Source organism: Schistocerca americana, chromosome 5, assembly GCF_021461395.2.
Source record: "Schistocerca americana isolate TAMUIC-IGC-003095 chromosome 5, iqSchAmer2.1, whole genome shotgun sequence".
NCBI lineage: Eukaryota > Metazoa > Arthropoda > Insecta > Orthoptera > Acrididae > Schistocerca > Schistocerca americana.
In genome coordinates this window covers 333767688-333839776 of record NC_060123.1, presented here as the reverse complement: position 1 = coordinate 333839776, position 72089 = coordinate 333767688, and the positions used below count along the sequence as shown (strand labels likewise).

Here is a 72089-nt window from a genome sequence, read left to right as displayed (position 1 = left end):
TTCTACCAGAAAGCATAACCCTATCACCGACACGTGTGTGTACCTGTAGACTCAAACCCTCTTTTTATGCTTTGTGACGATCCTCTTTTTAATAGCACGGTCCTTACGCGAAATGTTTGCTGTGGGCTGTAGATTCCCTCTGATGTCAGCTTGAGATGTCATTTCTCAATAGTGTTCCTCGAAAAAGGACATCGTGTTCCCATTTGACCTACGTGGTGAGTAGGCGAATAAACAAAAATTACTCGCCATGAAAAGTGAGTCTCATGATTAATTTAATTTCGAAATAACGAGAACATTCCGTTGTGATAGGTAGTTTTCGCATCAAAAGAGTCGAAGTTCTTTTTTCTAATTTTAGGCAGTGCAGGTACATCTCTGCCGAGCATTTGTGATCGGTGGCAGTACACTTCGCTGGACGTCGCAAAATAATGAGATGCAAGTACAGTTGAACGTAAGAAACTCTACTGATTTTGCTCATAAAACTAAATTAAACTGGACTTGGTCCATTTTCATAGAAATAGAACTTTTATTACTGTCTCAACTGTTTCGTTAACAGTTGTTTTATTATAGGAGTAGAGTTGATGTTAAATAATTGAGCACAGAACGGTGGGTGAGTTCTCTACGATACTGTGGCTTTCATCCGGTCCCAGCTGGAGCATTCTACGTGACGTTAAACAAAAGTGTTTTCCATCTCTGAATGAGAGGTGGCTAGCCTGTGACAGCAGCACCTCCAAGACATTACGGACGGCTGCGCCACTATACTTTAGACGACTAAGATGCATTTGGGAAAAGTCGCCCTTTTATCTCCTAGTTAACTATACCTGCTTTTCTGTTGGCAAAACGCGATCGTATCGATGCGGGCGGCCGCCAGCACGGGCCACGAGGCTTTTGGCTGAGTATCTCCATCCCATGCAGTCTTTTAGGACGACGATTTCCCCCAGTACATGTGATGCTTTATGACCGATTCGGTACGAGTGCTGGCTTTTTTCGCAACAACTTCGAAGTGTAATTATAGCTGTGAAGCATTTTTCCCACCAGCTGTGATAGTGTGTATTGGCTTCATTTAGCTGGGCTGTAGGGTGATTTTTAGTAGGCGTGTGTAGAAAACCCTGCTGTCAAACAGAAATGGATGTTATACTTTTGCAGGTAATATATTTTTCTTTTTATATACTCCTCTCTGTTCAATACCAGCATATAGTCAATCGAACGTATTTCCCACAAAAAGAATGAAGATTGCACCTAACATCCCATCCTTTTCCTCCCCCAACCTGCAGGTGAGCTTCTGTAAAGGTTGGAAGGAAGGAGGCGAGGTACTGGCAGAAGTAAAGCTGTGAGGACGGCTCGTGAGTCGCGCTTGGGTAGCTCAGTTGGTAGAGCACTTGCCCGCGAAAGGCAAAGGTCCCGAGTTCGAGTCTCGGTCCGGCACACAGTTTTAATCTCCCAGGAAGTTTCAATTAGGATGGATATTTGTGTCAGTTTCCCGAGCAAAATAAATAAAGTGCACTAGTCTAACCTTCCTCTCCCGCATCTGGATAGTTTCCATGTGTTAGGGAGGTGCACTTAGGCTTTCCATCCAGTAGAATCAGGGTTCGAGTCGCTGATCATTTGCGTTTTTTACGTGTACTGAATTATTTTCGGGTGTCTGTATACTGGATTATTTGAGTAATTTACTTGATGTATGCGTCTCTGTACATCAGTATGTTGAACTATTTACAGGTAGTTTCCAGGTTTGTAAACTGTATATTGTGATGCCAAGCACGTCAGGGTGATTGTTTTGTATCAGTGTAATAAATAAACTAGGTGAAATGCGTGCCTAAATAAATTGTTCAAAAAATAAATAAAGTACACTCCTTCCTCTCTCTAACAGCCCAGAACAGACTGATTCCTTTTCCGACCAATTTTCCCCCTCCAGACCGCCAGCAGGGCGAGTGTTTTGTATCAGTGTAATAATTAAACTTGGTGAAATGTGTGCCTAAATAAATTGTCCAAAAACTAAATAAAGTAACCCCTTTCTTTCTGCAGCAGCCCAGAACACACTGACTCCTTTTCCCACCAGTTTTCCCGTCCAGACCACTGGGAAGACAAGGAGGTTGGGGCAGAAATGCAGCTGAGAAGAACACTTGACGTCTTCATGATGATGTACTCCTAGGGAGTGAACTGCCTGATCATGTGACCTACTGCGGCGTCCTCTAATGGTGAACTCACGAACTAGGTCAGTTCTTGGTCTGGAGGATTGGAAGCAGTTGTCTCTTGTGTGGTGGAGGCTTATATGTAGGTTTTCGGAATGCCAGACAATTCCAACAGAGACAGATGTTTCCATGCATTGTGTAATGCATCTTAATGCAAAGTATTAATTTACAGCACCATATACTTCCTCTTCATATGTTAAGGTTTAATGCTCGCTTCCATTCTTCATACAGTGAGCAGTGGATGCATTCCTAGGCTGAATGAATGCATGTAATACAGCTATTAAACTCCCCCTGTCTGGCACCAACATCTCGCTATTTGAACACAAACATCTGAACAAGCACTGATATTAGAGCCTCTTGTGCCGGTAACACTACACTAAGCCACTAATTCTCTAAGCAGATAATAAATTTAAACAAATTTCAGCAAATTTCAACATATTTAAACAAATTTAAAAAATCTAAGCAAATATAAACAAATTATGTTAGAACTGAATGACATCATGAGCAGCCTCAGGAATTTCTCAGGTGTCAAGTATGAAAGGGATGCTGCCGCTTCATTCTTGCAGGACCCGAATGGATACCTGTGTGTCGCTCGGCAGCTGACGGCCGTGTCGTCACTTTGCAGGAGCCGCTGGTGCACCTGGACTCCTGGGGATGTGTGGAAAGTAGGCGTCGTCGGCGCGGGTGTCAAGTGGTGGGATGTGCTTTTATTAGCGATCTTTTGTTTAAACTATAATCCATCAATTTGACTGACCAAATAGGATGCTGGGAATTAAAAAAACTACCCCATATATGTGAAGTATATCGATTATATAATTTGCATAAATTTTTTATATCATGGTGGGTTTAAGGATACAGTAGTTAAGTGGAGGGTGTGCATGAGTGGGTGACTGGAGCAGAACAGCACGTTAAGTGCTGAACAATAGGTTAATTTGCATAATTTTTATGTAAAACGTAGTACAATAGTTTAACGGGGTGGTTCACAAAGAAGAATGCGCCAGAAATGGCGTTCAAAAGTATGTGAAATTCGAAAAGTGTACCAGAAAATGGTGATGTAATTAATCACTTAATTTGGTATCAAATGAGGTAGAAAAGTTTAAAGAAATGTGGTGACATGGAAACCCACTTAACAGAACAATGGTTCAAATGGCTCTAAGCACTATGGGACTTAGCATCTGAGGTCATCAGTCCCTAGACTAAGAACTACTTGTAGCGGTTAATAAAAAAATAACTGGAGAAGAGAGACCGTGAAAAAGGGAAAGAATGAAATGCAGATCGGACTTCGTTATTCGGAAAAGCTATTGTTGGGGTGGTCCTTGTGGCGTTTTTGAGCAAAAGTTAAACCAATTTCCACTACAAAACTTACTGAAAAGAAACAGAGAATAACAGAATGTAACTGACAGGGGGAAGTGGCGTATATGAGAGATCATCCTTTACCAGGTTCACTTATCTTCTTTCGGGCGGCGTCCAGGTCTTCAAAAATCTCCTTCATTTCTGCGTGAAAAATCTGCTCCGAAATCTTGCAATAGTCCATGAATCACTAATTTATACCAATTAAAATCATCTTGATACTGTATGCAATTTAATTTACTTTGCTACTTCCATCCTCCGAATTTCTTAACAACTTCCACAATGTCTACACATTACAATCAGATCAAGATTAGCCATTAAGTTTTTACGTCAGCATCAGATCACGTCTGCCTTAAGATTCGGCTATCAAGAGACAAACAAAAAACGGATAGAAAACAAAAAAAGAGTTACCATTTTAGCATTTTCTCTGCCGTCGAGCGCTCATACCGCTGCGACGGGATATTTTTTATCTGAGGGAACGAGTGTAGCGCGGCGAAATCCAAAGTCCCGCTACATCGCCCCCTCGACTGTCACGCTAAAACATTTAGCGTGGCAAGCTAGCAAACAATAGAATAGATATACCTAAATGTCTATTATACATATTTTCCCAGGAAACGCCACGTGCATACTTAGAGGATTATCTTTGTCAATACTTGGTTTCTAAATCTATATACTACATACACTTGTTACAGTTTTGATCCTTTTTAGACAATTAATCTATATATGTTTACATAGAGTGTGTTTGAGCAAGCTGCTCACCAGCGCAGTTAATGTTGTGCGCTTCCAGCAATCGTTGGCTTCCAGCGTTGGTTTCCCAATGCATCTCTGGCAGCACGTAGTCTTTGCGCATGCGCAATAGCATCACTGAATTTCGCGTGCGGCAGTTTCAAAATCGCTGTGTTATGACAATCTTGCACAGTATTCACTTTCACATAGTGTTCATTACAAGTTGTTATTCCAGCATAAATGGCGTGTTAAGTTCGGAGACACCATAAGATTGAGCGTGTGCGTGATCTGAAGCAACGTCCATGTCTTCTGTTACGACACAACACTCCAGGTCCTTATGCGGTTTCATGGCTATTGTTCCCGGGGCATATATGGTCGATGTAGTTTTTAGCCTCCACATCGCCTACGACAGGTGCTGAGTTTATTGTCTCCAAAGCATCTGAAGGCCGGCCAGGAACAACGGCGTCGATGTTCGCAAAGGTAGGTGTTTCACCACATTGTTTACACTTGCCAACAAACGCTCATTTGCAGTGTGGAAATCCTCATTATCGTCGAAGTAAATTGCAGTTTATATCAATTTACAGTTATTTGGTTTATGCACCATAAGTTTCACAAACAACACAAAATTCGTCGTTTATAACGTTCACTGTTTAACACAGTTTGCAACATTTTTTTGCCACATTTACATTTTACAAAGTTCACCTTGTCCAAGCATGTTTACATCGTTAATTCTGAAAGCTTACATTTCGTGGTCACATTTCAAAATATGTTGACAATATGCAAAGTTTTTATACATATACAAATACATATAAATTTACAAGAATATGCATGTGAAATATTTACACAAAAAAAAATTATACTAAGTCCCATTGGCTTTCTTTTATTGGGGTATTAATTTTTTTTATTATTCAGGTTTGGGCGTGCCAAGGGATATCAGACTTAATACTTAAAGCACGGGCTTTCCTTCATTTATTATTTCTTTCTTTCTTTTGATTCCATATCTTGGCTAGTGGTTGACCAGGCTTGTAATGTCATCAATATTCAGTTTTCTTCATGTCTTTTTATTCATACCTGAAAGTTTACTGTCACACAATATATTCTTACATTCCATAAACAAACAATACCCAGCTGCAGTAGGTGGTAGGATAATGGAGAAAGAAAGAAAGATGGACTGTAAGAAACTATTCACTACCTAAAAACTGCCAAATCCTACTGCTAATACATAAAAAGAGTACACAATACGTTATAATGTTTGCATCACCTTCAAGGGGTGTGTGAAAGGGGGTGCTTACAATTTACCAAATCATGGGTAAATGTAAGTGTCCTTACGTCAAGTCTGTGTAGGGTAACATCATGACAGAGTCTCTGTTTGTGTTGCGATTGTTCATATGACTCAGTGAATTATACCTTAACAAATCCTTGCATGAGTGAATCGCATATCTGCTCAGTACTTCCTCAATATCTCCACTTCTTGTGGATATCATCTATACAAATGGAAAATCTATCTCAGAGATTGTCTCTCTCATAATGTGTATTATATGATAACATATCAAATTTCCTCTCAAGAGTTCAACCATGAACTTTCTTCTACTTTAGTGAAGGTTAAACATCATGTATGTGGTATATATATATCATTTCTATCTATAAATCATAAATAAAGAACATATTATTTTAATTGACAGTAAAATGTCTCTTTCTCACTGTCCGTTGCTCGACGTTGGCTGCACGGATGGTCACTGCTCCTTTGCACTTACCTTGCATAGCCTGAAAAGTCAAATGTCTTCAACGTAGATGTAATTTTGTCATCTGTTCGCTTAAGTGGAGGTGTTGTACGAGTCGCAAAACGGCCTTAATAACTCTCCTATCTTTTGCTTCCTCAGGGTTTTCTGTAATGTGTAAGTATAATAAAGGCTAACATGGCACTAAATTTCACTTTCGTAAAAAAAATTTTTATACAAATGCATTCATATGAGGGCTGTGTAAAAATTATATTTCAACTTAAGTTCCTTAAAATATCATTCTCCTGTCTGAACACGAACTATAAATGTTTTCTTCCACACAATGGCTTAACAAAACTTAACGAAAGATTACTAAGTTACACTTCTGAAATAAATTAAAGCTAATGTGTTTCCAAGTTACATTCTTATTACACTTCTTTCAACAGCTGTAATCACCATTATGTTCACTCTGCTTTTCTTGCATTCATTCATTTTCAAGGGCACTGTAAATAGATTCACATTTAACGTCTTGTACTCACGTGTTCTAACTCATCACGAATGTTTTCTTTCAAACTGAAATTCTTGTATAATCTTAAAGATGTAGACTGTTTACTCACTTCTCTATGTAGCACAATATTACCAAAACATTCTCACTCATTCCTTACTCACATATTCATCATAATATATATATCCTTATACATTAAACATATTCCTGATCAAACATTAATATATCACATACGTGGGGCCATTTGGCACTTCCATTCTCATAAAACTCCAATAACATTTTCCCCAAATAATCTGTCTCCATCAACTACTTCACAGTAACTTACCTTCTTATATTAATCTAAATATTAACTCATTCATACTGATCATTCATTCTTACGTCCTCATTCATTCTGCTACATACCTATGTCATTACTGATCTCAATAGCTATTATTTCCTCTCATTATAGTGCCTTGAAATAACTAACTAGTTGTTGATTCGCCTTATAATTTACAATTAACCAATGTAACCTGCGTAGACCTCATTCCTATTTGAATATCTTTTCTCATTCAGTAAGTGTACTCACCTGGGTTTACATTTTCTTCATAATTATGTGTACAAGTGTAACTGCAGTATATAATTTCCATAAATTAACGTTTATGTTCTTAGGCTGTATAACTTAATGTTCGTGTATTCAATACAAATATTTATGATCTCGTTTTCACAGCAACTTGCTCATGTTCAACTTAGTTATCGTTATATTATGTTGTTTTAGTGCACAAAGGGTTTCAAATGTCTGTTAGGATGCAGCCCCCTTGGCTTGTGAGATAACGGGTATTCTAGGGAGTAACAACCTGGGTGAGGTATGCATGCTATTCTGAAAGGACCTGAATATAATAGCTGCCATTTTCTGTTCAGTTATTTTAACTTTGTAGATTTGGGATGAACAAGGTCATCAACCTGATAGGTTTGTGTATTTGTAACATGTTTGTCATACTTCTCTTTCCTGATTTTAGCTTTATTGCACAACGTAGTGTATGCCTGTCTTACTTTCTCTTCCAAAGGTGTGTGTGTTGTGGGTGCGGTTAGCTTTGGAATGGGCATAGCCCACTTGTTCTGTTCAGGTTTGTTTAATAATAATTCCTGTGCTGGGTATCCTGTTGAGGCATGAGGTAAATTGTTTACTATCTGCTCAAAGGGTGCTAAAAATTCGATCCACTTTGTGTGTTTGCGAGGTGAATGTATTCTCATGAATTGACCAAACTCTCTAAAAATCCTTTCTACGGGGTTCCCTTCCAGGTGAAATGCTGATGTAAGAATATGTTTGATGTTATGTGTGGCAACAAAAGACTTCCATTTTCTTCCCGTAAAATAAGGTGCGTTATCCGTGATAATGCTGTGGGGTTTGCCAAACCTTGTAAAGTAACTGTTAGTCAAACGTCTAGTAATAGCAGATGCGTTGACAGTTCGGATAGCAAACAATTTTAAGTATTTTGAGAAGACATCAAATGCAGCAACGATGTATTTCACACCTCCACGAGCTCTGGGATAAGGTCCGGGGACATCCAACGATACTATCTCCAAAGGTCGGGTTGGTACAATAGGATGTAATTCATTCAAAGATGATCGGTTGGAAAATTTTGCTTATTGGCAGATGATACATTTACCAACAATTTGCAACACTCTCCGACGCAGATTGGGAGAATAACAGTACTGTACTATTTTATCAGTGCATTTGGTGACTCCGTAGTGTCCCCAAGTTTTGTGTGTGAACAGAATAAAATCGTCAACATGCGCGTCAGGTAGCAGACACACCACTGGTCTGGGGTACGCCTATGAAAAAGTACAATTTTGTGTATTGTGTAATATTTTTGTAAATGTGAAGAAGGATCTGTACGTAATTTCTTTTTGATATTTGACCACCTGGGGTCGCTGTCCTGAAGTGAAGCAAAGTTCTTGCACATATTGCGGTAGTATGTGGCGTATGTACCATCACATATAAGTAAGATGTTAAAGTCTGATGTTTGATCGGAAAGTTCCGAAAAATCCTGTATGCCTTGGGGGAAACGGGACAGGGCATCGGCTACTACGTTTGATTTACCTTTAATGTAAATAATTTCGAAGCTGTATTCTTGCAGTGAAAGGCACCACCGGGTGAGCCTTGAATGAAGCAATTTGCATGATAGCAAGAAAGAAAGGGCTTGGTGGTCTGTGTATATGCGAGTATGTTTACCCCAAAGAAAGTATCGAAACTTACGGAATGCTCAAATAATGGCAAGAGCCTATCGTTCCGTCACCGAGTACGACCTCTCGCACTCAGTGAGCGTGCGGCTCGCAGAACTTATCGGTTTGATGACAGATTGTCTTGATTCGGATTGAATTTGAAATAGAAAAGCTCCAAGGCCGTATGATGACGAATCCGTGGCTAGGCAAAAATCTGACGTCATGTCAGGGTGGCAGAGGCGGGGTGCGTTCGCCAATGCATCTTTAATAGCCTCAAAATCAGCTTGGCAAAACTCTGTCCATCTCCAAATTGCGTTCCTTTTCAGTAGAGTTAGCAGGTGAGAGCTGTTCAGAAGCTGTTTTGAAACAAACTTCCGAAAGAAAGAAGATAAACCTAAGAATGCTTTCAACTGTTTGCGGTTTGGTGGAGGAGGGAAATTACGAATAGCATCAATCTTCTTAGAATCGGGACGAATACCTTCCGGCGAGACAATATGGCCTAAAAACTTGATTTCACGCCTTCCTACTTTGGACTTCGAAAGATTTACTGTGACTCCAGCTTGTGAAAATTTAAATAATATTTGCTGTAACAGATCAAAATGTTCCTCCCACGTATTTGTTGCCACGACAATGTCATCGACGTACGCCGTGACGCGTGACAACAAACACGGGCCGAGAACGGCGTCAAGCGCCTCGATGAACACGCCCGCGCTTACGCGCAAACCAAAAGGCAACACACAAAACTGATAACTGCGTCCTTCACAAAGGAAAGCAGTGTATTTACGACTGTCATTGGGAAGGGACACCTGCCAGTACGATGAGCGGAGGTCAATATTAGTTAGGTATTGTACATTATAAAATTTTAGCAACTGTTCGTCCAAGTTGACGGGTCTTGTGTTAACAGGTATAATAAATTTGTTGATTTCACGTGCGTCTAGCACCAATCTGACCTTTCCATCTTGCTTGCCTACCGCCAGGATAGGACTGCAATAAGGGGAATGTGATTTTTCTATAACACCCCAGGTCAACATACGCTCGATTTCACGTAAAACTGCAGGTTTCTTCGCCCATGGAATATTATAATGTGTCCTACAATAAGTCTTATGTGGCCTAACATCCATTTTGTAGCTATAACTACTGATTACACCAGGCCTCTCACTGAAAACTTGTGCATAATCACATAATAATTTGTACAGTTCTTCTTGCTGTTGTTTCGTTAAATAGTCAGATTCGACACATTTCTGATACAATAAATCCTGCTCAGTCTCCTGATAGTCTGAATCTTCAGGTGTTAAATTACATGCACTAACTATGGTAGGATATACCAATTGAAATTGACTTACTTCGTAATGTTTTTGTCGTGGTTCAATCGTCTTGTTAAGTTCAACATTAATTAGTTGTTCTCCTACGGATAATTGACATATGCCATTACTTAAATCTATGATTGCTTTGTGTTCATTCAAAAAATCCATCCCTAGGATGCAGTGTACGATAAGCTTGTCTACAATCAGAAAATTGCACTTGAACTGTGTATTGGAAAATGTGAAGTTAACAAGGGCTTGCATGCGTATGTTCTTAGATTTAGTACCTGTGGCACTAACCACGTGGCAATTCTGTACAGGTAATGTAGGTATGTTTATAATTTGTTTCAATTCATTATAGAATGCGGTTGACATCACACTTGCAGCAGCACCAGTATCGAATAAAATTTGTACATCATAATCGTTAAACTTAACCCATGCCGTAGCCTGTATGAATTCTTTAACACAACTGTCTGATTTAATGTTTATCTCGTCGGTTAATTCCTGTTCTGCTGTCATTTTGTCATCGTACCTGAGGAAACAAATCGTCTCAGCCGTTGCGCTCTTACAACACCTCACGACCGAAGCACGAGCGCTTAGCTCGGTCGTCGACTGTTTTCCGTCGTCTGCTGCGTTTGGCCGGGTTCATTGACCAGCTCCACTACGTTTACATTCCGGCCGGTTGGCGCCCACGCGTCAGCTGATGGCGCGTCGCAATTGTTATTGCTACTTCGTGGCGGGGAGTGCATAACTGTACTGGGGAACGGCGGCGGATTCCGTGGAGGGCTATGATTTGTCATGCATGAATGTTGTGTGTTCCACATATTCGGTCGGTGATTGTTGGGATTGTTATTGTTTTGATGGTAATTATGTCTGTTATATGGCATGTTCCTGTTAAAAGTAGCCCGGGTTGTACTGGTTATTCTCACGTCTCCCATTGTGGTTGTTGTTGTACTGTCTGTGATTTTCATTTTGCATGTAGTTACCATTTTGATATGGGTGATAATTATTGTTGTTATTATTATTCCACGAATTTCTGCGTGTGTTCCTACCGTCATACACATTTCCATTTGAGTATGTTTCGCGCGCAGGCATCGTATTGTGTCGCGGCGCGGACGGATGGTTCCACCAACCACCGTCACTACGATTCCTTTGGGGTGGGTACTGATTTTGTTTACTAATATGCGTAAAATTTGAATGGCGTGAATCGCCTCTGTAAACTACGTCCATTTGATCTAAGAAGTTTAAGAAAGTCTTAACGTCATTCTCCGGTACCCCTATTAATCCGTCTCGGTATGGAAAGGGTAAGTGGCTCTTTAAAGTGTCAATTATAGCTGGCAAGTCGGCTGGTTTGGGCCAGTACAGTGTCTTGTCTAGGTACCTCTCAAAGTATTGTCTTAATGTCTCTTTTTTAGGGTCATAGGTCTCGGGGTTGCACACTTCTCTCCGTAGACTCTGTTGCTAATTCTCGGGCCAGAATTCGTCCAAGAAGGCTTGTTCGAACTGTTCAAACGTAAGGCACCGCCGTTTCATAGCGGCACCCCACTTAGCTGCTCGTCCTCTCATGAGATTGGTGACGTATCTGATTTTATCGACTTCTGACCAACTACGTGGAAAAACACCGTCAAATGATCTAATAAACACAATAGGGTGGACTTTGTGCTTGTCCTTACTGGAAAATGTCTGGAAATACCCATGTCTTACAAACGTGTCATCGGCCATGCCGGTTGGCATAACTGTATTGATGTGATTTAGGTCACTTACTACTCTAGGTGTGGTACCGTAATATTGCTCGTTTGGTGGAAAAGAAAGCGGAACATTGTAATTTTGATTTGAAATAGGTGATTCCACAATAGGTGTTCTGTCTGTGTCATTAGCCATGGTTTTAGCTGTTTTGTCGTTCCCTGACGATGCAATTGCACCAGTCGCCAAACACGGCACAACATTGTCTCGTAATTTTGTCACTTCGTCTTCTATGTTTTTTGTCTCGTCTTTAACATGTGTCTTTGTTTTTGAAAGTATGTCTTCTGTAATTGTTTCAAGTTTTTTGTCCAGATAGTCGTCACACAATTTACATTCGTGTACAATTCTTTCGGCCATGTTGGTATCGTTGTTTAGTGACGCGAGGTCCGCTCGGTCTTCTAATTTTTCTATCTTTTCTTTGAGGTGGGTTTGTTCAAGAACTACAATTGTGAGCTGTTGGGTAATATTTCCCACTTCTTCAGTCAGCTTTTCTTGGGTGGAGCTAGCTGAAGTGTGGGCCTGAGCTAACTCTTCCACACGAATGTTCACTTCCTGCTGCACATTAACTATTTGAGTTAACTGAATCTCACATCGGGTGATATTGTTTTTTGTTTCATGTGTGAATGTAACCAAAGTTTCTTCCTGTTTAGTGACTCGGTCGGACAATGTCTCAAATCGCTGGCTGAGCTGTAGAGTGGTGTCATTTAACTGTCATCTGTTTTGTCATTCGTTCAAAATTTTCGGTCATAGTATGGTTTAATATGTCAAATTTTTCGTCGCTTTTATCTAGCCCTTGTTTAAAGTCCTGACCAAGTGCGTCCAGTTTTGCGTCAATTTACTGACTAACGTCTCGTTTCATGTCTGCAAATAACTCGAATAGTCGGTCCAGTTTGTCAGTCTCCTGTGTCCGATTTGTGCCACGTTGCTAAATTTGTCTCATATTCGGTTCTGACATTGATGTTACCAATGGCGCTGACGGTCTAGTCTTGCGTCCATTCTACATTTCGTCATTTAAAGTCGCCATCTGTGTATTATCACAAATGTTGCGAGTTTGAGGCAAAATCATTGCATTCATCTGTGAACTGGTCCATGGAGGGAAACGCAGACTTTCTTGTTGGTTGCACGATGAATCTAGTTCACTTAACTCATCTGCCGAAACTATCTCTACCTTACCGCGTTCCATTGTAATAGGATGTATAATCGTAAGTCAAAAAGGGAATAATATAAGTCTGATTAATAAAGATTTGACTCAAATTTAGGTTGAAATATTTCCTCGTCAATGTAAATGATTGCTATATTGCAAACAATGGTTGAGAAAGATGCAGCAGGGCGGACAAAATTTTTCGTAACAAATGACTGTTTGGCGGTCAAATTCACGATGTTCATATGCAGCTACAACAATACTACAATTACCACAAACTACAATAGAGATAGATAATTTTGGAAAAATCTAGAAGAAAACTACAGGATGTGTGAAAAGGGAAAAATGGATTCTGCAGTTGGCTATTGAGTGCTTGAATGAAACATAATTGTGTGACTCACCATTAAATTTTCTGTCCTGCAGAGGCTGGTCAAACACTTCTGCGTAAATCGTATTCGTCAAAATATGGATTTTCTTAATACATCTCCATCGGATAATCACCAAAAGGTCTCAAAATAACAGTTTTGCATCAATATATGCCATGAAAAGAAAACAGGTTGAATTAGTTACAAGAATTCTTTACAATATTGTTGTATAATCATTTGCTTAGGTACAATAAAGTTGGTGTTTTAGTTACCCTTTAAACTTCAGGATTTTTGGTTATTCTCTGTTGGGAAAAAATACAAATTAAAGTTTCAGATTTGCTCAAAAACGACACATCCGAAAATTGCGTCCTGTCGCGGGAGCCAGTTGTAGTGGTTAATAAAAAAATAAATGGAGAAGAGAGACCGTGAAAAAGGGAAAGAATGAAATGCAGATCGGACTTCGTTATTCGGAAAAGCTATTGTTGGGGTGGTCCTTGTGGCGTTTTTGAGCAAAAGTTAAACCAATTTCAAACTACAAAACTTACTGAAAAGAAACAGAGAATAACAGAATGTAACTGACAGGGGGAAGTGGCGTAGATGAGAGATCATCCTTTACCAGGTTCACTTATCTTCTTTCGGGCGGCGTCCAGGTCTTCAAAAATCTCCTTCATTTCTGCGTGAAAAATCTACTCCGAAATCTTGCAATAGTCCAGGAATCACTAATTTATACCAATTAAAATCATCTTGATACTGTATGCAATTTAATTTATTTTGCTACTTCCATCCTCCGAATTTCTTAACAACTTCCACAATGTCTACACATTACAATCAGATCAAGATTAGCCATTAAGTTTTTACATCAGCATCAGATCACGTCTGCCTTAAGCTTCGGCTATCAAGCGACAAATAAAAACGGATAGAAACCAAAAAAAGAGTTACCATTTTAGTATTTTCTCTGCAGTCGAGCGCTCATACCGCTGCGACGGGATATTTTTTATCTGAGGGAACGAGTGTAGTGTGGCGAAATTCAAAGTCCCGCTACATACTTAAACCTGTCTAACCTAAGGACATAACACACATTCACGCCAGAGGCAGGATTCGAACCTGCGACCATAGCAGCACCGCGGCTCTGGACTGAAGTACCTAGAACCGCTCGGCCACAACATAACAATACCCACCACAAACTGAATTTTGTATAAATAGACAATATACCCTTGAATGTCCTGTTTACGAGATCCCTCCTCTCCACCAAAGACCACCAGTTTCCATATACACTACCTTGAATCCCCTAAATTGTCGAAATAAACAAAATTCTATTCATTGTCTAAATTGTTTAAACAATATTCCGTACACAGCAATCGATTTCCCTCCAAATGACCAATCAAATGAGTCTTTTTCCCTCCAATTTCTGGGAGGGAACATGGGATGTGAGGGGGGTTTACCAGAGAGGGACAGGTTAATTAATTGATCAGTTTAATTAAGTAGTCAATCAATTTGATAATAGCGATGGGGGCTATTCCAGTAACTCAGAAATGAAAGTGTACCTGTAGCAGTGAGGGGGAGGGATGGGTTGGAGTTTCCCTGATGAGGGAGGGTAGTGGGAGGGAGTTGGGGGAACAATAGGTTAAGTGCCTCTCAATCAAAAGGAAGGATACTTCTAGCAGAACAATAGGTTAAGTACCTGTCAATCACAGGGGAACAACAGGTTTACCCCTGACTGCATCCCTGCCCCTGATGTAGGCAACCCACACTAACAAAATGCGATGGTGTCCCCCTTGTCCCCCTACTGACAGAGAGTGGAGTGCGGTGGAGGAGGCTGGTTGGCGCTAATGATGCAACATTAGCAGAGCAAGAAAGTACTACACTGAAGCCAGCCGAAGTGGCTGAGTGGTTCTACGCGCTACAGTCTGGAACCGCGCCACCGCTACGGTCGCAGGTTCGAATCCTGCTCCGGGCATGGATGTGTGTGATGTCCTTAGGTTAGTTAGGTTTCAGTACTTCTAAATTCTAGGGGACTGATGACCTCAGAAGTTAAGTCCCATAGTGCTCAGAGACATTTGAACCAATACACTGAAGTTTACAGCAGTGTGTTATTTCCGTGTCTGCACCCAGGTCAGAAGAAAAGGAGCTCGTGGCATAGGGACAAGATGACGCTGTCTCAGTAATCTGCGGTGGACGTCGCCCGGCGGCATCCGGTCCGCGTAAGCACGGTGCACGGTGGGCGGCAGGCCTTGGTGGCGGCCGGCGTATTCCGTGCAGCAGGCATTGGCTGCCCAGGATAGTGACTGCGTATTACTAGAGGATTCTTGTAGACATCGAAGGTGTGTGCTCAGACAATCTCTCAGCATTTCTGTGCGGGTGGAGGTGAACGGCATGGTCTCCACCAAGGAGGGCCGGTGGTGTCGATTGCTTACAGATACCAGCTGGGGACAAGATAGGTTCTCCTCAGTGGTTGCAAGGTCGGCAGCTCGCAGGGACCGAGTAAAGCAGACCAGACAGGTAGCGGTCTTGAAGGCAGAAGTCATCTTGGCGAATGGTAACAGTGTATCACAGGCTAGGTCATATAGCAGGTGAACTGCAACTTAAAATATCGAGCCTGTAAGCCAGAGTATTTATTACTGCTTAGATGAGGCAATGTTTTACCTGGCTGTTCGTGACCGAACGTGGCCTACTTTTCCGGGTTCATCAACAGCCTTCCCTACGCACCCCTCAATTGCACAAGAATGGCTTTCAGGGCTTCAGCTTGTTGTCTTTCCACCATAACAGCAGGTTGATAGCTGTGCTTGTGAAACTTTTACTCTGTCTTGCAAAATTAAGCTATGCTGTTAAATGATGTGACGTGTTCTCCTCACTGAGGTAATGTTGCTGAGTTGATCCCGGCCTCTCGCTATCTCTATGTGAAGTAATATCTTCCAGGTTTGTTCTGCTTTCCACAATGTCGGCATTCTGCTTGTTTGTCGCTTTGATTACGACAAGTGGTATTGGCCTGGCTTGCCGAGGCTTGATGCTGGCTGAATAGGACATTGAGAGTATTTTATATTTGCCCGTAATAAAGTTCTGCAGTGCAAATGTATAATGGAAATTATAATTAATTATGGTGTAAAGATGTGGCCACTTACAAATGAAAGAAGGGAGAAGATCGATACAGTGGAATTAGATAATATGAGAATATGCCGGCAGGTCACCTGTGAAGATAAGAGCAAAGCATAAAAAATACGGGAAAAATGAAAGAGACACAGTCAATAACGAGCAGACTGGATGTAAGTCATTTTGAAAGAATAACCACTTACAGGTGATCCAAGAAGATGTTAATGAAGGCCCTGAGAAGAAATAAAACGGGACTGCCGCCTTCGTCAAGAGAATTATGTTTTGATCGTGCAGTGGATGAGATTAACAGATTTCGATTGAAGTAATAGAGACTATCGGAAGAAGAAAACGACTAATCACTGGTGGGAAATATCAAAGATTAAGAAGAATGTAAATCTCAGTCAATCCATTCTTTACTAACTTAAGACAATCGGCGTGAGAAATGGTGTAGTGACTGAGGACATCGGACACTCATTCATGAGGGAAGAGGTTCAAATCTTTGTAAAGGTTTCCTTCTACATGCTTCACAAATGTGAGGTTGTCTGACATCTTTAATGACCTCTTCCTCAACGGGACGTTGCACCTTAATCGACAGGTACTCCAAAATGATATTAGTTTCGAGACTATTTTATGATAGTATTCTCAATAAAATCTTCAAAATACAACAAAATTTAAAACCTGGAGGCCATTCTATAGCTTTTGATAGTAATACATTTTACAGGAAAATCGATTGTTAGAAATATGATATGAGTACGCCGTGCAAGCAAACATATGCAATGTAAAAATATTTGCCCCTATGGCGATGCGCACCGCACTTGAGTAGAGATCTGATATGCCATTTTTTAGCTTTAAGTTCTAAAACGATTGAAATAAAAGCAGAACGAAATTTCGATACTTTCATTTCTAACAGTCTCTGAATAGGCTGTTAGAGTAAGAAGTTAGGCAAGCTCAAGTGGGCGACACTCGAGGACCCGCCTATAGTTCTCTCCTCGTGCCTTTATATAACCTTCGGTCCCTTAAGAAAGACCTTGAAAGGTCGACGATTCCTGTCGGACGAGGAGGTGCTGCAGCCAGTTGCGGACTTCTTCACGCAGCAGGACACGGAGTGTTACCAAACGGGTATATTCAGCCTGGTGCGTCGGTGTGAGGATTGCCTCAGTGTTCAGGGCCATGTTGCCTGAGTGGCATACCTATTCTGGACCCTACGGCCATCGAACGGAAACTTCTTTATCGCCTCTTATATTCTGATTTTCAATCATACGACGAAAAAGGGATATGCACTATCGACGGGTAACAAGGCTATCGAAAAATTCAATAAAATTAAACGGTCGATATACAGAGAGCACTGCGGGATTTTGCCTGTCCGTGCTTTAGCCAAGACCAACTACTGTACGTTGTTAGCCTTACTTGAGTTCAGTTTTTTTTTTAATCAATTCAGCTTTATCGCCTCTTATATTCTGATTTTCAATCATACGACGAAAAAGTAAGTAAAATGTAAGTTCTACCGTTTATTTTTTTGTGCTGTCTGCTGTTCTGTTACTTTTTACTTATGGATACGCTTTGTAACAAGAAAGAAGAAAATACGATTTTGATTCGTACACTAGCATTATGACAGGTTAAAATATGTATGCACTACTGTAATAGCATAATCAGCTATCTGTAGCAGATTAATGTTAACAATGGAGTCGCTTTTTGGAGAATGGTAGTACTTAAGAGTTGAAATATTTCGGTATTTCATAAGGCAGCGGAGCGGTGAACATCATCGCAAATAACATTAAACTAAAATCAGTCCATAAAAATATCGACAATAGGGCGATGGTTGCATTTCTTTAAAAATTTGCTCAAAATTCTGTCATTATGAGCCCAAATCTCCTCATCCAAGCCGTGCTCAGTTACGAAAACCGTTTCCGACACGAAACGATGGGAAGGGGTTTGAGGAGAGAGGAGGGATATGTGATGACAACACACTGTATAGTTCGTTTGTTTCTAAAAGATTTTTTTGGGCGGGCTGCATGAATTTCTCCGGTCTGACTGCAGCCTGCGTCCCCCTTCTCTTTCATCCAGTATCTGTTTAAGCTCTTGTAATACTATAGTAACTGAAACCATGAATTCCCTGCACAATTAACTCTTAAAATGCAAGCATACATGCACTATTTTGTGACAGAAGAAGCGCAATCAAAGGAAAAACATGCAATATAAATTGCACCTTTTGTTGTGATGCATTTTATTTTCTTTGAAAACAATGTACAACAACCAGTTTTTCACATTCTACCAACGTTTCGCACTTTGAGGTGCTGAGCTAGCAATCCCTGGATTCGGAGGCGAGGTGGTTCGAATCCATCCGCCGGCAACTGCGAATACGGTTTTTTGCGGATTCCCATTTTCAGTTCAGGTAAAAGCCGGGATTGGTCCCTTACTAGAGGCCACAGCCAATTCCTTCCGAAATTCTTTCCTATAACATCCCAATTCCCTTAAATAAGAAGAGCTGCGTTCGAAGGCAAGCCGAACATCTATCTCTTCGGAGATTCCTGATACTAAAAGGTACATTTACATTCGAAGGCGGCTAGCGATCGTCATTTTGTATTATGTTTCTGTGCATAAAGATGGCTAACTTGTGGAACGGCGCTATACCATGTTTTCATGTTTTATTACAAGAAAGATGTTCCATTGTAAAATGCCTTATTCGTAATATCCTTGGAGCAATGTATCCAGAAGTTAAATTTCTATTTGTATATAAACGTCATATAAGCTAAAACGTATGTTGTACGTCATAAAGGTTATACTACCATATAAACACTGATAAATGCAAACTATTTTATGAGGTCGTACACATTAGAAGTCGAGTTGAAATTAATGTGTGAATCAATGTTAAGATCCCAAAACTGTAGGTCTTAGTATTACTGTATTCTGTTTTGCTTTATAGATAAATTTGTTTGCTAAATTGACTGTTGACATTGTAAATTAAAAAAAAGTTCTTCATCACTTAAAGAAATTTAAGAATTTTAATGAAATTAAAGATACAAAAATAAAATTTGGGACTGAATTGAGGAACTAGGAATGCTTTGATATCCTGAAGAAATTCTGAGTTGGTTTCAGATAAGCCTTAAATTTAACTATAAAGCTGTGCGAGAAGATAGCTGTTACTAAAAAGATGTGAACCCCTTTAACTTTAAAAGTTATTCAACCTAGTATTAAGAATCTTCTGCTCTTCCATATTGAACCACATTTTAGAAGCTGTGTTTTGTTACCAATGAGGCAGTACAATACATTCGAATTTTAATTCGTTTGGCAAAAGAGAGAATTTATCGTATTGTCAAATAAATAAATATTTTATTTTATTTTATCCATATTTTTCAGTGTTTCTTCCGTGACTGTATTACTTTCGTAACATAAAGAACAACACAACTTCATTCACAATCGTGATTTTATTTCAGTGCACAATGCATTTCGAGCCCTCGGAACCGTCTTGATGTACTTTAATCGTCTATATAAATTTTTTTTGTTTCTGATATTTAGATTAATTATGGTCCTGGTGAGATAACAACTATATATTACAAAGTGGCACACTGGTAAAAAATTACTAACCGTTTTCAGCAGTGGAAACATGTTTGTGAAGCACGGTATGAGTAAAGACGTTTGTGTGAATTTATTCAGTAACGTTTATTCGTGTATATATGCACATTAATATGTTTACTCATACTACGCTTCAGAACGATGTATTCAATCTGAGTCACATACTGTGCTTCAAAACAATATATCCATTATTGCAAACAGCAAGTTGTCTTTCGATCTGTCTTATTTTTGTAAACTTATATTCACAACTTGCCTCTTTATGACATACCATTATAATCTTATCAGGACCAGAATTAACCTAGATCTGACACAAGAAAAAAATGATGTAGACTGTTAAAGCGCCTGAAGAACAGTACGATGGACTTGAACTGCGTCGTACACTGAAATAAAATCACGATTGTGAATGAAGACGGTGTTCTTTATTTTACGAAAGTAATATGTAAGTGTGCATTTGGGTATATGATATTCTTTTCTTAAGAGGAGCTTTTCGTGTTTAATTTTATAGACCAAATACTACTTGTGTGAAGATTTCTCAAAACCGAATTGTGTAAATAAAATTAATAAATAAACAAATTTGTTTTGAGAATAGAACAAAAACATGAGCCTTTTTAAGGTCGTCTTCAACAAAATCCGACCCTTACTTTGAGAAAAACCTGGCTACATTTTAGGTGCCATGTGCCTAGGTAAGTAAAAAGCTTATTTTAGCTTCTAGAACAAATTACGCCTAGGAATACCTTTGCTGTAGCGTGAGGGACTGAAATTCCTGCGAGGAAGACCCGTACGACTTTGATGTACGATATTGAAAGTTACCGTCATCGATACAAAATGGTCGCAATTATTCTTAGTGCTTCGGATAAGAAAAATATAATTTAATGATTGTCTAAGAAGGTAACTGAGACAGTGCTTGAGAAAACAATTTCCTCTCTTACATTTCATATTCTTTCCTTTAGTTTCTAAACTGAGTGACTACCTGATAACTCATTTGTACCGAGGTATAGGTACAGTAGAGTGGAGCCACATTAGGGGTTGGGGATCTCGATTCCAGAGAGTCACTTTTGGGTCGTCACTGAGACCAGATCCATATTTCACCACTCCGCTAAAATGTCCAGTTTACGCGCTCATTAAGTGCTTTTCCAAGAGCAAAAGCTCTCCGGACACTTGCTCAGAGTATCTGGAACAGCTAAACGTGTGCGCGAGGAAGTGACTGATTGTGCGGTACAAAGTATCATTAAAGGGCGACAAACTTTAGAACAACAATAGAACCACATACCACTTTCAAGATGCTGTCTCATCGCCATTGGTAAGTGATTTTATGCGTGGCTTGGTGCTGGTGTAAACTTCCGCTATGTCTTTAAAACTACAGCACGTAAGATGGCCGGTTCGTCAAGTGCGTATAACAGGTAACCAATTTATTACTTCATGCTTGAATGTATAGGTGAGCGAGTGCAATTGTAGTTTCATTATTAAATGACCTGTGTGGCAATGCAAAATTAACTATTTACGATTGAAACCGGTATCCCAATTCTATGTGTTTCCAGAATAGACATATTGTTTAGAAGTAGTAGGTCCATACTCATAGCGAAGAATAATGCGTTCATGAATGGTGGACGTGTCATCATATGGCGCTGAAGGGAAGGCGTTAGGCTGATACTCAGTCATTCGTGTGTCATCGGATTCAGCAATAGGTGCTACTGTAACAGCAAATCCCTTGCAGATGTAATACGAGCTTTCTTAGAGTAGAATGCGCCTCTCAGATTTCAGTTATCACGGTAGATCCGCTTTCTTATTTACAACGAACTTTTTCCTTTCCAAAATTACTTCATTTATTAATCTCTTACCACAAGAGATTACAATGAGTACGTCGAGAGCGGAAGAGCAGTTCTACCACTGAGGGCAACATATATTCGTGAAGTATAAAGGTCGTGGTCTATGGTGCTCGCGACACTTAACAAACGTTAGGTGGCCGTTACACCGCCGCACGCCCAATTTAATGTACTTTTCTCGGCACCCCTGCTCTCAAGTGACTAACCACTGGCACCGATGCATAGTAACAACAATAAAAATTGTTTCCAGTAGTCATGTAGCATAAATCACAGAGTAAGAAATGTCTCCACCGATCCTGCTAACTTCCAACGTGGTGTGACCGACCCGGAAAAATTTCCATTATGGTGAAGAAGCACAGGAAAATCTCGGCAGTGTCACACATAGTGTAATGCTGAACGTGCCTGGAAAAGAAAGTGTGTAAGTAAAACTGGTTAGAGAATGATCAGGTAATTTTGGATATTTTAACGTTAGTCAAATAAAGAGTAATTATTAATTATCAGGGAGTTTGAAGAAATTATCGAGGTTCCGCAGTGCGGGCCATTGCGTGGTGTCGTTTTCCTATAATGAGAAATATACAGAGGAGCAGCCGTAGAGGAGAAGAACTGATCGAGCACCGTATAACGAGACGCGAGAGTAGCGGCAGTTTCCAGAGGCTGGCGCAAGGAGCAGCAGGTCGCTGAATACGAAGTCTCGGGGGCTGCTGCGAGACAGTGCGTCCCCAACTACAGGTGTAGCGGGGCCGCGTAACAACTGTTTAACTCACAGCGACGGACTAAGCGCGTCGACCACGCCTCGCAAAAAGTAATTTCAATGCAACGCAGAGGACCGCCAATAGACAAAATTAAATGATTGAAAATTGCTTTGTTTGCTGAAAGTTACTTCAATCATGAGTGAGGAAATGGCTGAGCAAGTAGACAAGGATACGTTGTTATCTCCTGACGACCCAGGTGAAACCTCCAACAGTTTTAACAATATTACAGACCAACGAAAAACTTTTTTTAAAAACCTTTTTTTTTACTTTGATAGCTGATCTTCCAAATGTAGCCTTAGTTTCTTTGTATCACTCATAGTTTTCGGGCAATATGCTTTTAATTACATAGTATAAAATTCCTATGCTTTATAGTAAACAGGGAAATTAATGTAATGCTTTGTTACGACATAAGCATGGTTTGTATTTACCGTAAGCTGCTTAAAACAGAGATTTCACTTTGTAGCGTTTTCGTTTTTCTATCACTTTAATGTTCTGGTGAAAACGCTCTCCATGACATCACTAACATCACCCATATTGTCTGGGAAGTAATCAAGGTGACTGTTCAAAAAGTGGACTTTCAGGTTCATTAAACATCCTACAGTTTTAAACTTCTTTCACATTATAGCTATAATAGAAACATATTGTGGGTCTTATTCATGTCCTATGAGCTTTGTGACGACTTGCTCGAATGATACCTATGCATCTTTTTCATTTAAGGTCAGTGTGGATTCAAAGTTAACATCAAACATTAATTTTCTAATGTCAGGTCCGACAAAGACATCTTGTTTTAGTTTAGCTTCTGAGAAGTGTGGAAACTATTTGCAGAGATACATAAAACATGGTCCATCTTTAGCCAAAGCCTTTACAAACCGTTTCATTAAGCCTAACTTTATATGTAGTTGTGGTAGGAGTACGTTTTTTGGATCTACAAGGTTTTTCCGTAGAATGTTCTTCTCACCAGGTTTTAAAGACTCCTCAGTTCTTTCTGCACCATTGTTTATCCCTAGTCCTATTGTCCCATTCACACAAAAAACACGAAAATTTGGTAAAGTCACCTTGCTGACCAAGCATCCAACGGTGAGCAGAATAACCTATTTTATTTAGCACTATTTCTAGGTTTTCATAGCTTTCTTTCATATGTACAGAATATCCAATAGGTATACGAGGGTAATCCCAAAAGTATTTTTTTATAAATATATAGACCTGTTTATTTCTACAGTGGTTTACATCAGTTGACAGCTTGAACATTTAGCTATTTTTCGACATAATCACAGTTTCTGTCGATGCATTTTTGTAGACACTATGGCAGATTTTGTATGCCCACGTCATACCAACTCGCCGCCATGCTGTTCAGAAAGTTATGAACCTCTTCTTTCATCTCGTCGTCGGAGCTGAATCGGTGGGATCACAGTTAACGCTGACAGGTACTGAGAGACTCCGAAAAAACTCAAACGTTCAATTCAGAACCGGAGAAGAGGAATGTTGAGCAAGGGCGTACACATTCTCCATGGCAACGCTGGCCCAAACATCGCCCAGCAAACCGTCGCTCTCCTGCAACAGTTTCAGTGGAACATAATCACCCACCCACCCTATAGTCCTGACTTGACGCCCAGAGACTATCACCTGTTCCCTAGGTTAAGGGGACCACACCGTGGTTCAGGTCGAAAAAAATCTATTTTAGGTTTTCATCATATTTCGATAGAGTAAGGTTTTATCTAAGTACTCTGAAAAAGATTTTGCTAAAAATTTTTTTTTCGAGCATTTAAAGAGAATTTTCCTACCACGTGTGTTTATATGCCACGCCCACTTTTCTGTCACCAACTTTTCTACATGTATTTTAGATCTTTATATTCCATACATTGCAAGTTAGGGACTTTTTTTTACTCTTGAGTGTGTTGGCTATCCTTGGAATGCAACGGTCGGTATTCTTTTGTTTCTCCTGTTTGTAAACACACGCTTTCAAACACGCGGTTAGTTTTGTTCAAGTGTGATTGCGAGTAGTTGTTATATTTCCGCCTGCAGTACTTGTTTACGTGTGTTTTGTTGTGTTTATTGAAGATTAAACGTAAAGGCATTTTCAGGAAACGGCAATTTAGAGGAAACAAGTCCATGTCATAGATTGTGTCCATTAGGAGAAAATTCGTGGCGCAAATATAATAGGGCTCAGGCAACTGGAGAATCTTATTCTCAACAGCGTTCTCTTCCTGCTGCTGTTATTATAGCAATTAAACCTATTTTCAGAGACTTGGCTCATCCTGACCTTCTAAGGAAACGTCTCCATGGGCAGACACAGAACCCAAATGAATGTTTCAACAGCATAATTTGGAACCGCCTTCCAAAACTGTATTTGTAGGCATGCATACAATGAAACTAGGAGTTCATGATGCTGTTATTACATTCAATTGTGGTAATATTGGAAAGTGTTGGATACTGAAAAAGCTGGAAATTAATCCTGGTGAAAATATGATCACTGGGCTGCAACACTGCGATAAAATGAGGATAGCCGATGCAGACAAGTCTGCATCTAATATGGCCAAGAAAGCAAGAAAAACACCCAGGAAGGTGAAAAAGAAGCTGTAAGACCGGCTAGAGGAAAAAGAAGGGCCATCATATGTAGCAGGACAGTTTTAATTAACTGTAAGTAACAAATTTCAAAAGTTTTTTCTTTAAAGTCAATTTCCCGCAAACTAAAATTTTCAGTATATATGCCCCATTATATCAGAAACTATCATGGATAAATGAATGAAAGTGTCAAGGGACCCTGCGTAACATAAGAAGCCACCTCTGGTACTACATTGCTTAATATTCCCCCATTAGGAAGTTCACAAAAAAATATTTTCTGTAGAAACAACTTAATATTTTTGTTAATAAATTTAAAAAAGTATTTCTTAAATCTATAAAAAGGATAAAGTAGATTTTAGTGCGGTTGACTCTATTAGCATCATGTAATATACAGTAAAAATATTAAGGTCCTTAACCAAATAGGTTTTTTTTCAGAAATGGGTCAAATACTTGCCTAAATTAACATGGGTTAGATAGGCAGGGTGCTGTCCCTTAAAAGAACATTTGGCCGGAAAGCGATTCAGCTCCGACGACGAGGTGAGAGAAGTGGTTCATAACTTTCTGAACTGCATGGCAGCGAGCTGGTATGACATGGGCATACAAAAACTGCCACAGCGTCTACAAAAATGCATCGATAGAAATGGTGATTATGTCGAAAAATAGCTAAATGTTCAAGCTGTAAACCATTGTACAAAATAAATAGGTCTATGTACTTATAAAAAAATAGGAGACCTTACTTTTGGGATTACCCTCGTAGATGCATACATGTTACCATTGTGTAATAAAACTAGTTTTGGATGAATCAATAAACAGCCTCTAGTCTTCTGTTTTGTATTCAATACCAAACTCATTCATCAGACCATGAATGTCTGATCATTACACTAAATGACCTTCTTGTAGGAAAACTTTGGAAAATTGCTGCCCTCTCTTTCTATACATGTATATGCTGGTTCCAACTGCCAATAAGTTCTTTTCTTTTAATCTAGAGCCAAGCAGTTCAGCCTTTTCTTTCTTTAAGCCCAGATCCCTAACCAAATCGTAAAGCTCGGTCTTAGTAAACGATTTGGGCTCTAGGTTTTCTGTATTACGATGGAATTCATCATCATCTGGTTCATCTAAATCACATTGTACATCAGAAAATACTTCTGTTGGAATAGAATGTAAATCATCTAATTGCTCAGGAACCGGCAAATGTTAGCCATGCCCCACCGGTCGGATGGCGGACAGAAGGTTAGGGTAGCTTATTACCTTCTTGTTTATTCAAATTACGACCAGTAATATCAACATGGCAAAAGTAGCAATCGTCAGAATGATTTCTTGGTTCCCTCCATATCATAGGAATAGCAAATCTAAAGGCTTTTTTTCTCCTTTTTGGACCATTTCCTCAGATCTTCAGCACACACATAACATACCTTATGCGGTGCCCAAGATTTACCTTGATCACCAAGTTTAGATCCAAAGTATGATGGATAAACCTTTTTCACAAAGTCTGGGATAATTCTTTGGTGTTTTTTAATCATAATTTCACCACAACTATAACAAAAACTGTCAGCAGAGTTTTTACAACCACGACTAGACATTGTACTGAGCACATGTACAGGAAACGGGAGTGTGAGGTTAAGTTGACAGTAAATAAAACACCATTTGTTAACACAAAGAAAGAACCGATCTTTTTTGCCAGCATATGTTTTTCAGCAGTGCTACCAACGTCATCGACATTCAGTGCACCTCCTTTTTAATTTGAACTATATAAAAGCTGTCAAATTCTTTAAAGAACTGTTTAATTTAATAAATTTAACTGTAAAATGTGAAGAAATGGTGGGTGATACAGTTTTTTTAAGTATCATATTTGGATTTCCCACCCTAAAAGACATAAGAATAAAGTATTTTCAGAAAATTTTTTCCCACAGTTGCCCTGTGTATTCAGATGAAACAGGTGTCAATTGCTGACAGTGTAAAGAATGTGGTAAATAATGAAATGACTACTGTGTATGAAGTTGATCCTACTGTTAAAATTTAGGAAGACATAGAGGAGTGGGCAATAGATGATTCAGGCCATTTTACGACTAAAAGTACTCGAATTCTGGAAGAGCCATTACGCTTATATTTTCAGAAAAAGTACTTGTTGGAGAGGGGAATAACCAGCTTTTGTCAATTCTCAGTGCACTGAGCACTCAGATTACCGGTGTAAATAATAACACTGCAGATGTAAACTCCAATGTTGAATCTTTAAAATCCGACGTAAATTTAAAAGTAGAATCTGTAAAGTCCTCTTTAAAAACCGAGCTGAAAAAGGTAGGGAGTATAAGTACTGGAGAAATGACTAAATCGAAAACAGTATTAGATAACCATTTTATTGGGCATTCTAAGCAAATGAAAAAAGAATGGGAAACAAAATTTGCTGAAACGGATTATACATATTATCTTTTTTTGTATAAAGAAGGAGACTTATTGCAATCATTCTTGTAAATTACATCTCTGAGCAACGTCAGTCCTTGCTTACTTGTCTGAAACGTAAATGCTGCAGTCCTCATATCCAACAAACATTCACAACGGTAGACTAGCAACAGACTTAATGTGCATGATTTTGTTTCAGACAGTAGTATGTAGAGATGGCATTGAAGTAACTACACTAGGATGAAAGTGAGGATAAGAATTCGGCACCTCTAAATGACGTCCAGAGACAAAAAAAGAAAGTAAGTAGGAGAAAAAAACGGCTCTGAGCACTATGGGACTTAACATCTGTGGTCATCAGTCCCCTAGAACGTAGAACTACTTAAAGCTAACTAACCTAAGGACATCACACACATCCATGCCCAAGGCAGGATTCGAACCTGCGACCGTAGCGGTCACGCGATTCCAGACTGAAGCGCCTAGGACCGCACGGCCACAACGGCCGGCCTAAGTAGGAGACAACAACAACAACAACAACATGGTTTGGTAAAAAGTAATAAAAAGCTGAGCAACTTTTTAGTAATATAAGTCTTAATGATCACTCTACGTAACACAGAAAATAAATTACGCTTGTTGTGAGAGCAAAAGCATCAATTGGCGAATAAAATGACATTAATTTTCCATCACAACAAAGAGTTATTTGTTGGGTCCGGTTCTCAAGGAAGTGAGCAAAGGGTATGCAGATAGTCTTCCAGAGCTATTCAGTGTAGCTTCAGCTTCAGTTTCAACCGAGCTTTCAGCGACCAGACATTCGTCGATGCTCCACCCTCAACTCGATTCCGCCAATTGGTGTCAGCACGACGTTGTTTGAAGCCATACGTAGTTTCGACTGCTTGTCTCCAACGGGCAGAAAGTCAAATTTTGACAATAGATGAACCAGCGCCAACTTCACCTGCATCAGTCCAAAACGCATCCCTGCAACAAAAGAAAAGTACCATGACGTCGTTGTAGTGTGACTGAAGGTGTTACTTTTTTTCCACTCTGGGGGTAAGACTGCAATGAATTTCGGAATAATTCGTTGTACAAAACTAGAGTTGATTCATACCGATCACAGAGAGGAATTAAGTGTACAAAAACGAAAAAATCCAGTAGTAAAACTGTTTTAATGAATACAGTCTGCACAGCATATCACCACATTCCTTTCTAGGGTTATTTCAATACTGACACTACAGTGAGATGATATTTTTTCCCTCACAAATATCTTGATGATATTCGTTGGATTTGGGACAGTGAACCAGTACGACTCTAGCTAGTTACCAAAACTGGAGATAAGGCAACTACTATTAAATCCACACACACATTATAAAAATGGAGCAAAATGGCAAAATGGCTCTGAGCACTATGGGACTTAACATCTGAGGTCATCAGTCCCCTAGAACTTACAACTGCTTAAAGCTAACTAACCTAAGGACATCACACACATCGATGCCCCAGGCAGGATTCGAACCTGCGACCGTAGCAGTCGCGCGGTTCTGGACTCAAGCGCCTAGAACCGCTCGGCTACCGCGGCCGGCATAAAAATGGATGTATATATATATATATATATATATATATATATATATATATATATATATATATATATATATATATATATATATACACTCGTGTGTGTATCTTCCACATCTTATCCTAAAACTCAGCCAATTTGATACACATATACCTTACTGTCAGGCAACAATCGCTGACAATCCCTGCAAAATGATGAAAGGTAAAATGTTTATCGCTTACTACATTTCCGCCGTTCACTCAGTAAAAGTTCCACGTGAGCCAGGACGTTATAATTTATTACTTGTTTACTACGAACAGGATTGGTCAAACATTTTACAGACAGTATCCACATACACCTCTGAATGCGCCAACAAAATTATATCTTTGTATGACCCATATTTCAGGAGATACGACGTCGTAACCATTAAGCACAAGGCCAGGCGCTGCTTGGTACAGGCATGGACGTACAGCTATAAATAAATACCTGGCCAAGGCTGGGTTTCTCTGCTAGTGTAGTTATATGGATACTACAGCGATCAAGAGACATTGAAAAAGAAAAATATACCCTCTGTTTCATACGTGTTAGGTTCGCAACAAGATACCGGTCATAGTTTTATTTTTATTTTTATCACACTCTTTTTAATATTTACAGCTATTTGTATTTAATTGTAATTTTGCACCTTTGTTTTTTCTGGGTTTTTAGTTCTAATGATGACTGACTACAACAGAAACCTGTGAAAAGTGGTAAATCAACGAAATGCGACACTGGTGAATAAGGTAGAATGTTTCAAATAGATAGCGTGCTCCGTCTTTAGAATCTCAAATTTCATTACAGTAGTACGGTGAGCGTGAAGTAATTTATGTCACATCTTAAAACCATCTTGAGTAACCTCCTGTCGTCGATGAATGGCACAGGGCTGTTGTTTCTCTCTCCAAAAAGAAAGGTGCACAACGCTACACAGACAAGAAGCGCATCGAAAGTGAATGGAGAGATGGAACGTAGGAATTGTGGATCCACCTAGCAAACACTTTGTGTTCGAACTCCGTCAGCTCTAGCATATTTATTACCTGATGACTTAGCATTGATCTGATTTTCGTGTGACAATTTGCTTTAGTATAAAGGGACAACATTTAAAAAAAAAGCATAACCCTATGAAAGGGGATATGTGCCACAGTCCAGTAAATAATTTCATTATTTAAAAGTCTCAGTGACAAATTTTAAAAAAAGAGGTCAGTGAATAAAAAATTTTAGCACATCTCTACCGAATAAAAGAGAGCAGTTTAACGAAATGAATAATCTCGTAGGCTTGAAAACGGAGGACTACGATAATCTGCCTATAAAATAAGAGTATAATAGAAAAAAAAACATTAAGTTATCAGAAACTACGGATAGGAAAACTTTTAAATACAGAAGTCTCCCAAAACCAACGTAATCTTAAAAAAAATAATAACATAGGTATGAGAAATTAAATGGCAACATAGAGAAGAAGACTATGGAGTGTTGAAAACAGGGAATAAGGAAAATATTTAGTCTCCTTCCTTACAAAATCACGTTTATATTCTTACATGACTAAATTCAAGCACGTCACATAATCATCTTCGCATCAACAAGCTGCACTGTGGCTTCAGACTGAGTCTGGACCATATAGTGTTATGCAAGTTCCAGAAAGAGCTTAGTGTTTCATGTTGATATAAAGGTCTAAAGGTCAAAACATACAAACGTAGTCACGTCAGGAAATAAAACAAATTTTCAACAAATAAAAAATAAAAACTAGTGTGCCGTCAACTGAAGAAATGCCATTAACAACGCTACCAGTTCCAGTTTTCCGGAAATAAATGTGCAGCCATATTTCAAGATATACCGAGTTGGCCCAGGTTTTAGTTATCAAGACACACTCATTACATTACAGGTTCACGATTCATGTGATTCCATTTCAGCTACTGTATCACTATAGAGTTCATCCTTTTTATTTCAGTGAATATCATTTACTTAATCAGCCGCTTCGCTTTTTGTTAATACAAGTGAATTAGACGAAACGTTTCGTGCACCAAATAGCACGAACTGTGAGAGCTTCTGATAGACGACTTGTAGCGGATTTATATTTTCATTGAGTATAAAATTGGGGAAGCAGCAAGGATGTAGTACAGGAACGGGAAGATTATCTAGTCGAATTAAATCTCGCGATGCTGATGGAATTATATTTGGAAATGAGGCGCTTCAGATAGAAGGCTGAGTTTTGCTATTTAGGCAGAAAAATAAATGACTACTGGAAATATTACGCAAGAACCTTTCTGAAAAGGATAAATTTTTTAACATTGAATACATAACTAAATCCTATAAATGCTTTCCTGAAGATATATGACTGTAGTTTAGTTTCGTACGGATAATAAACAGTCTGTGCGAGAAGAGAGTATAGAATGTTAAAGATTAGACTGGTAAATCGAATAACAAATGAGGAGGTACTGAACCAAACTGGAGAAAATAGAGATTTGTGGTACGGACTGACTAACACAAGGAATCGGTTGATACACAATTCTACGGTATCGGTCGTCATCAGTTTGGTAATGGAAGTGTGTGTGTGGGGGGGGGGGGGGGAGGATTGGGGGGGGGGGATTGTAAAGGGAGGCCGTGGTTGAAATGGATGCGCTTAGCAATAGTTATCAAGAGATGAAGAGACTTGAACAGAATAAGCTAAGGCGAGAACTGCATGGATCGAGTCTGTGGACTCACGACCACGACAACAGCAACAGTAATGATCGAAAACTAAGCATCATTTATTATTCTAGTTTTTCACATTAACCAAACATATTTTCCTAAGATACTTACGTTTCTCGATCTGTTAGCATAATCGTAATTGGCACCAGTTTGCGAGTTGGCTAGAAACTGCATTAAACGTAGCTATCCTTCGAATTGTCACATATGTTCGTAATTAAAGTTATTGTGACACTTTTGCATCGTCTGAATAAGATGTGAAGATATTTTCACATGAGTTACGTAAAAAAACGGAACAAGTGCGTCTGGGACTTGAGCTTTGCGGGTTAGTACAAACTTAGCTTTGTAAATGGATAGTTCGACTACCCTTATTAGTTTTGGCGAGTGAGTTTGTTAGTATCTAAATATGTGACATAAAATGCCAGCATCTTTTGATGCCATTGACTTAGAAATTTTTTGCACCACTACAGGACTGTAGACTGTAATAATTGACATTAACATCAGCTTGATTTCTGTACATGTTCCTAAGGAAAACGGGTCTTAACAGACGGACAGAGAGAAGGACAATAGTGCGATCCTATGTCGGTTCTATTTTTACCGACTGAAGAACAGAATACTAAACACAGTGAACAATAAGACGAAAATGGTTCAAATGGCTCTGAGTACTATGGGGCTTAACATCTGAGGTCATCAGTCCCCTAGAACTTAGAACTACTTAAACCTAACTAACATAAGGACATCACACACATCCATGCCCGAGGCAGGATTCGAACCTGCGACCGTAGTGATCGCGCGGTTCCAGACTGAAGCGCCTAGAACCGCTCGGCCACACTGGCTGGCAATAAAGACGAAATACGGAATGACTCACCAATGCAGAGGCGTGGCCCTTCACCAAAGGGTAGATAGCAGTAGGGATGCCTGGATGCCTTCTGCTCCTCAGAGAAGTGCTCCGGGTCGAATTTCTCGGGGTTTCGAAAAAATTTCCTATCATGATGAAGTCCCACGACTGGAATGAGCACCTTAGTTCCTTCCTCCAAGACACAGTCATATCCTGGCAGCTTGTAGTCCTGCACCACCTCGCGATTCAAAACTGGAACGGGCGGATACATACGAAGGGTTTCTGAAGAAAAAAGTCAATGGAGTTGTTTTAATAAGTACTCCACAGTTGCCCTCGATGTGGAGTTTTGTCTACCTTAGCGATTGTAGTTCAGTTATTGTCTGAAAATAAGTCAAGGAAAAGGTACTAGCTTATTAGTCACAATAGAGAAAGAAAATATCTGTCAGTCATTAATTCGCAAACCGTTATGTGAATTAACTATTTTTTGAAGGGCATTGCAAACCAGTTAGTATTTTAGGAAATGCATCAATGTGAGCTGTTTCATCACTACCACTCTGGTGTAAGCGGTATTTTCATTGTTAAGAGTAGCAAGATGGGTATTAGGAGAGGATAGTATTAGCGACACATTATCCAAATTATTCTCTGGAGAAGTGAAAGTAAGCCAGCACTGAACTTCATTGTGCAGGTATTCATGTGCGTATCGCACCTTCATTAGGAGTGAAAAGAGAGAATGCCTTATAGGAGAACTAATGAAGTTTGTGAAGGTGGTTGAAGTTTAATTCTTCTAGGTGGCTTAATGCTATTAGATTGAGGGAATGGAAGGTAGAGGCTGCTGCAATTTAGGATACTCATTAACAGCAGTCAGCGTATATTCAAGTGGAAACACTTAAACTTGGGAGTGCAGCCACAACTTTTCACAACCTTTTTTATTCTCCTTGTATCACCTTTGCAATTATACAGCTTAAATTGTTGGTCAAAACACTAATATAAACTTGACTACTCCAGTCATATAAAGTAAAATTATTAGTCTTTGACCGTTAACAATAACTTAAAATAAAAATGTATCATAAATCTTCTAGAAATTGTAACAAATATGACTATCTAAGGTCCAAAATGTTCCGTAATTGTTGCTTTGTGTGGTCTGAGGCTTGCTGTATGGCTGATGCCCAAAACCATTAATAAATCCTAAAAAAATGTTTAAGGTTCTGTGTTGCACTCTGTGGCTGATAACAAAAGTGCAGAGGGTGCTTTGTGGGGAAAAAGTTAATTGCGTACAGTGCTGAATAAGGAACAAATAACAACGGCAGTAAATACCCTCTCTCTGAGTAGGAGAAGTGCCGTACATTTTCCGCCTCTAGACAGCGGTGTAACAGAAGTTCAGTGTAATTAATTATTCTGTTTTTAAGTAATAGCATTCGCTTTTAATGTGGTGAATCTTTTTCTGAAATTACAATAATTTATTCGGAAAAATAAGGTTTCACCATACGTGAAAAAAATTCCAAGATACGACTTGGATTTGTACAGGGTGGTCCAAAAGTCCGGAAACACCCTCATAAAATCCAAATGGAGTAGCAAACAAGAAACTGTAAGGGGGAAACGTTATAGGTCGTGCCACCAACATGGCGGCCATCTTGAAAGCCGCCATCTTGGATTCAACTCCAAAATTTCAAATGTGAATGTGGTCATGTGACATATCAAACAGATAGAGAATTTCACCAGTAAAAATAAGGCCGTTGTTATTTTAAACATAGCTTTATTCATTCTCGGGTTATAGCCAATTACTTGCGGCAGCAGTGGGGCGCTCGGCAGCGTGAGTATTACGTACTGAGCAGTCATAAAATGGAGTCTGAAACGGTGCAAAGTGACTATCCCATGCCTGATATGTTACATGTGGTTAACTGTTAGGTATCATTTGCTCATGCTAACGTTTTAATCACTGTTCCCTTATTTATATGTTACAAAATGTCCTTAACACATGAAGAACGCATTGAAATCAATTTGATATCAGGAGAAAGAAGCACAAGGGTCATTGCTGAGGATTTCAACAGTCGCCACCCAACCAGACAGCCCATCACTCACAGCGTAGTTGTTAAGCTTTTGGCCAAATTCGGAGCAACAGGTTCTGTCACAGATAAACCTAAGGCTGGAAGAACCAAATCCGCCACTGATGAAGCAACAACAATGTGCGTGTTGGCATCATTTAGCAAGAGTGCGCAATGGAGCACTCGTCGCCTGTCACAAGAATGTGGGGTTAGCCGTACCTCCATACTGCGAATTTTATCGCAGCACAAATGACACCTGTAGAAAATTCAGCTGCTCCAACACCTCAATGAGGATGACCCAGACCTTCGGGTACAGTTTTCAGAATGGGTGACACAGCAGCTATAGATAAACCCACGTCTCCCCTATCAGGTGCTGTTCAGTGTTGAAGCCAATTTCTTTATCAATGGTGAAGTGAACAAGCAGAATCACAGATACTGGTCCGACACAAATCCGGACTGGACTGATGCTTACAAAACGGTCGACTCACAAAATGTGATGGTCTGGTGTGGTGTGTGGGGTACCAAAGTCGTTGGACCTTTCTTTTATTGATGGTACGTTAACAGCCAACGGTTATCTGAGGTTATTGGATGAAGAAGTGTTTCCCTCGTTGTTAACGGAGGACAGGACATTTCCAGAATTCTTCCAGCATGATGGAGCCCCACCACATTATGGGCACAATGTGCGAGCATACCTGGATGTGCAGTTCCCTCAAAAGTCGATTGGTCGTAGGGGTGCAGTGGAATGGCTACCACATTCACCAGATTTGATTCCTTTGTTTTATTATCTTTGGTGTCATGTCAAGGCACTGGTTTATTCTCTGAAAATACATGATTTGCATTGAAGCCATCGGCCTTGTTGCAGTGGTAGCACTGGTACCTGTCAGATTACCTAAGTTAAGTGCTGCCAGGTTTGGCTACCACTTGGATGGGTGACCATTCGGTCTGCCGAGCGCTGTTTGCAAGAAGGGAGCAGTCAACCCTTGTGAGGCAAACTGAGGACCTACTTGATTGAGAAGTAGCGGCTCCGGTCTCGTAAACTTACATACGGCCGGGACAGCGGTGTGCTGACCACACGACCCTCCATATCCGCATCCAGGGATGCCTGTAGGCGAGGATGACTCAGCGGCCGGTCAGTACCGTTGGGCCTTTCAAGGCCTGTTAGGACGGAGTTAAGTCTTTTTTTCATGAATCTGAAGAGACGGCGTCAGCGTTTTCTTCGCCACAATAATACAAACGAACTTCTCCTTCTCCATGGCGAACATGCCAACGCAAGGCCTCACTCAAGGCTACGCATCCGAGAGGAACTCACAATACTTCACTGGACTGTTTTCCCTCATCCGTCCTACAGCCAGTAACTCTTACCTTCCAATTTCCAACCGTTTGACCTAATGAAGGATGCACTCCGAAGGAAGTACTACATGGACGACGGGGAGATTACTGACGCAGAAAGACTTTGGTTCCGACGTCAGCCAGTAAGAGTGGTACCACGCGGGCATACAGACCCTCGCAGTATGGCGGTGTAAGGCCATCGCATTAAAGGGAGATTATGTTGAAAAATAGGATTAGTAACCAAAATAGTGAGCAATAATAAAGTGTATCGGAATCCTGCATGAAACCAAACTGCTTTCTAGAAAGAAAAATTCGTTGCATTAGTTACTCAGCACCCCTCGTACATCAGTGATTTGCCTATATTGTAAAGACATGAGCATAGACATTCAGAGCAATACTGTTGTGTATGGACGTCAGTGAGGGATCATTTTGTAGGAGTGAACTGTGTCATAATACGTAAACTAGTTATGTAATTATGTCGTTTGTTTGGACTGATGTCCACAGGGATAGGCATAATGTTTTAACTAACATCCCAAAGATTTGAAATTACGTAATTAATTTCTTGTTTCTTTGCGTCTGCATGTCTCAGTAAAGGTACACACTGAAATCCCCAGCCTACAGCATACATAAGACCACTATCGGAGCCGAAAGAAAACGACGCAGCCACTGTCAAACAGAGATGGGCTGCGTCACCCTGGTTTGGGACCAACAGCGGATTCCTACGACATTGCGACGTGGGAGTCCATTGTGTACCTGCAGAGATATACCTGCATACAAAAACAAATAAAAATTCCGTAGTTTAATTTTTTCGATGTCATAATTGTAACTTTGGTCGTACCACTTACAATAATTAGGCTCTTATCTGCTAATGGCCGTTAATGTGTTCAGAATCCTACTTTCATTATAATATTGTATGATCAAAGTAGTGAAAACCACACAACGTACCATTCACCACATTTACCAAGTACGGCATCTGGCTCATTATAATGTCGTACGTCACACCACCCTTGTTCTTTTTCAGTACATCGTCAATTTCTCCTTGCACCTTCTTCTGGATATCCGAATGTCTAGCGAGCTCATACAGACAGAAGCTTACGGTGGTGGAGGATGTTTCGAACCCAGCGAGGAAGAACACCCACGCCTATGCTGCCACCTCCTTGGTCGTCAGCATCTTACTTGTCTCTGTCAGGTGCAAAATATGTTCGTAAACAGACTGTTGCTTGTGCCATACAACAAATCACAACTAAGATCAAAGATACTAACCATCTTCTTACATTGAATCATAGGATACTAATTTCTGAAAAATTTCACCCTGTGGGAGTAAGAAAAGGAAAGGCGTGCTTTCAAAATGTCCTTATATTATAACGAACTGTAACAGCAACAGTAATAGCAGAAACCATACCTCTAATCCTTTATACTGCTACATTCGTAATATGGAGAAAATAGTCCGCAATCTTAAACATGATACATAACAATTTTTACAGGATGTTTGAAGCAGTTGGTCCTATACTCTTACGCGGCAGTACTGGTGTAAACTAAAACAAAGCAGTGCAAACGTATGTCCGGAAACAAATGTAGTTACGTTAAGATATGGGACTTTTTACTTGTTTCAAGAAAGACGTTCATTTCTTATTTCAACCACTCATTGCCTTTGTACTTCTCCCACTGTGATGCTAGTCCGCAGCACGTGGCCCAGTGGCTAGCGTTGCGACCTCTGGATCACGGGCACATGGGTTCGATTCCCGGCTGGGTTGGGGATTTTCTCTGCCTGGGAACTGGGTGTTTGTCTTGTCTCCGTCATCATCCTCAACATTGGTGACAGAGGCTAAACTGGACTGTGGATAAATTGGGATGTTGTACGGGCGCTGACGACCGCGCCGTTGACCGCCCCCCTAGCCAAACATCATCATCACTGTGATGCTAAAGTCAGTAACGGCCAGAGTCTGACAGTGACCGAGTACTGAAGACGAGCATTTAGTAGACAGCACTGTATTTACAGATATGGCGAGTTTGACACACAATTATTTAATAAATTAACATAATAACTACGTGTGGTCAGGTGTAAATACTCGACTAATCATGAAATCAAATGATGTGGTTCGACTAAGCATCAGTGTTTGGGTGTGTAGCGTAAGTGACTGGGTTCATGAGACCACGCATATTAAGAGAGTAATTAACAAGTGCTGTTTGGCACCCTTTTTTTTGGACGATAAATTGCGCATGCTATTGGAGAACGTTTCCCTTGCAGAAGTCAATGTGTGGGAGTAGGACAGTATGTTAAAGAAATGTTTAAATTGCGGAGGTCCAGTAGCAAGGCCCTCCCATTCACCAGGCTTTAATCACTTATATTAATAACTTCATCTCAACTTCATGAAGTCGATGAAGGGGCGTCAAATAGAAAGACTTGCACCAAACATTCGAATAATACCAAACGGAATCACCTGGCTATACGATCACTTCGTTTCATATCTGATATAATGAGCGCCAATCGACAACGAGCACAGCTTAGAAAAGATTGCATGCTGTTCATGGGCCGGCCGAAGTGGCCGTGCGGTTAAAGGCGCTGCAGTCTGGAACCGCAAGACCGCTACGGTCGCAGGTTCGAATCCTGCCTCGGGCATGGATGTTTGTGATGTCCTTAGGTTAGTTAGGTTTAACTAGTTCTAAGTTCTAGGGGACTAATGACCTCGGCAGTTGAGTCCCATAGTGCTCAGAGCCATTTGAACCATGCTGTTCATGTGACAAAATACGACGGCTTTGAGATGTTTTCTCAAAAGAACGTGAACCTTTGGATAGGTGAGCTGAAAGGTGGGTAAGAGTAGCTGGTAAGCATATCGAGTGTCAATTTAAGATTGAGTGATTATACTATACACTCAACACGCTGGGTTCACTGCTTCCATTCTCACCGGCATTGTTAACAAAAACACAAAAGTGCATGGCCCATACTGGCATAACTGTCACGTTCACTAACATAATAATTCTTAAGGATTTGATGCCAAGGCCACTGAACTGTCGTGAACTATCTGGGCTTGATCCACAGCTTGAGCCACAGAAAGGAATGGAAATGATTGCTATATGAGCCATAGCATGACTTCACGACTTCTGATCTTGATGCACTACCATGTGCACTGTTTGGATTACCTCTTGGGAATATAACTGCATAATGCAAATGACCTAAACTACCTACCTAAAGTAAACGCAAACTACCTACTTAAATCTCCAAGGTATGCATACCTATGTCGGCTTTCAACCTTGACAGAGCTGGTTGAGTGATAGTAGTGGCAGAAATACCCATTACTGTTAATTCAGCGCAAGAGACCACATCATAATATCACCATGTTCCAGTATCCTGGGTCACACATCAGAAACTCCCCACAGTATGGAAAGGAATCAGACCAAGTCACACTATTGATGGTGAGGTGATAAATATTTTTACAGACACATACCCCTGGGGAAATAAGACGCCATTTACGCATCACTGAAATGAAGTGTGGCTGTTAGTGAAGAAAGATCCTGCGAGGAGGTTATCAAAGGGGATTTCTTTTGTCCAACTACGTATTCCTACTGAAACCTATAGGGATGATGGATCTGACATTATCAAGGTGATTTAATTGTATTAATATCATTCTCAAAGTATCAATTACTGTTGTCCAATTAGATTTTAGATAGAGTTATTCTCCAAAATGTTCACCACTTCTCAGAGCGTGATACGTGACTAATCCGTTTGACAAACTCTAAAGTAGAAGCGCTAATTATTATGTATTAAGAAGAAAAATGCTGTATGTAATGATGGCTTTGTAGTCAACAACATTAAATTCCATTTCATTAAATGTGATCTTTGTTGCCTCTGATATGAATGAATGCAGAATAACAGTACAGTATCATAATCCATAACTTTTTAAGCTGAAACTGGCAAATATAAGATATGTGTCAGTATCGGATAAGGATCTAATGCAGTAATGAAGGAGTCAAATTGTGGGTAACAGTTGCACCTAAAGGCTGAATCAGAATGCTTACTGCATGGGTAGACAGACGTTATACGCCACGTGAAGGGAATCTGCCTAAGGGAAGAGATCCTAAAATAAAAACATCTTGTCCTTCAGGCTGGGGGTTGTACGATGGGCTACTGCCTCAACCACATGAAGCATTGAAACACTCGTAAATTTCACAGAAAGAAGTGTGATGGATCCGTTGGAAACAACGAAGCCAAGGAAAAAGGCAACTGTTTGGCAGCACAGATACGTTGAAGACTGATGCATGGAATGTAAGAAGTCTCAACGTGAAGTAGTTTGTGTTATAAAGAAAGTAAAAACAAAGAAACATAAATATGGCAATGGTTAGTGAAACTACGAAAAAAATTAAAGAGCACCAAGATGTGGCTTGAGTACATACTGACAAATAGTGGGATAGAACAGTAAAACAGGGCACGTGCTGGAATTGAAAAGTCAAAAGACAAGAAGTGAAAATGAGCCTCACATCCTAGAGATATGTAAATGAGACAGTAATTATTACTCTATAATAACACTGAAAGAGAATATCTCACCATGCAAAGGAAGGGTAGAAGACACAGAGAAGCTCTATCACACACTGCAGGCAGAAATAGACAAAACAAATAAAGCAGATTATATAATTAAGGCAGGATATTTAAATGTAAGTGTGGGGAATATTGAAGTGGAAAACATGGTAGGAAAATATGGATAAGCACACATTAACAAAAATGGTGTAAGATTTAGAGATTTCATTAGCTATAACAACATAAAAATCACCGACAAATTTTTTCAGAAAAAGAAATACATAAAAAGACTTGGAGTGCCAAAGGACTGAGATCACTAATATACTATGTATTAGTCATAGAAAAAAAGGGAGTGATACAAGACATACTAATCTACAGAGGAAGCGACATATTTACAAATAATTTTCTACTCCTTAGTAAAATGATTCCATGGTCAAAGTGGAGAAGAAGCAGTACACAGGAGAAATATTCGAAAGATAATGATAAATTTAAGATAGGACTACTACAGAATTTTAGTGTAAGAAATCGTACCAAAGACGACTGACTAAATGTATGTTAGGAATACCAAGAGCAGAAGACATATGTATTGAACGGAATAGCATCAAACAATGCATTATAAGAATAGCTAAGGAAGTAGGGGGAAAAGTAGAATACATAAAAATAAGAAAGGTGAAACGATATGGAATACAGAAATAACAGAGACATTAAGAGAAAAATAAACAGCATTTTTTAATTTAATAGAAAATGGCACAGAAGAATCAAGAGGAAAAAAAAACAGATAACAACGAAAAAAAGCAAAAGAAATGATAAGGAATGCTGGAGTAGGTTTGTCACATAAACAGAAAATAATGTATGTGCGTGTATTGACTTCTCTTATAAAGTGTTGTTGAGAAATCTGAATAAGATGGAGACAGATACTGTAAAGATGGATGTAATAGAAATTCAGGATTCGTTGAAAAACTATAAAAATCTATGGAGCAATGACAATCAGTTGATGGAAGAAGAGTGGATTATGGAAACAAAACATTCCAGAAATACTACTGAAATATCGATTTTTGCTATTGATAAATGTGTGCTCATTTGGAAACAGGATACTGGACCAGTGGAGGGTAACACATCTAGTATCAGTCTACAAGACAGGAGTTACATCTGGCACAAAAAATTATGGAGGAATATGTATCTTGAACACAGGATACAAAATATACGCTAAGATACTTAATGCTCGCAACACACAGCAGAGGCCAAGTTATTTGAAATTCAGTATGGGTTGAGGAAAGAAAGAGCTTGCTCAGATAGTTTACAAACAACGAATACAGTAGTGAAGACGCGTAGAGAATATAACCTTCTGAAATATATGTCTCAATCATATATTTTAAAAGGTTTTTGACAAGGTGGATAGGAAGATACAATGGGGAATTTTACAAAGACATAGATATTGTACATCTTACATCAGGAATAAAGAACCTGTACTTGAACACAACGATAGTTCTGCAGTTAGGAAGAGAGCATCAGGTATTAGTTATAAATTAAGAAGTAAGATTAGACTATAACCCTTCTCTGATACTTCTAGCATTATTATCGATTTCATGTATATTTATCTCATATAACTTCTTTGTCTGCTTACGTTTAATCTCTCTGTCGCCATTTCTTCCATGTAACATCTATGAAAATGTTTTGTTAACAATTTAAGTCGCTATAGTTAATACATGTATGTAATTTCAGAAGCAATGTTCTGCAAAAGTACTGGAATGTTAAAACTATTGTTGTAGAACTGATTCTTGCTTACAGAAAGTGTGTTTGCAATCATGTAAAACGAGGAGAGAAGTATCCGTGCAAATAAAATGGCTTGGTGGGAACGGAAAAAGTGGATCTGGCGGTCGAACTGTAACGCTCCTTTGTGGCACAAGTCAGTTCGTTGCTAGCATGCAAACTGTTTACATCCTGTGTGCTGAATGAGGTAAGAAGACCAGCAGGATTAATGAATATTGCCTCAAATATGGAAGAATTTTGTCTTATTCTTCACGGCATACGTTGGTTAGCTCTGAACTGCAAGAGCCTTACCGACTTTGCTGCCTTTTTTAGTTGCCACAAAAGATCGCCACAGCCATCAACTTCGTCTCAAATAATCAGTTGAGGGCTGTAAAATTGTAAGGGCCAGCAGTTTAGTTTCTTACCCAAATAATAATGCTGTTCTGTTCAAACTTTGTGTTGAGACCTATGGTTTATCCTTAGTCATTTACCTTGGCAGGGCTCTTTTCCAAGAGCTGCAATATTTCCAAATATCCTACTTAACTGAAAAGTAATTGCTTTCTTTAATAACGTTGAATAATTCTTACAGAGTAGTAAATTTCTTTGACATTTAGTGATTGTTTTTTCTGAAGTACTCTGCGTGCTTTTTGTGGAAGGATAGTTGAAGTTTTACCAAAGTATAATTACAAAGGAAAGATCTAAAGTTTTGTTTGGATGTAATTCTTATTGTTAGCTTAGTACAGTTTCAAAGTTATTTGCATAAAACTGTGATTCTTCAGAGTAGTTAATGACTAGTAAACTGGAAGGGCCAAGAGGATGAAAATTAATGTACAGGTTTGTAATAGTATTTATACTTTCATGTAACTGCAGTTAAAAGTGGTTTTCATACTGTGGCTTTAGTCTGAGTCCCTGACACAATAGTTCCTGGGTTTCCATGCTAGTTGTTGAGTTAGTTTTGTAGTGCTAATGTAGTGCATTTATGATTTTTATAACATTTGTGCGACAGAATAAGTAACTGGCTGCACTGTTCGATCTATAGCAGATTCAGGGACCTCATGTTTCACTTGTTCTAGCTTGTATAAAGAAGTAAACGTTGCCTAAGAAATGAAATAACAGTAAGAATAGGTGATATGATTTTCTGGAAACAATTTCAATGACAGTATTTTTTTCTTTATAATTAAACTGAAATAAGTTCCTTATGTCGAAGTTGGTAACATTAATAATCAATTGCATGCAATGATTGTTAACTTATAGACTTAATGTACAGAGAATAAGTTTTATTAAGACCCAAATTGTTCCCAAAACATTTAATATTCCTTCCGCATAGTTCATGTCGAATCACTGTTAAAATGCTTGCTAAGTTGTGCTAGTGTTTATGTCCTGTTTGCAATACACAATTCCAACATCAAGTAAAGTCAGTCCCAATAGTTGGCGTTTTTTATGAACAGTGCAAGTACAACTTTGCCTAATTAAGATGGCGACCGAATTGCAGCTTACTACATAGCTAATAGTACCTTCGTTTGAACCATGTTTGTTCTGCTTCTGCTTCCTTTCTGTAGTAAGCTTCCGTGAAACCAAAACAGTCCAATACCTTTCCGTTTCACAGTCATTATCAATTCAATTTACTTTCTTAGGAGTAACATTATACTCTTATTCCCAATTTAGTGTAGCCAGTAGTGTTATATACTGTTTAATACATATTATTTTTGTGGCACCATTCGTTTGTGCCAAAGTACATACGTTTTACATAAGTTGAACCTGTGCTCAACTCAGTGTGATCTGAATATTCCCATAAACAAAACACAGGTGAAGGCTTTCACTGTAAGGAACTCCTTAAAAGCCAAAATAAAGAATAAATAACCAGCTAATTGAAAGAGTCTCTGACTTTACCTACTGTGACTAAAATATATCGTTTGACGACGACAGACACATAGAAATTAAATTAAATCAGTTCCCAATGATATGCAGAACCACAGGAAGAACATGAAAGAAAACAAAACTATCAAGGACACCCAGCTCAAATTAAATGATGTAATGACTGTCCCTATGCTGCTTAATGTAGTGGTTCATAGATAATGAGAGAGAGAGAGAGTGGAAATCAAATTTCAAAGATCTGTAAAATGATGTTCTAAATGACAATGATATGAAAAAAAAGATCAGAGAATTTTTACAAATATATAACCTAAATGATAAAATACAGCTACATAAAAAGTGAGAAGATCAGCTAGACCATATGAGTGAAAGTAGCTATAAGCCAGTCGGAAAAAAAGCAAGGGAAACCCCCCCCCCCCCCCCTAGAAAAAAACGAGAATAAATCCTACATAACCAGAACATGTCACAAAGCCTAATCCTTGATGGGAAGACGAAGAGAAGAAGAAGGTACTGAGAGATGGACTTACGTTCAGCACTCTTCTGCCCAGTTATTAAGAAGCTGTCATCAACATATCCATTGTTCTTCAGCTGAATCATCAACTGCATGAAGTCCTTCCTAATGACGCCAGTCTTCTCTCGATGTTTGATTGTGTCATCAACGACGCGTGTAAAGTACTCTGTGATGTCCTTTGGTGTGAAGGCTATTGGCAGCAGGTTGCGCAGTTTGGGATTAGAGAATCCCAGAGCCTGAGTCAGGAAAGAACGGATAGATGGCTTAAATATGCGCCCACCCCACTGACGGAACTCCGCCTCGGGGTTGTGCTGGCTGTCAACGTCGATGCCGAAGGCGCAGCAGAAAGCGATGGCGTCAGTGGAGTAGCGGACAATGAGCTCGCGGACTTCCACGACGCTACCAGCAGGTGTGACGTCAGTCAGAATCCGCGCACAGTCGCGCACTATGCCGAACATGGCGCGCATTTTTCCCGACGTGAACGTGGGCGTCAGCTTTTGGCGCAGAGACCGCCACTTGGTTCCTCCGAGAAAGAAGAGGTGCGCCGTCAGGTGATCTGTCTCCTCGTCTACATAGATGCCCCGGTCGGGAAAGTAGTTGAAATCCTTCACTATGATCGTTTTGATCAGCTCTGGATCCCGCACAACGAGAAGAGGGTTGTTTAACGAGTAAATACCCACGACGTCCTTGCCTTCTGTTTCAAAATAAACGTCTTTCGTATCTTCACCCGGACATTTCCTCATTAGCGCTGTGTTCCAGCCGTTTCCCAATGGGAAAGACGGCTCCAAGTATGACAGACCCTTCCTCTTCCAGTAGGTGTAATTGATTTTAAATGTGACGTACAGTATCGCGATAATTGTTGAAAGTAGAGCCAACATTTCAGTCACCCAAGAATCGAAGAAGATGGCCATTTTTGGTTCCTGTGGAAACAAAAAGAAGGATTAGAACATTAGTATAACTGGATTATATGCATCATAACATATTACTATTTACATGACATGCTGTATACTCATGCAAATCAGCGGCACAACTAAGTAAAATAGTAAAGATGACTTTTAACTCTGTTTCAGTGACTGCAATACTACGTTGGACTACATTCATAACCTATATAAATAAAAATGTAACGTTTGTTTGTTCAGAATCGTCTCTCTCCGAAAGTTCTTGACCGACAGCTTTGACATCTTGACACAATGTTGCATTTGAATACAGAAGAGTTTTTGATATTTTTTTGTGACAGTGTGTCCCTATTATGAAATTTATATACACTTATGTATTAAAGGTAATAAATAAAATGGATAAATAAAAAACACGAATTTATGCCAATGAAAGGTTGTGTCTAAATTTCAAAGCAATTCGGCAAAAGCTTTCCGAAATTTGCGATTAGAAACATCTACATTTTCTATATAAGTACAAACGTTGATGTTCGTTTCTGCAAAATCTTAAATGTCCTAAAGACGTGCCCTGCAATATTGACACAACGTTGCATTTGAATATTCAAGTGTTTTTATATAACTACTGGAATGTCATTTGGTATACACGTAATAAAAGGGAAAATGTTGTAAAAATATTGATGTTGGTTTGTTCAGAATCATCTCCTGTAGTTGCTGGTCGATAGTTCTGAAATTAGAACTCTACGTTGAATTCTAATACAGGCGCGTTTTTAGAGAACTATTTCTTTAAAGTATGTGTATTACCGACACATATAATGTAAAAAACATATATCTAATATCTGAAGGGAAAAAATTGTTAGCAAAAATCTCAAAATGTACTTTTCCGACATACTTCAAATTTTTACATGTTACTGTAATAAATGTTTAGACACATATAGACTATATACATTTTAATATACTGTATGAAATAGTGATATGTTGTTAGCAAACAGGAAAATTATATTTATGGCTTACTGTCTTATGATTACAACACTACTACAGAATCTGAATTTGCAATTATAATAAACAAGGTTTGAGAGAGGCACCGAGAGGATATGGGCAAAGAGGTGGGAGAAAATGAACATAGAAAACAGGAAGGAGGAGATGGATAGGGAGAGGGGTGAGAGCAGATGGAGAGTAAGGGGGAGGAGAAGATTGATAGAGAAAGATAGAGAAAGGAGGAGGAGGAGGTGATCGACTGAGAGAGGGGTTGAAAGAGGTGGCAGGAGGAGATGGAGGTACACCTAGCTACTAATTAAAAATGTATGCCACTTGTGGTTACTTTAGTGCGTTGTTTACTTGATAAACTTTCGGAATGATTGTCTTTTTAAACTGAGCCTTTCAGTATTATTTGTGACGTTCAGTTTTGTATGCAACCACACAACATGAGAAACAAAATACTAACAAAACGAATATCAAATGTTGGGTGTTTCTCTCGCAAATTGTCATCTGTTTAAGAGCTGTAAATTATTTGTGATTACGTTACAGATATTCTGGAAGAAACATGAAAAACAGGTTTGAAACTGATACCCTCGAATTTTTCTCCTCTTTCGCACCTGACGTTTTTGTGAAAAGAAAACTAATAGAAATGTTTAAATGTAATACTATGAAATTATTTCATTAATCACATGAGAATGTCTCAAGAAAGCGTTTGTAAATATACAACTCTGTTCTATACTAATTACCATTAACTCAAACGTGAACGTAACTAAGACTCAAAATTAAGGAAATAGCTCTTAGCAACGACTAACTATAGTAATTTATGTAAATGGAATTTGTTTACAATATGAGGAATGTATAGATCTGATAGATCTGGTGGCTGGATAGAACAATTTGTTACCATTTTAATGGATGGCAGAAAGCAAACTTTCATGCAGAATTTGCGGTCTGTGGTAAAAATGCATACTGATGAAACATGAATTAATGATAAATGATAGTATTATTTAAAGATTTAGTTGATTAAAAGACAACCACTTAAGTAAGACAAACCAGCCTCGCCGAAAAAATCACTGTAGGTACACCCATGTTGGCTTCCCTCACATTTTCCTAAAAATCCATTGCGACTATGAAAACTGAGAATAATACAGTGGATCTGCATCTCTTCTTGGACAATCGATGGGCAGAATTCTGCTACACCTCATATATAGTGTTGTGGCGTAACAAGACAGCTACGCCACACTGAAGTAGCCGAAAGGCACGCGTAATCTCAAGTAGGCTAGATAGAGGTCTGAAACAGGATAATTCATAAACGCGATAAAGAAAAGTAGGTAGCTGCTGGAATACGTAACTTTAATCTATCCTTGTTGTATACATCGTTCTTGATGAGACATTTCATACGATAACTATCAAACTATGTAAGGCTAATGGCGCCTTGCTAGGTCGTAGCCATGGACTTAGCTGAAAGCTATTCTAACTATCTGCTCGGCTAATGAGCGATGCTTCGTCAGTGTAGTCGCTAGCAAAGTCGTCCGTACAACTGGGGCGAGTGCTATCCCGTATCTCGAGACCTGCCTTGTGGTGGCGCTCGGTCTGTGATCACACAGTGGCGACACGCGGGTCCGACATGTACTAAATGGACCGCGGCCGATTTAAGCTACCACCTAGCAAGTGTGGTGTCTGGCGGTGACACCACATATAGCTCCTTGTCATTCAGTGAGTGTTAGAACAGCTTAGTTTCCCATATTCATACACACACACACACACACACACACACACACACACACACATATATATATATATATATATATATATATATATATATATATATAATCCTATGAAATTATTTCATTAATCACAGTAGAACCTTAACCACCATAGAAATAGCCGGGAAATTCGTTCGAAATTAGTCACAAATAAGACGCACGTTAACGTGTCTAAGAGAGAAAGTTACGGAAAAGGTAAGATTAAATAAACAAATAAACGTTACTAGTCCTTCTGTTGACGCAGTTTAGGAGTTCCACTCCAGTACTGTAGTACTGTTCTCTTCTTCTTCTTGCAGAGAGTCACATAAACCTGCACCACTCTGTTTCAAAGATTTTCTTTGCCTCAGCCATTTTACATAAAAAGTTTCCTATTCAGGATATTTCTTTCAACTCTGCGGTTTTGCTTTCACTAATTATTGTTTTCATCGAGTGAACATTTTTCTTCTGATACTTTTTTTTACCTCCTTTACACTACTCTGTGCCATATAATCAGACCATTCTGTTAAAACGTACTGAGTCATCCTTTTTCTTGCAACAAGGTTTATGTAATTTGTGAACATACCAATTAGCAAATTTTTACCATGCAGCGTTATTTTCGAACTGAAATATTGCTTTTAATTTCTCAACTATTTCTTCAAGTAACTTGTCTTTGTTGATAACCCTCTTTTAATATCCATTACGATCCTCTATTTATCACAGCGTTTTCCCCTGGATCTGTTTTTCCATCCTATGTAGTCCACCCATTCTATTAAAACGTTGTGAATCATCCATTTTCTTACAACAAGGCTTACGTCATTTGTGAACTTTAGCATTGGCAATGTTTTAACTTGCACTCCTGGGCTGAAATATTACTTTTACTTCCTAAACCGTTTCTTCAACTAAGTTGTCTTTGCCGGCAGCTGTGACCGAGCGGTTCTAGGTACTTCAGTCCGGAACCGCGCTGCTGCTACGGTCGCAGGTTCGAATCCTGCCTCGGGCATCGATGTATGTGATGTCCTTAGGTTAGTTAGGTTTGCTTAGAGCCATTTGAAATATTTTTTAACTTGTCTTTGTTGATATTCCTCATTTATTACCTGCACGTTCATCTTTTATTTATTTAGCGTAGCATTTTCTAATGTATCTGTTGTTCCACACAATTTTCCTTAGAATTCAAATGATATTACATCCTATGATGCCTTTTGCTAGTTCGACAATTACTAAGAAGTTCCCTTATATTTCTTCATTCCATTTTCAGTTATGAAGTGCGAAGTAAGAAATTCTCAGAATTTTGCCTGCTGTAAACCCTCCAAGTTTCGTATATAAGTTTCCTACAAGTTTCTTCACAAAGGCCGCAAACATCAGCGTTACAACACCAGAGAAAAACTCTATTCTGCGTTATGGATGACTGTATTATCATATATGTTATAGATTGCTATGACAATGTTTCATTAACTTCCTATACCTCTGTATTTATATATGCCTGCGTTTTGTTTCTGCTGAAAGGGAAATTGCACATTGCTCTGTTGAAGGCCGTTAAACTGTTATTGCTATAATTATTATTGCGAATATTACTACGTTTACATTACGTATTGAAGTTTACAGTGAGAAAGAAATGTAGCACTATTTTTCTCTTGATATGTTAATCTACTCATTAATTCCATTGCTATTGCTGCCATTCCTTTTTCTGGCGTACTATCTGTTTACACCTCACATCGCAATTGAAATATTCTCAGATCTTCGTTTACGCTTTTTAGTTCAAAATGGTTCAAATGGCTCTGAGCACTATGGGACTTTATTTCTAAGGGCATCAGTCCCCTAGAACTTAGAACTACTTAAACTAATTAACCTAAGGACATCACACACATCCATGCCCGAGGCAGGATTCGAACCTGCGACCGTAGCGGTCGCGCGGTTCCAGACTGTAGACGCTTTTTAGTGTTGACTGAGATAACGTCTGCGTCAGCGCCAAAGAGAGCTGCTCCAACTCCATTCAAAACAACACGTGACAGTGGAAAACGTTTACATCTAGGTCTACATCTACATCTATGCTCCTCAAGCCACCTTGCGGTGTGTGGCGATGGGTGCCTCCAGTACCTCTGTTATTTTACTCGTTGCCTCTTGTTAGTAGAAAGATAGACTGTCGATAAACTTCTGTGTCAGCTCTGAATTTTCTGACTTTTTTCGTCTTAGCCATCACGCGAGACATATACAGTGTGCTCCATTGATAGTGAACGGGCCAAATATCTCACGAAGTAAGTGTCAAACGAAAAAACTACGAAGAACGAAACTTGTCTAGCTTGAAGGAGGAAACCAGATGGCGCTATGGTTGAACCGCTAGATGGCGCTGCCATAGGTCAAACGGATATCAACTGCGTTTTTTACATAGGAAACCCCATTTTTTATTACGTATTCGGGTAGTACGTAAACAAATATGAATGTTTTAGTTGGACCACTTTTTTCGCTTTGTGATAGATGGCGCTGTAATAGTCACGAACATATAGCTCACAGTTTTAGACGAACAGTTGGTAACAGGTAGGTTTTTTAAATTAAAATACAGAACATCCTATGTTCTGTATTTTAATTTAACATAGGATGTTCTGTATTTTAATTTAAAAAAACCTAAATACAGAACATCCTATGTTCTGTATTTTAATTTAACATAGGATGTTCTGTATTTTAATTTAAAAAAACCTACCGTAGCGGTCGCGCTATTCCAGACTGTAGCGCCTAGAACCGCTCGGCCACTCCGGCCGGCTACAACAGCGCCTTCTGTAATGTTCGAACATGCATTGACTATGCGCTGACGCATGTTGTCAGGCGTTGTCCGTGTATCACGGTAGCAGATATCCTTCAACTTTTCCCACAGAAAGAAATCCGGAGACGTCAGATCCGGTGAACGTGCGGGCCATGGTGGTTCGACGACCAATCCACCTGTCATGAAATATGCTATTCAATACCGCTTCAATCGCACGCGAGCTATGTGCCGGACATCCACCATGTTGGAAGTACATCGCCATTCTGTCATGCAGTGAAACAGCTTGTAGTAACATCAGTAGAACATAACGTAAGAAATCAGTATACATTGCACCATTTAGATTGCCACCGATAAAATGGGGTCCAATTATCCTTCCTCCAATAATGGCCACCATACATTAACCTGCCAGGGTCGCTGATGTATCACTTGTCGCAGCCATCGTGGTTTCTCCGTTGCCCAATAGTACATATCATGCCGGTTACGTTACCGCTGTTGGTGAATGACGCTTAGTCGCTAAATCTGTTATCCTCCCGTAATTTCTCTTGTGCCCAGTGGCATAACTGTACACGACGTTCAAAGTCGTCGCCATGCAATTCCTGATGCATAGAAATATGGTACGGGAGCAATCGATGTTGGTGTAGCATTCTCAACACCGACGTTTTTGAGATTCCCGATTCTCGCGCAGTTTCTCTACTACTGATGTGCGGATTAGCCGCGACAGCAGCTAAAACACCTACTTGGGCATCATCAGTTGATGCAGGTCATGGTTGAAGTTTCCTGTTTCCTTAAATAACGTAACGATCCGGCGATCGGTCCGGACACTTGGATGATGTCGTCCAGGATACCGAGAAGCATACATAGCACACGCTCGTTGGGCATTTTGATCACAATAGCCAATACATCAACACGATATCGACCTTTTCCGCAATTGGTAATGTATCACGAAGCAAATACCGTCCGCACTGGCGGAATGTTTTTTTTTTTTTTTTTTTTTTTTTATTGTATTTTAATTCCCCATCGGGGCGGGCTGGCAGCAGCATATGCGCTGCTCTTCAGCCGAAAGACATAAAATCAGGTATACAGGCAGCAGAGATGAAGTTCATGAGATATGTAAGAGACGTCACACACATCCATGCCCGAGGCAGGATTCGAACCTGCGACCGTAGCAGTCGCGCGGTTCCGGACTGCGCGCCTAGAACCGCTAGACCACCGCGGCCGGCTCGGAATGTTTTTTTTTTTTTTTTTTTTTTTTTTTCTTTATTGAATTTCAATTCCCCCCAAAGGGGACGGGCTGGCAGCAGCTTAGGACGCCGCTCTGCAGCCTACAGATCGGAATGTTACGTGATACCACTACTTATATGTTTGTGATTATTACAGCGCCATCTACGGCAGCGCCATCTAGCGGGCCATCCATAGCGCCATCTGGTTTCCCCCTTCAAGCTAGACAAGTTTACTTCTTTGTAGTTTTTTTGTTTGATGCTTATTTCGCGAGATATTTGGCCCGTCACTATCAATGGACCACCCTGCATAAGAGGAAGTAGTATGTTGTCCAATGTCCGCTCTCGGAATATCAACAGTAATCTACACCATAATACAAAACGCCTCTCTTGTAGAGACTGCCACTGGATATTGTTGAGGATCTGCTAAACAACTTCATGCTTACTAATCGCTTACATGACGAAACGCGGCACGCTTCATTAGAGCTACTGCACATCTTCTGTAAGTCTCTTTCGCAAAAAGGACGCCAAAATGATGAAAAATGCGCAGTAACCAAGTAACAATTCTTCTCTTGCACTTGTCCTTTTACGAGTCACAAATAATAACAGCTTATAGGTGTACAGGTTTTCCATAATAATCTTTCAGTTAAATCGTGTTTGAGAAGACAGAAGGGGCTACACATATGTAATACTTGAAGGTTCTGTTTTCAGCTAGTCGAAGTTCGTAGACCCAATGATTTTGACCAAAACGCGACATTTATAATTCTAATTATAGAAAAGGGCCAAAACAGTGATTTGACACCCCGTAAAAACACCAAAATATGTTCGTAAGGAAACTGGACACAATCCACAAGATAATTAGCGACACGAAAAGAATATAAAATTGTGTGTCTAGCCTTACACCTGATCAAAGTCTGCTGCATCTAATTCCAGTAAAAATGTTCCTGCAAACAGAGCGGAAGAAAATACCTGAGTGTGAACGCTGTTCAGCCCCACATGATTTCTATTCGGAAGTTTAGTGGAAGCGATCATACGATCGTGACGCTCGTACTAACTGCTTGCTAAGCGTTCTGTGGCTAATGATCGTGTCATTATACCAAGGAGAAACAGAGGACGCACTGCTGAGGTAACCTGGACGTGCACGGGCACAAATATGCGGAACGGAAGCGCCAAGCTTTTGCAAGAGTCTTTTGAGCCGCGGAAAAGTACGACAGCATCATATGAGTTTTCCAAGTCACTTGAGTGTAAATATAAGGCGAAAATTCCCTCAAAATCCGCAATTGCCTATTTATTTCACTGAGAATATTGCTTCACTGCCGCTTCTATGTATGTATGTATGTATGTGTGTTTGTATGTATGTGTGTTTGTGCGCGTGTGTGTGTGTGAGGGAGAGTGAGAGAGAGTTGTTGCAGAGGATATTGTCTCTATTTGACGTGAAATTGCGCTAATAAAATTTTAAAAAAGGAATTAAACAAATCGACGTGATAAAACGGGTGAAAACGTGTATTCTGTGACTCTCAACGTAGAATTTATCAACAAACAAACAGGTAAATCTGTAAGAGGAAAAGCCGTAGCTGTTAGAAAATATTAGTCTAGGTAGACAATGGACTTTACGCAGAGTGCACTGCAGTTTCATGATGTCCCCTTTTAATTAACTGATGTGCAGTCAAGTACAAATATAATTCGAAGACATACAAGCATCAGTTTATGATCCTGAGGAAAGCAGTACCGATATTTTATACGAAATGTATAGTAATTACAATTATAGCCAACTGTTACCACATCTGAGACCTCAGTCGAATTTTGACTAGCTTGTTGTGTGTTTCTACAAATCAGACACGTGATACCAATTAACAACCTCATTTGCCGTGAGAATTTAATTACAACTTATTAAGTAACATGAAAAATAACGAACGTAATCTTGAGAACGTTGCACTAGGCTAATTTGAACTGCGTCTGTTGATTTAATACCTGCACCGCAAACCATCCAAGAAGTATCGAGAGAAGTGTAATCGACTGGTTTATTGCCCTCACGGTGTGTATTTGAGTACTGATAATCAAAGTATAATCCCGGTTGGATATAGGTCAATTAGCAGTAAAATAAAACAATTTAGGTGCTTATTCCTGCAGAATAAATTTTCTGCGAGCGTATATGTTATACAACTTTCAAAACTGAATACGCACTAATTATTTCGCATATTTATAAAGCTGATGAAGAACAATACGTAAACAACTGCGTATCGAACGTGATAGACGGATATTTTTAGTACACAAACTCTGAAATAAGTAGATAAATCTGAAAAAAAATTAAGCAAATTAATAACTCGTAGTGACTAACACGCGGCGTCGGTCATTTGCAAACACAGTCACACGATTAATAATCGATATTCCTCGCAGTAACAAGGTGGCGGTTGTGGCAGCATAGGAATGACTTATGAAATTTATGTCGACAGCGTAACTAAATAAATTGTAGCGTATTCAAAAAACAGTTGTAAGCAGGTTGTTTAGGTTTTTATGTTGGTAACGCCACGTAGCGCTCTGTATAAAATCACTGACTGTGCTGTGTGCAGTCTGTGGCTGGTTTGCATTGTTGGAATTTTTTCTATTGTAGTGATGGGAGTTGAATGCGAACAGCGCGTAGCGTTGCGCAGTTGGAAGTGAGCCGCCAGCAATGGTGGATGTGGGGAGAGAGATGGCAGAATTTTGAGAGCGGACGATCTGGACGTGTGTCCATCAGAAAGAGTAAATTTGTAATACTGTGTATCATGAACTGATATATATATATATATATATATATATCTAGAATGAAATTTTCACTCCACAGCGGAGTGTGCGCTGATATGAAACTTCCTGGCAGATTAAAATTGTGTGCCGGACCTAGACTCGAACTCGGGACCTTCTAGAAACAACCCCCAGGCCGTGGCTAAGCCATGTCTCCGCAACATCCTTTCTTCCAGGAGTGCTAGTTCTGCAAGGTTCGCAGGAGAGTTTCTGTGAAGTTTGGAAGGTAGGAGACAAGGTACTGGCGGAATTAAAGCTGTGAGGAGGGGGCGTGAGTCGTGCTTGGGTAGCTCTGTTGGTAGAGCACTTGCCCGCGAACGGCAAAGGTCCCGAGTTCGAGTCTCGGTCCGGCACATAGTTTTAATCTGCCAAGGAGTTTGGTATATATATATATATATATGATGACTTTTGAATATTATTAAGGGAAATACATTGTTTTTTCTCTATCAAAATCTTTCATTTGCTAAGTACCAGTAGTTAGTGCCTGAAGTAGTTAGAATCTTTTATTCATCTGGCAGTATTGGCGCTCACAGTATTGCAGTAGTTCGAGTAACAAAGATTTTTGTGAGGTACGTGATTCATGAAAGGTATAGGTTATTGTCAGTCAGGGCCATTCTTTTGTAGGGATTATTGAAAGTTAGATTGCGTTGCGCTAGAAATATTGTGTGTCAATTTATTGTTGAACAGAATAAGTAAAGAGAGAAATGTCTGAGTAGGTTCAATTCTGCTCAGTTGTTTGAAAATCAAGTAACGTAAGAGGTTTATCAGCACAGTAATTAATAAATTTTTCTAAGGGAAGGTTACACAGTAAGCGAATCTGCATACATCCCCCCGAGGAAAAACAAGTAGATAAGCCCTGGGCAAAGCTCACTGTCGATCTTCACAATGACGAAATGTTCTAGCACTAATGCAAAATGTCTCGAGTTGTTTCTGAAGTACAACGGTAGCTATAAGCTACAAACGGAAACGCAGAGAGCGGGCAATAGATTCGGAGTTCCATCCAACTGCAAATATTATCTTGTGTCCAGTTTGAGTAAAATGTTATACCCACTAGGTAGCCGTACGGTGAACACAGGAATGCATTACATGACAGTTTCTACTAGTCTTGCAGCTTGGTTGGTTGGGTTCGGGGAAGGAGGCCAGACAGCGAGGTCATCGGTCTCATCGGATTAGGGAAGGATGGGGAAGGAATTCGGCCGTGCCCTTTCAGAGGAACTATCCTGGCATTTGCCTGGAGTGATTTAGGGAAATCACGGAAAACCTAAATCAGGATGGCCGGACGCGGGATTGAACCGTCGTCCTCCCGAATGCGAGTCCAGTGTCTAACCACTGCGCCACCTCGCTCGGTGTCTTGCAGCTTGTCAGTTCGTAAAAGCATTCTTTATATGGAAGAAAAACATGGTGTTAAGCAAGACCTACACTTCGAAGTTTTTAATAAAAATAAAATAACTCTCAGAATACGTGCCGTAAATATCGCCATACCACCAGAACTAAATTGCCTCCTGTGTATTGGCTTTCCGTTACTAGGAGTATCTCAGCGGTGAATATGAGTGTGGCAATTCTCACCAACAGATAAGATAAATATTTACATGCTATTAACATGGCCGAATCTGGTGAAACGCGACGTTTTATGTGAAATTTCGATGTTTTTATGATGGAACACCGTAGTTCCTAATCTTACTCACTAACTGACAATACGAATATATAGTTTAAGCCATTCTCCGATTCTAATTAGATGTTATCGTAATAGAAGTACATGTATGCGTGTGTTTATTACAAGCGAAAGAAAATTGGGGAGAGTGCAAACGGGTGGTTCGCAGAAGAAAAGACGCTAACAGTGGTGCCAGAGTAGGCCAATACTTACCTGTTGCCGACCCAGCTGCTGTTGTGGAACACTGTGATACGGATTCTGCACGCAGCTTATTATATACGACTCAGGCATCATGTTTTGCAAGCCACTCGCCTCACGTAACTAAGCACGAGATCTAGAAGATACTCTTTCCTCAACAGCATTTAAAAGCCTCGCAGTTGTGTTCAGTACACGTTCTGCGAAAGCAAACACCTCTGCCGCAAATTCGCCACTGTTACACACGTTACTGAACAGCTTAGCGAGCTCCATTTGGATGTCTCCTGTGATCCCGCACATCCACATCTGAACTCCTCAAACTACGGTACGGGGTATTGGGAGGGTACATGGTTTACTAGCACCATCTTCTCCTGTCCTGTTCTGTTTGTAGATGAAGCGCGAGAATACAAAAGAATTTGGATGCCACACATAACTCGCTCGATTTTCCTTAATATCCATCACAAAGCGAGACTGTGATTTAGTCATAAGACCCGAGTGGGCTTTCGTAGGACTTCGTTAGAAGAGGTAATTGTTGAGAGGAGGGCATTCAGACATTCGCCTGGCAACTAGAGGAAACGAATCAAAAATCTTTGTCAAAACCGGGAATTAACTTTTGAAAACAGTTCTTTTTCTTATTTTTTCTTTTTTTACTATTACAATTCTCCACTACAGGAGTGGAGTGGTCTGTTAGAGATTAAATAATCATGATTTTATTCAGCCAATTATTATCAAACAAATTCCCGGCGGGTTCAGGGATTTTCTCTGCCTCGTGATGACTGGGTGTTGTGTGACGTCCATAGGTTAGTTAGGTTTAAGTAGTTCTAAGTTCTAGAGGACTGATGACCATAGATGTTAAGTCTCAAATAAGCTGATATTGCGTCAAATGGAGAATACCAATTGAGAATAAATGGGAGTAGCTAATCAGTTCCAGCATACATCTCACAACCAAGCGAAACCTCCCAAAAACCGCGATTGGAACTGGAGGATTGGAACTACAGGTGGCCAGAGATAACTGATAAAAATAATTGGTTAATGAGAAGTAGCAGTTACTGTTACAATCGCTAATTTGATTTTACCGGTTATTTTAGTAACTACCAATAGTGCCTCGTACCATTTTTTTTATCGAAGTCCGCTTCATTTGAGATCTGACCACGTATAAATTAACAGTACAGGGGGACTGACCATCTGTACGTATAGTATAGCTCATGGAAATAATTGTCTGACTGCACTCCACCTGTTTATCGAAGTGTGTAATTTGGTTTCGTGCTAACTATGTAGAGTGATCACAACGAGTCAACAGATGGGGACGTTTGCAAGACAACAACCATCTGCAGGAACAGTTCGAAGACGTTAGGATCCAGCACGGCGTTTCGTATACCCTCCTGAACCCACCGATTCCATATTCTGCTAACAGTCATTGGATCTCGACCAACGCGAGCAGCAGTGTCGGGATACGATAAACCGCAATCGCGATAGGCTACAATCCGACCTTTATCAAAATCGGAAACGTGATGGTACGCATTTCTCCTCCTTACACGAGGCATCACAACAACGTTTCACCAGGCAACGCCGGTCAACTGCTGTTTGCGTATGAGAAATCTGTTGGAAACTTTCCTCATGTCAGCACGTTGTAGGTGTCGCCACCGGCGACAACCTTGTGTGAATCTCCTGAAAAGCTAATACTTTGCATATCACAACATCTTCTTCCTGTCGGTTAAATTTCGCGTCTGTAGCAGGTCATCTTGGTGGTGTAGCAATTTTAATGGCCAGTAGTGTAAATTCTAGAGGCTTGAAACTGCCAATACGGCTCAGAAACCGATGTCGATGGAATATTAACTCGCATTCTTGTTTGGCGTGTGGCAGAGAGTAGTTTGTGTACCGCTGCTATTTCATCCTTTACCTGTTCCAGTCGTGAATGTTTCGCAGCAAGAACGATTGCTGGTAAGTCTCCGTGTGACACAGAATCTCTCTGACTTTTACCTTGACGGTCTTTTCGCGAAACGGCATATACATAATGGAAAACAATATATTCTTTGACGTAGATGAAAAGAAGCTGAAATAAACCCGAAATTTACCTAATGTCTATTGTGATCTTGTCAAAGTGTTTGAAATCGATAGAAAAGTTTCACAAGCACAAGATTAAGAAACAGGAAATAATTTGTAAATAAAAGACTTGTTAATAGAACAAGTTTTTAAAAAAAGGTTAGAAAGTATAAAGTTATTTCTCCTACACTCATACGGATTCCTAGGATCATACTTATACTCCTGAAAATATGTGATTGTGAATTTTCGTAATTTCCAAGAATGGTTGCCTATCAAAGTCGCGGGGTCCAAACGATACATATCGAACGCTCTATCGTAAATCGATCATATGACTCTGGTGCCGGCGTTATGATCAATTATTTGTGATCGTCATCTTTATCTGTTTTCCGTCGTTCCCTTAGCTGCTCTATATTACATACCTCCGCGAATTGTTTGTGAGTTGCTAGGTAAACCCAAATGATTTATGTCGGTAGTGAGTGGGATGTCTGGTGTTCTTGACGTTTCTTTGGCGGATTCTCTCACATGGAAACACATAATTCCTGCTTATCCAGCGTATAAAACTGTTAGACGTTTCTGTCGCAAATATGGAGTACTACCGGACGAGGAAAGGAGGGACTGTGTAGAGAGTGGTGATGCGAAGTGTGTAAAACTTCGTAAGAACAGTTTCGATGCTGAAATACCGTTACAACTTCATTATGGACAGTGTGGAAAACGAATGAGTATCAGGAATAATATATGGTTCGACTCTTCCAAATTATCCATCCACACCAGCGTAATGGACTTTCACATGTCGACAACGCGGACGACGAATAAGGTAACTCGTCTCCTTTGTAATTAAAAGTATTTTTGTAACGATCTTCTTTTGTCGTTGCTGTAATGACCACCGTAAACATACTCATAACGCCTGCCACCAGAGTCGCATGATCAATATCCGATCGCGCATTCGATATGTAACATTTGGACCCCGCGACTTCGATAGGCAATCATTCTTCGAAATTACCCAAATAATCCTAAAAATTTGAATTTTTAATACTTTAATACTTGTAAAATTAAGAAATACGTAGTGCAGACGTAATAGATAACTCACGCATGAATAGTTCGCCTACGTAACTAACAGTTTTATTGCACTGCAAATGATATTAACCGTTGTGTGATTTTTCTCAACGAGAGTTAGTCTCTACGCTCCTTACTGTTATCAATTGCATGTGCTCCACATTTTCGTGTTAAATCTTACAGGTCTTGTCACAGCAATTAAAGCGTATATCCGTTCAATTACTGTGTACGTTACACATTTTTACGCAAGTTGGAGAATACGTTCACAAGGCTAAGATATAACTTAATGTCGTTTACCTCTCGATGTCAATCAACGGTAACCTCTATAAGTAGTGCCTTGCTACAAGAATATCCTTGACTGTATTGAAATTATATCGTAATAAACTATTTCGTTAATCTCAACCTTTCAGAATTAAATTGAATAACTTTTCAGTAGTAATTAATCACTTGGCAATAAAACAAAGTTGCTTTTCCTATGTAAATAAAGGTTAATTATCTTTCCTTCCGTTGGAAGTTATTACCTGAAAAATACAATTCCTTCTCTTTAATTTCTTTGAACTTTGCCTTTACCAGTACTCAATCTTTTGCTTCATTGACGTTTGTATTTACTTTATTACGAAAAGATATATTCAAAATATAGTCTGCATTGAAATATACCTTTGACAACTTTTTTGTAATAGCCTGTGGATAAAGGACAAGTTGGGTACTGGTTTTTTCAGTTTGCAATCGTTATGTTTTTATTTACTGCAATTAATTTTTTAAAGATACAAGTCAGCGTTCTACTTTATGAGTTTGGTGCTCTATTCCAAACCCAGCAAGCGGAAATGTACTAAAAAAAGAAAGACAAAACGGAAAACCTAAATGTCGTTTAGGAACAAAATGAGAAGCTATCAAATTCTCAGTAACCTTCACATTGTTTCTCAATAAATAACTATTGCCTAGGATAACCGTTCATTTTAATGTAGACTGCACATTCAATGCATCCAACGAGATTTACGGAATTTAGTGTTTTGCGACACTCACGTCAACGTCACGCAATAAACCGCAACCAAATATCGCTAAGTCATTATTCCTCAGGGCTTGCGTGCACCTATACAACCAGAATAATACAGCGCAACGCTGCCATCCCCTAGTGCGCGCTTTAATCCTATACCACAAAATAATTAACCAGTATCTTCACATACACTATCCAACGTAAAATCTCACAGAAATATTGAAACACGGTTCACCTATACCATCGCATGGGTATTAGGCAGCACAGCGCTCCATTAATCACAAATAGGCGGAACTACTCTCACACTTCAATAAATCGGAGGTTTGCGTGTACATGGCGAGTCTATACTCTACCAAATTCGGCTAAATAATCATTTTCTACAGAAGCAGATAATCTTGTCAAAACATCTTTGAGCACACTTGAGTTCAGTGTCTTACGTACGAGACGATCTTGTCACGCCCTTGAGATAATCTGTCTCCGGGCTAACTGCTCGGACAGTATTCGGATACTACTGAAATTCTAAAAGGACAAGCCAAGAACCGTTCTCTGCGGACAAACCTGTCACGCAAATTCTCTCTTTAACAAAAGTGTTTCTTCTTAGCAGTCGCCGGCAAACGTTAGTTGTGGCCTGCTGCACCGTAGTTGTTATCTTTGCCTCACGCCACGATTCAGCAGCCGACTGGCCGCAGCAAACTCGCTGCCTATTTTTTACACGACACAGCTTTTCTCGACCATCAACTGTCACATATCTGCAACATTTTAACACAAAAATACAAGAAAGCTGTACAAACAACTTAACAAACTCTTCATGCTACTAGACCATAAAACTCGATAATACGTTGACGCGATACATGCAAGTGATGGGCTTTTTTCTGGCTGAAGACCGTTTGGCGCATTACTAAATAAAGAAAAAAAATATTTAATATAATTACTTTTTATTTAGAACACAATTACATGGAACTTGTTGCCCCAGAAGTAGTAGTTACACCTTTTTTTCGTAAGATTTCACCTTTTTCAGCAAGTCTTTTTTCCCTTTTACGTATTTACGAAACTGCATGCAAGTCAGCCTGTTGTTAAATTGGCACTGCAAGACTGATTCCGTAGTGCCTGGCAGCAGCCCATTTCTTTCATCAGTCCACTGGGACGACATCAGCGAAAATACTCTTTCCACTGTGGCGTTATGAGCCGGAGTAGAAAACAAAGATGCTCAAAAAAATTTAGCAATCAGCATTTGAGTTCAGAATTATCGGTTTCCTTAATACAGTAAATCGAACTTTCTTTAATGACATGTTTAGACTTCCGTTCTTGCGAGTCACGCTTGGTTTCTAAAAAGCTCGTCGGATACATATGTTCATGAAAACAATGGAAGCCTGTAATTTTCACTGCCTTTCAGAAAAGTATATAACAGTGTTTACAATCATCATCCGATCTGGGGTTTCAGAAAGCATCATCCAACCTAATATTTAATATTTATTTTTAGAAACAGTTCATTTTTCTTAGTAATCAAATGCTATGTTACACAAAGCCATTGTCTCTTCCTCAAATTTCGAAATAAAATTAATTATTTCTTGGTTATTCTTCTCATTCAAGTTCAGATTCATCTTGCTTTGCATGGTAGTAACACTGGCAGTCTTCCTTTCACTCAGACATCTTTGAGTTTCGATTAAGATATTTTTTATTTCCACTATCGAGACTTTATTCTTCTCAATACTTTTTATATTTTGTTTGACTGCAGAAACATGACGTAAATTTCCCTGATCGGACTACTGAAAAAATTTGAAATTATTTTAGGTGGCCCGTCTCAGCGTAAAAAATTGTTTTCATGGAATCCAAAGCCTAAGAATTCTCTCAGCTACGTGTATCAATGACAGCCGTCTTATTTCTGAGTGAGATAGAAGACTCTGATGGCCGACATCAACGTTTAGGCAGAGCTCTTTCAGCTTCATTGTCTTACAGTGTATACTGAAAAATAATTAAATATTTTCATGACTATTATTTCAATGTCGAGAGTTAATACTCCAGCAGCACTTGATATAGTATTGTGGAGAATATGGACAGGGCAGTTAATTCCTTCTACGCTTTTTCCTCTTCTATAATTTGGTGAAAAACATTCCACTGGCCGCGTCGATGAAACCCTACCAAGTTGGAATTGGTATTGTCTCCATAAAAAGCGATTAGTTTACACAATTTAATTTGCAATTGTCCTGAAGTGTCTAGACGGAACTTTACAGTTGTCTCCGATGTGTCGTTTTTCAGCATTCCGTCTGTTTGAGTACAGTACCGAACAACTAAATGAAACATTTTTTCAGCCTCTTGGTTCAATGCGTAGGTGCCTATACCGGAAAAAGGAAACTTATTGGAATTGTTTTATACATTTCCACACGGAGTGTAGTGCAGGAGTATTTTTAAATCGCCTTAGCTTTGGTCCTGGCTGTAGACTGCTTTGGCGTCAGTATACATTGCGAGATTCAGTTTTTCGGGTGTGAAATGGGTGTGAAATCTTATGGGACTTAACTGCTAGGGTCATCAGTCACTAAGATTACACACTACTTAACCTAAATTATCCTAAGGGCAAACACACACACCCATGCCCGAGGGAGGACTCGAACCTCCGCCGGGACCAGCCGCACAGTCCATGACTGCAGCGCCTCAGACCGCTCGGCTAACCCCGCGCGGCCAGTTTTTCGGTACAGTCAAGAGAACTGAGGGTTTGGTGATGCTCGACAACGTTATAAGTGTTATAAGTTCTGCAGCACCAACGAGCAATTCTTCCTGGCTATCTTCTTTCATCATGAATGCAGAAACAGGCTTTGATTCGTCGTAGAAATGTGGTGCCTCACATTTGCGTTACCTCTATGAGTTACTGAGATTAAGCATCTACAAATGTCACACAACGCTTCCTAATCCGTAAGTCTATTCTTGACCAAAGACCAATTTTTTTTGTAATCATCCGAAATCTGACAGTTTCTCTCAGATGGTGTTGACTTGTGTTGACTTAATACTTGATCCAAGTTCGTAACAGTATAGTGAAAAAATGGGACAAAATTGGGTCTTTTCAAGATGTCGGGACAAGAAGATCCAATATATTAGGACGTCTAGCAACACTACTGGGGCATCGTCTTTCGTTGAGGTCGTTATCCCAATGTGTATACATTGTGGGTGAGTGTGTATAATTTGCTAAAAGAGAGCAGTGTTCTCGACGAAATTGTAATTCATACTGTGGTCAAAGGACTTGGAAGAGCAGTTGAACGGAATGGACAGTGTCTTGAAAAGAGGATATAAGATGAACATCAACAAAAGCAAAACGGGGATAATGGAATGTAGTCAAATTAAATCGGGTGATGCTGAGGGAATTAGATTAGGAGATGAGACACTTAAAGTAGTAAAGGAGTTTTGCTATTTAGGGAGTAAAATAACTGATGATGGTCGAAGTAGAGAGGATATAAAATGTAGACTGGCAATGGCAAGGAAATCGTTTCTGAAGAAGAGAAATTTGTTAACATCGAATATAGATTTAAGTGTCAGGAAGTCGTTTCTGAAAGTATTTGTATGGAGTGTAGCCATGTATGGAAATGAAACATGGACGATAACTAGTTTGGACAAGAAGAGAATAGAAGCTTTCGAAATGTGGTGCTACAGAAGAATGCTGAAGATAAGGTGGGTGGATCACGGAACTAATGAGGAGGTATTGAATAGGATTGGGGAGAAGAGAAGTTTGTGGCACAGCTTGACTAGAAGAAGGGTTCGGTCGGTAGGACATGTTTTGAGGCATCAAGGGATCACAAATTGGTGGGCAGCATGGAGGGTAAAAATCGTAGAGGGAGACCAAGAGATGAATACACTAAGCAGATTCAGAAGGATGTAGGTTGCAGTAGGTACTGGGAGATTAAGAAGCTTGCACAGGATAGAGTTGCATGGAGAGCTGCATCAAACCAGTCTCAGGACTGAAGACCACAACAACAACAACTGTGGTCAATATGTGAGATGTTTGCAAATTAATTCAACTGCGAGCAGTAATAATGACCGCTGTACAAAATACATGCAGCATAGTCGTAGATAAAAGAAGAAGTTACTGTTTCTTGCGCTACATTTGAAGATGAGCTAGTGGAATTTTAGGTGTAAGGTTTTGCGCTACATACAGAACCAATCTAACATCGCCTTCTACCGCGTGCGATGCTGCAGTGGTTAGCACACTCGACTCGCGTTGCCTCAAGCCACCCCGATTAAATTTCTCCTTGATGTCCCGAAGTCGCTCCAGGCAAGTCACGAGATGGCTCCGTTGAAAAGGGCATGGCTGATTTTCTTCGCCATCGTTCCGTAATCCAAACTTGTGCTCAGTCTCTAATGACCTCTCACTCGACAGGACGTTAATCTCTGATTTTCCATTGCTTATATTTTTGTTCAGTAACGTCTCCCAGCAGAGTTCGGTGGATAATTACGTGCAATCTCTCCTACTAACCGAACTTTTAACACAGCTCGCAGCTGTCTTTTGAAACATGTCTTGCGTTAATCCTCTCTGGTATGAGTCTCATTGAATAACATTCGCGAATTTGAAGAAAGAGGGATTTGCAAGCGACCTTCTGCATCGATAAATTTGTCTTCCATACGACTCCTCCGATAAATTATAGCCCAGTGTCTGTCTTCTCCACCACTTGATTTAAATGATCTTTCCACAACTCTGATCTTTTCACGTTCTTGTGGAGATAGTCAGTCTTCTTCAGCCTCAATCCGCAGGCGAATGCATAATTCTATAAAAAGAGAATGACTGATTATTTATCGTACAAAATTGCCCTTGTATGTATACCGTTTGTTACGGTTCACTTATATATGCTTTTCATTCCCTATTGAAGCTTTAATTTGAAATGTAGAGGTTAAGAATCGTAAATAGTTGCTGTGTGATGGGTGAAGGGCAACAAGGGAAAAATTCTGTGAATTCACTGTCTGGTAGAATTCAGTTACATGTCTGCTGCAAGAAACGTCTGACGCGCCACGCAGCATCGCGCTCTGGGCTGGAGTACCCAGAAAACTAATGGGGCTGTGCTGGAGGCTTGCAGGAATTAAGATGTACTACGTAACCACCAACCGATTTTTTTTTTTTTTTTTGTAGGAAGAAATAATTACAATTTGATTATAAATTGGTCAGTCTTCGTTTCGTATTGATTTTAAACTTAAGAACTGGAAATATGCTCTAGGCTAAGACTATTACAGTTATTACTGATTCAAGCCATTAAGGTACACCTACACTGGATCCGCAGTTCTCCCGATCCGATCCCATCCGATGTTGAGCTAATATCGGAAGGAAAACAAACTGCAAGGCTACAATGTAAACCGCGTAGACACTACCATTGGAAACACGTTTCGTGCGCTGTTTCGCAATATTTTCCAGCTGTGTTTCCTATCTCTGTCTTCACTGGGTGTGAACATATCTCGATGCGTATGCGCATTGTCTACAACGCTATTTGTCGTATTGATTCCATGTTGTCTGCTGCGTTTTGTCTAGATACCGAGGAAACTGTAAAATGTGGTGTCAGGTTACAAATACTCGAAGGGTTTATTTTTGGCTTTCGGTTCGTGTCCATTCAGCCATCTCAGGTATGGAAAAACAATATGACAGTGTATTGGAGACGAGTGTCTTGTCAGCTACGATGATACGAACGTAAGGACAACACCGAGCCCCCGAGCGTAGAAAGTCCCTGACCCCGCCGGGCATAGAGCCCCGACTTCCTTGGTTAACAATCTGCCGCGCTAACCCCGCAGCTACCGAGCCGGACAAACTCGAAGATTATCGCAAACAAAATGAAAGGCCTAACCGTCTTTAGTGAACGAAACCATACTGCACTAGAAATGGCGGGAATAACTTTCTATGGTAAATGAAAACGGTAGACGGCACTGGTTTCCATAATTTCCCTTGTATGTCGTCTACCATTTTGAATTTCTGGCAAGTACCATTCGCTTCCAGAAAATTTCAGGAAAGTAACACAGCAACGAAAGACAAGATCTTATTCTTCGTTTTTGTCAACAGCAGATTCGTTCCAAAACCTTGCGTTTTTATTTCACATTTCGAAGCAAGGTACAACAACAATGACCCTGTTTTTCTTCTCAAGCAGTTTTTGTCAGTGCCAAATACAGCGGCAGTTCTGTGCAGAGCATCTTGTTCTTTACTGCCGTTGTACTCCGGGATACGTATACTCATACCCATTCCTCAGCCAGGTATATATGGCGACAACTCGACAGTCTGCTGCCTCGTCCATTTCATTTTCTTTCGGAAAAATTTAATGCAGCTTTCGAAAACATACCTAACAACGTTTTACAACAGCCGACACAACGTGACAATTAAACATACACTAGCGTCATTCAGTGCTGACATATTTGTATGGTAGTTAGCCTGAAACATTGTTCCCTTTTATCTGTACCAATGTTATTATAGATAGCTTTTTCTGTGTTTAGAAACATGTTTTGAAACATATTTCCAAACTTGCGCACATATAGTAGCAGGAATCATGTTTCGGACAAACACCGTTCAGCCTCAGTGCGTCACGGCTTTAACTGCCTACGTGGAAGCGGAAGCCCGATCCGACAACAGCCGATGACGGTCGAATACGGATCGACTAGTTGAGGAATCCAAAATGTTTGTTTCCAGTCCGACATCGGAGCCCAACGGCACACAATGACTGCGAAAACTGACTCCTACATAGCTTATCATTAACAGTTTTTATTGATAATGGTAACATTAGTGTCACAATGTTACTAATCAAAGTTAATTTTGTTCACATATCTCATTATGATAGATAGTTTTTCTTCTGGACTCATGCAATCCTTGAAGTTAGACTGAGCTGCAGGCAGGATCGAGAACATTTTTCCGCACAAGCGACACATCATATGGCGTACACCCTACTCCTCACCTGTCTCAGAAGTAAGTGGACATTATTCGGTCATTTAATAAGACCTTCAATAATAAATCAAAATCTGGTTATCGTAGCGTGGGTTGCTATTTTGTATAAAACAAGAGCAACATTGGCTTTGATCAGTAACATAATTACATTATTACGTGTTATTACAGTGCTAAATATTAAAAGATGTAACAATCCATTTCCATCTAAGATATTACGTCAGGTCCTTAAAAACTATTACTGAAAAAAATGTCGTTGGTATACTTACACGTCGTGTTGTTGATGTTCTTGTTGCTGTGGCCTTCAGTCCAAAGACTGCTCTGATGTAGCTCTGGGCGCTACTCTGTTGTATGCAAGTCTCTTCGTCTCCGAATAACTACTGCTACCTACATCCTTCTGAATCTGCTTACTGTATTCACCTCTAGGTATGCCTCTAAGGTTTTTACCCCACACACTTACATCCAATACTAAACCGACGAGCCCTTCATGTCTAAGAATGTGTCCCACCAGCTGATCCCCTCTTTTATTCGAGCTGTGCCACAAATTTCTTGCCTCCCCAGTTCTGTTCAGTTTCTTCTCGTTAGTTACGCGATCTATTCTCTTTTTGTGTAAACTGTTTATCGTCCATATTTAACTTCTATGCGTAGCTGCACTCCACACACATACTTTCAGAAATGACTTTCTGACACTTAAATCTATAGTCAATTTTAACAAATTTCCCTTCTTCAGAAATGCTTTAATTGCAGTTGCCAGTCTACATTTTGTATCCTCTCTGCTTCCGCCATTATCAGCTATTTAGCTGACCAAATAGTAAAACTTACCCAGTACGTTTAGTGTCTCGTTTCTTAATCTTTTTTCCTCAGCATCACCTGATTTAATTCGTCTCCATTCCGTTATCCATGTTTTGCTTTTGTTTGTGTTGAGCTTATAACCCCTTTTCAAGATTATGTCCATTCTGTTCAACTGCTTTTCCAAGTCCTTCGCTGTCTCTAACAGAATTAGAATGTCATCGGCAAAATTAAACTTGTTTTGGTTTGGTAGGAACTTTGAACGAGCGGTAAGGTCCGAGCTAACATTAATTCAGACATCCTTTAAAAAAATTATTAAAAAAGAATTCTTACTCAATTGTTATTAAAAAAGATATTGTCCTATCCATTTTATTTTTTCTTTTAATGGGCAGCCATTACAAGCTTTATTCTTGATTGATAATATTTACACTAATCCAGTATCAAGGCTGAAATATTGGTGATACAGATAGTCAAATTTCATCCCAGCAACTATAACATCAGTTAAAAGTTTCAACTCGATAAATACTTCTGATGAACAATTTAAATTACCAATGCTATCTTAAAAATGCATGTAGTAACCCTTGAACACATTTATAACAATAAACTAACTGCAATACAAACCTAAAACAATGTTCAGATAAATCCAGTTTAGCAAAAGCACTTGAAATACACAACAAGTTACAACGTGACCTCCTGATCACTTTGGAATGTTCATGTATGCTAATCGTTTATGGACTCGAATGCCAATGGTCTGGACCTATAGTAATTTAGTACTGTTTGCACAGGCTAGTCTGTTTAATGTCTTGATAAAATACTTTTTTTTTGTTTGATAAAGATTTTTACACTATTTTATTGGTATTTGTGGGACAGTTTCTTACAACTCTAGTCATCCGTCACCTCAGACTTTCGACTGGTTGGCAACTGTCCGCTCGGATGTACACTGTGCAACAAAATTACAGAGCCACCTTTTTCTCCCGTTGAGATATAGAAATCGAAATTTGGCTCGAACGTGCCTGCAATCTTCTTCTACAAGGGCGCAAAAGCGTAGCGCGCTTCGACGCCACCCTCGGGTTCGACAACGTTTCTAACAGCGAGGTGGCGCCACGTGCAAAACAGAGGCCGCTACTCTGACATTCACGTGAGGTGCAAGCTGAGTAATGGTGTCATATTGGTACGTAATATCAGTACAATTCTCCCCATCACCACCGCCGAAGATCGCCACATTTCCTCTTATTCACATCTCAACATTTTTCTTGAGGCCTCTGTGAGGGGGGTCAGAACCTCGACGCCCAGCTTTGAAATCACGCAGTTTTCATAATAAAAACGTTTCTGTCACACTGCTGCTCAGAATCGACGAGAAAGTAGTGCCCAAAAAAGAAAAGATGCAGTAAAGTGAATGAAGCATTAAAAGTTGTCCAGGGCATAAAAATTTCTATTTACAGTGATCGTTTAACTTAGTGTCCCAGTGATAAACATTGTGACAGATTATTTCCATCAGTACATTAACCTAAGTCCTTTAATGTACAATTGTGGTATTCGTGCAGAAATTCATTTTTCCCTACGTAGTCTACAACTAACGAATTGTTGAAACTGTAGCTGGAGGGAATATATATGAGGTTTATCATGAACAGGACAGCTCTGAAAGGAATAGTAAAAATAAGTAAAAGGCAAGTGTCTGTTTAGGTGTTAGTGAGAAGCATTAAAGTGTCCCACGTCAATATTTATAACAAAAGTGCTCAATTCCCTCTGATCCTTGCGAGGACTTGTTATAGTAATTTACATAAACAGAAATATATTTTGTATTATGGACTATGCAGGAATATTGTAACTGGATTGAATAAATTGTTCCATTTTAAAGCGTGGCAGGAAACTGATACTTTATCACATATAATTTATGGAAAATAGACATGTGGATAAGTGACAAAGGATATAACTACCTAAAATGTATATTGAGTATTATAAAGACTGCTTTTCGAAGCAGTTTTGCTAAAAAATGGCAAAGTACCTAATCGTGCATTATATCTCATATAGCAAGTAGACTTGCACAAGAGTCTGTCTTATTTCCCTGCTAAGTTATAGTGGCATCAGCGCATTAGACTCTGAACTGCTCTGGTAGTTGGATTGTGTGGATTCTTTTTGGTCTGTGACTTTAAGAATATAGTGAACATTTTAGAGCGAATAGTTTCTGATTATGAATCCCAGACAATCTCCTAATTCCTCTGAGCTTTAAGCTGTAGCTATAAATGTATTTCTCAGATGAAGTGGTCACTAGGAATTCTAATTACAGGCTTCACGTTTTGCTAATCACTTTCTGGTTGCCAATATTGTAGAGAGCCAGTGTTGAGAACGGCAAACAGCAAAAATACAAAACATTTATTCTATTATTCCACCCGCCGCCCCACAGAGTGGTTCTTGGAGCTTTAGTCTGGAACCGCGCTGCTGCTATGGGCGCAGGTTCTTTTCTTTTTTTGCCCAAAACGTTGCCTCTCTAGTCAACGGTTTTCATGACACTGTATGTCACGTTTAAAATAAGGCACACATACTGGAAGAAGAAAGATGTCCCCTATTTGCGGCCAGCTTTCCCCCTGGGAAATGACTTCAACATGATACGAATGATGAAGAGCCCTGGTGAGGATCTACGGGATGTCTATTTTGAAACAGGAGGAAAGTATGTCGCCAGGATTTACTCATTATACAACCTTGTCCGCGTTGTGCGCGATCCAGAGCTGATCAAAATGATCTTCATGAATGATTTTAACTACTCTTCAGATGGGGGCATTTATGTAGTCGAGGAGACAGACCACCTGTCGAGACACCTCTTCCGCCAAGGAGGAACATGTTTCTTAGTAAAAATTGTTTCAATGTTTAAATATATACTTGGCATATTGTCTAGACTATCATCCTCAAATACTTTTGCATTGATGATGATGATGAAGTCCCATACTCCGTGACGGAGCGTAGGGGAACGATGCGGAAGACACGCACCGCCGTACTAGGCAAAGTCCTAGCGGAGGTGGTTTGCCATTGCCTTCCTCCGACCGTAATGGGGATGAATGATAATGATGAAGACGACACAACAACACCCAGTCATCTCGAGGCAGGAGAAATCCTTGACCACGCCGGGAATCGAACCCGGGACCCTGCGCTCGGGAAGAACTTTTGCATTATTCCGTTCTCATCCGTAAAATATGCAACGAAGGTTTTATTCAGTGACATGACAATTAATGTCGTCGATTACCCAGGTACCACACCCATCAAATTTATTGTTCTAAAACTGCAATGATTGTCCCTACTAGATTAGGAGTTGTAAGTTAAAATAACTGAACTCTACATCAGTCTCTAAAAATTGACAATAGTTTCGGATAGCAACCGTTTCTAAAAGCTGATGGCCTACCAGTGATTCACATGTTAAGATCAATATTAGTACCAATGGTAGTGAAACATGGATGATAAATAGTTTGGATAAGAAGAGAATAGAAGCTTTCTAAATGTGGTGCTACAAAAGAATGCTGAAGATTAGATGGATAGATCACATAACTAATGAGGAGGTATTGAATGGAATTTGGGAG

At 39.7% G+C, this 72089-nt stretch overlaps 1 protein-coding gene across 1 annotated transcript; it reads right to left on the bottom strand.

Moving 5' to 3' along the window:
* Positions 1–28224: 28224 nt before the first annotated feature.
* On the bottom strand, positions 28225–56851 carry LOC124616354 (cytochrome P450 6k1-like). Its single transcript, XM_047144664.1, has 4 exons — positions 56771–56851; positions 44560–45463; positions 32558–32809; positions 28225–28403 (listed from the first exon to the last, which is right to left on the bottom strand). The coding sequence occupies exons 1-4, from the start codon at positions 56849–56851 to the stop codon at positions 28225–28227; spliced, it is 1416 nt and encodes a 471-aa protein (XP_047000620.1).
* Positions 56852–72089: the final 15238 nt, after the last annotated feature.

Coding starts and splice junctions, on each gene's coding strand:
- LOC124616354 (XM_047144664.1), bottom strand. CDS start 56,851: ATGATGCCTGAGTCGTATATAATAAGCTGCGTGCAGAATCCGTATCAC. Junction 45,464..56,770: donor AGCAGCTGGGTCGGCAACAG/GTAAGTATTGGC, acceptor TTGTTTCCACAG/GAACCAAAAATGGCCATCTT. Junction 28,404..32,557: donor AGGGCCACGCCTCTGCATTG/GTGAGTCATTCC, acceptor CTTTTGTTGCAG/GGATGCGTTTTGGACTGATG.